General features: G+C 37.4%; 3 protein-coding genes across 4 annotated transcripts; 1 reads left to right on the plus strand and 2 right to left on the minus strand.

Annotated features, from left to right (window-relative positions):
• Positions 1 to 8,977: 8,977 nt before the first annotated feature.
• Positions 8,978 to 32,142, plus strand: LOC145766713 (centrosomal protein of 131 kDa-like). The gene is made up of 28 exons (XM_082578421.1): positions 8,978 to 9,076; positions 9,629 to 9,759; positions 11,506 to 11,681; positions 12,505 to 12,596; positions 12,770 to 12,874; positions 13,394 to 13,632; positions 17,193 to 17,323; positions 18,462 to 18,575; positions 18,936 to 19,133; positions 19,342 to 19,388; positions 20,287 to 20,446; positions 20,783 to 20,885; positions 21,365 to 21,513; positions 21,681 to 21,758; positions 21,993 to 22,118; positions 22,678 to 22,806; positions 23,228 to 23,302; positions 23,714 to 23,818; positions 24,489 to 24,601; positions 25,250 to 25,357; positions 26,000 to 26,040; positions 26,591 to 26,742; positions 27,049 to 27,191; positions 27,643 to 27,712; positions 28,319 to 28,426; positions 29,617 to 29,753; positions 30,123 to 30,182; positions 31,153 to 32,142. The coding sequence occupies exons 1-28, from the start codon at positions 8,979 to 8,981 to the stop codon at positions 31,301 to 31,303; spliced, it is 3,339 nt and encodes a 1,112-aa protein (XP_082434547.1). The 5' UTR covers position 8,978; the 3' UTR covers positions 31,304 to 32,142.
• Positions 32,143 to 36,781: 4,639 nt separating this feature from the next.
• On the minus strand, positions 36,782 to 49,114 carry LOC145767216 (uncharacterized). 2 transcript variants are annotated; one of them, XM_082578999.1, is made up of 8 exons: positions 48,071 to 49,114; positions 47,590 to 47,769; positions 43,849 to 44,400; positions 42,883 to 43,057; positions 40,478 to 40,615; positions 39,858 to 39,999; positions 38,028 to 38,173; positions 36,782 to 37,740 (listed from the first exon to the last, which is right to left on the minus strand). In XM_082578999.1, exons 1-8 carry the CDS (start codon positions 48,450 to 48,452, stop codon positions 37,557 to 37,559), a joined length of 1,899 nt encoding a protein of 632 aa, XP_082435125.1. In that variant the 5' UTR covers positions 48,453 to 49,114; the 3' UTR covers positions 36,782 to 37,556. The 2 variants fall into 2 exon arrangements, with proteins under 2 accessions (XP_082435125.1, XP_082435124.1); XM_082578998.1 differs by having other exon boundaries at positions 47,590 to 47,775.
• A 2,912-nt stretch (positions 49,115 to 52,026) lies between these two features.
• Positions 52,027 to 55,637, minus strand: LOC145766396 (bromodomain-containing protein 7-like). Its single transcript, XM_082578103.1, has 2 exons — positions 53,981 to 55,637; positions 52,027 to 53,430 (listed from the first exon to the last, which is right to left on the minus strand). Exons 1-2 carry the CDS (start codon positions 55,515 to 55,517, stop codon positions 53,162 to 53,164), a joined length of 1,806 nt encoding a protein of 601 aa, XP_082434229.1. The 5' UTR covers positions 55,518 to 55,637; the 3' UTR covers positions 52,027 to 53,161.
• Positions 55,638 to 58,758: the final 3,121 nt, after the last annotated feature.

The raw sequence follows: 58,758 nt of genomic DNA on the forward strand, positions 1-58,758 counted from the left end.
GGTTCAAGGATAGATTTTTTATCGTTTTCTGATGGCGTGAGAAGGTTTTCATCTGTCTGATTCTGGGATGATGTGTCAATCATCAGAGGCATTAAGTTTTGTTCTGAATCGGAGGATGAGTCTTTTGAGTAGTTTGGATCTATTTTTTGGGTCTTGTTTTCTAAGGGCGGACTATCTTCAAGAGGTCGCTTATTAGGTCTGATGTAGGTGGGTGTTGGTGAATGGTGACTTTCAGGTGCATTTCTTGTTTTAGATATCGGATGTCTTTGTTGATTGTGTGTTGTTTTCCTTCTTTTTTTTTTTTTTCTTCCTTCGTGTGCTTTTCTTTTCCCATAGGTTTGATGCTATGTCAGTGGACTCTATAGCCTATCTGAGGATAGTCCTTCCGTGTTAGGGCTTGTAGTACCACTTTCAGTTTCGGCGTTTCTTTGTTGAGTTAGGAGAGCACGTTTTGGGCATTCCGTACCTTGATGTCCTCGGTGTTGGCAATACCCACACAATATCCTCATGGGACATGTTGCATCGAGGTGGTCTAGTCCTTTGCAGAAGCGACAAAGATGACGTTGAGGAGTATTGTTCATTTTTTGTGTCGTTCGGCATTGTTGGGCTGTGTGCCCCTTCTTTTTGCATATATCGCACTGGGCGCAATCTGCTGCCCAATGACCTCGCTTTTTACATATTCTGCACAGGAGGAGATGCTCCTCTCCTGGCTTTGTGATATATATCCATATACCGTGTACTTTGATTTTGTCTGGGATATTTTCCAGGTTTATGTCCCTTAAATGGATGTGGACATATTCGTTTTTTATGTTTGGGAATTTTTTAAATCTTCCAAGAAAGATTTTTTCTGGTTTTCCCCATTTACAGTCGTTTGCAATGTCTCTTGTTAGTTCTACCGGCCACTCTACTGGAACTGGGTACAGTGTTACTATGTCACAGGGTGGTTTGGGCTTCCATGCTGTGACTGTTATTGTAGCTCCTTGGAATTGATATGCTGTTGGGGTTTGGTGATCTATAGCTAGTTTTTCCAAGTTTTCCTTTTCTGCTTCGGTGTGTGTGATAACGAATTGATGTTCTTTTAGGTTTAACGTACGCACTCCTTCAAGTCCTTTAGAATACTTGCTTAGAAAGCCATCTTCCATGAAGAAGCTAATAAAATTGTCTATGCTCAGCCAATCTTGGCATTCAGCTTTCACTATAAGTCTTCTTTGGAAGTTGTATAGCTCGCTTGGTATCATTGTTGCGAGCTATACTATAGCCTACTGCTTTAATTCTCAGATCACAATTGTATGTACGAGTATTTGTTAAATTTTTCAAAGCAAAAGTTAAATAGTTTGTGGTATTATAAACTAGCTCTTGCAGGTTTTACCACGTTGGCAGTGAGAACGCTGCTGGCGCCCAATCAGTCACAAAAAAACTGCCAACCTTTTCGAAAGAAACTGCTTAAGGCGTTTCTTTCTTTTTTACATCAACAAAATAAAGGTTTTTCCTTTTTGAAGAAATCAGCAGGAAGCCTCAGGGAAAAGAAGCCAGCTGATTGCCTCAAAAAAGCAAAATATAAGTAAACACTCTAGATCAGTGGAGCCTAAGGCAGAGTCCACTGATCCAGCTGACGTAGGCTACTCTCTTCACTTCTGTATATTTACTATCTTAGGCTATAGTATACTAAACACAAAAGATCATATATATATATCTCCTTTTACTATACTAAATTCTTTAAACACGAGTTTCTCCCATGAGGCTGGGCTCATCAGTATCGCACCGTATTCTTGCCACTTGAGTAATCGACCGCCGCTATACCAGTCCGTTTAACTCTTATCTTTGTGGAAAGAAAGAGCCAACAAAACCAGCAGGTGCCAGGGGTAGGTCAATGTGAAGAAAGGCGTTCTTCCCGGCTACCAGCACAAGGCTGATTACTCGATCACTAGCACAGCGAGCAGCAGTTGCGCTTCGCTAACCAGAACGGTGTAGCTTCCACGCTAGCCATTGAGACCTCCAATAAACGTTTAAGTTTTTGGCAGCCGATTGTAGCATCGAATAGACAGCGATAGACACGTGTTTCGCCCATGAGGCTGGGCTCATCAGTATCGCACCGTATTCTTGCCACTTGAGTAATCGACCGCCGTTCTGGTTAGCGAAGCGCAACTGCTGCTCGCTGTGCTAGTGAGTAATCAGCCTTGTGCTGATAGCCGGGAAGAACGCCTTTCTTCACATGTTCGTAAACAGTTGTTGGTGAAATCAAATCCGTAAAACAATATTTCGTAAAGCATGCCTTCGTATACATCAAATCTCAAATGCATGCACAAAGAAATGCTTTGAGAAGAATTGTTTTACAAAGAATTAATTTTACGAAGCATTATTTACGAAGAAATGTTTACGAAGAATTGTTTTACGAAGGACTATTTAAGAAGAAAACGTCGGACACCGTTTTAAGGTAACCTACCTATTTTTTTTAATTCTGGAGGACGCCATCCGCTTTTGGCAACACGCCGACAGGCTCACTAACAGGTGTAGCCTACTAGCATGATAGGCCTACTCATTTGCATCTCCCCCGAAATTTTGTGCTGGCTATGCCCCTATAATATGTTGTGACAACAGAAAGGCAATAATGTGTAATAGGCTTAGGCCTATCAGTAAACACGCTTGCAGTGCTCAAATGCAACATACGTGGGGCACTCTGAGCAGCCAGGGATATTTAAAGAAGGGGATACGAAGGCTTTTATTACGTCTGACAATAGAAGGGCTTTTGTTTATCGTAAATAATAATATTTATTTGCATCAGACAAAGCTGTCCATATCCAAAACAACGAAATAATACACAAACTGCAAATGCACAAATAATCTGTGTTTATCGTAAAATGACAATTGACACCGATAGTAGTTTGCTAAATCTTGTTATGATAACTTGCATTGCGCTATTAGCATCAGGCCTGGATACTCACAGCATGCTCATGGTTGCTTGTTAATTCAACTACCCACATACTTGCTTTACATTTAGTCTCCTGGCCACTGCGAAAGCTTTTTTAAAAAAAACAGCTTACTGGTAACTAGGCCTACCAACTGTCTTTTAAACACGTATTCTTTAAATATGCTATATAGGCTTACGTAACATTTGCTGACTGTCTTTTGTAGCTCATTGTACCAGTTGCACTACAAACATTTTCTATGATTTTAAAAAGAACCGCATGTTTAAAGCACTACAAACTACCGCCCTGGTAGTGTCGTGAGAACAAAAAGGCAATCGCTGCGAGCCTTAATATCGCCTTCTTTAGATATCCATGTGAGCAGCATGGGTGCCCACACTCACACTGCAAACCCGCATTCAGGATGTCGATCCCCTGGTCAAGGATTACCCAGCCACCAAAATTAGTGGCGGACATGGAGCAGCAGGCCACACGCATGTGACGACATTTTTAAACTTTGCTTGTGCCACAGGCACCACATATAAAATGTGCACTTTGTGCACCTGCACACCAGCACACGCCTCTATGCTCTATTATATTAATTGGGATTGGAAAAAAAGGGAAGGCTTTCGCACAGCAGTGATGAAAAATGAATAATATTAATAAAGATAGCCTGCATATAGTAAGCCTGCAGCAGTAGGCTTGGGCTATTTTTCTTTGTAAGTTCAGTTCAGTTGTTTTTATTTCTGATCATCATATCAAAACAATACACGCCAGTATAGCAAAGGTCGAGAAAAGGGTAGAAGCGACAAAACGCTAACGTTAAAACGTGCTTGAGACCGAAGTAAGTTATTGAATTGAAAGAAATTTGGCACGGTCGCAACACCTCCAGAAAAATTTAAGATATAAAGAGAAAATAAAAAAAGAAAATGTTACAAAACAAAAACAACATATATTTAGGCTAAAGCTTTAGGCCTATTAGCCCACATAGCTTTAGCTGATCAGTTCCACTATTTCGTTGTCTTGCCATTGTTTTTTACAAAAATCTCTTCAATCAAATTGATAATTACTTCACAGTGTAGATTCAAACGATCTGTTATGGCCTGATGCTGCGGGTTCTTTTTGGCAATATCAATATTAAACTAGGCAATATTAGGCAATAGGCAATATTAAACTCAACAGCCGGCAGCCTCAAGCTAAAACAAAGAGCCACTTTAAAAAACCACTCACTGACTTCAACACCATTCGTCATATCTCATAGCACATGACTAGGGAACTGTGTTCCGAAAGCTAGTGTAATTTGATATTGCCAAAAAGAACCCGCAGCATCAGGCTATAACAGATCGTTTGAATCTACACTGTAAAGTAAGCAACGATCATGCTGCTAAAAACGAAACTCATTCAACTAAATTGATAATTGTTAGTATTTTGAATTTAGTTCCAGTTCCATTGTTTGTTTTTTTGCGACCATCAAAGAGAAATATAATCGGCTGCTCACCATTGTATCGATATCGTTGTTCAAGATAAAGGCAACACAAGACATTTTTTTTAAATTACAGAGTTTTTCTTTTTAAAGATCTTTGTATTCGACATGTAGGCCTAAGCAATTTTATGTGCCATCTGTTTTTTCCATCTCTTGTTGATTTATTATTTATTTTATATTTATTATTATTGTTTATACATATATTATTATTAGGGATAAATTATTATTAATTTTTTTCCATCGACTCTTGACATTTGTCACATTAAGATCTGGGAAGCAGCTGACTCGATGACTGATAGTCTTTCGCTGCTTCTTGTCTGTTGTGGTGTCTAGATTGCTATAGTGTTATTTTATTTGTACTGTGTATAGCTGTACAGTAGTATTCTCGTAACAGACGAAATAAACGTCTTTCATTTTCTCTCACATTAACCAATTCGCAACATCCCCCGTTAATACTTTTTTAAGTTTCAAATTTTGACGTCATACCGTTTTGGTTGAGCTGGTTTGTTATGACGATTCTGAACGCTCAGTACGAAATTCCATTGTGCTGCACTGCTGTTTGTTGATCGTGCTCCTCTTGCTTACAAGTCAATTCATTTTATTTCAACAGCGTCATATATTAACAAACAAGTAGAGTAAATATAATTTTCAAAACAATGCATTGTGCCAGACTCAAGATCAAGTGGCACTGATTCGGCGCTTAGGTGTGCCCTTGAACAACGCATTTCAAAACTACTCCTCATTCAGGAGTATCAAGTGAATAAAATCATTCCCCGGCAACAACTATCAGAAAGTTCACTCTGTTAATCTGGTAAATTGGCTGTGCATCAATGGTATAAAGCCTATACAAGTACAGGTACCTTATCACCGTATCAGGCTTCTAAACTATTTTTTTCTGGCGACCTAGCATGGCGGCTGGCCTACCAGATCTTCTTCTTGGCAGCCAAATACTTGCGCTCAGCAGTGAGTGTGGTCTTTTAATGACATAGCTTTTGTTTCTTATCATACTAGGACACTATTTCTGTGCATGTGGAAAGACTACTTTTTCCATGTCAAAGAAAACTTTTACATACCGTACTGTGTATGGCAATCTTTAGTTGGTTGCATGCATAATTATACTACAGGCAAATGAAGTAAAAATATGCATTTTGCCCATAAAGCACTGGCTTGTTTGTCACCAAGGTAAATGTTTAAGAAATGCTTCTTTCAGGTCAGCCCCATTTGATTTAGAAATTTTAGTTTTTATTATTAGAAATTATTTAATGATTAGCCTATAGAAATTGTAATTATTAGCAGAAAGTAGAATTTGTCTAGTCCATACACAACTTTGACAAATTTTCAATGTCATGTCTCACAAATTTAATTAATTTTTGCAAAGATGTCAGTTTTGTATATTGCAAATTGTCAAGAGAGAGATAGTTGTGAAAACAAACCAATGTTGTTCAAGCTAACATGTGTGGGGTCTTGTATGGTAAGTTTTAAGCATCACATTACATTCTTACCCATTCCAATTAGACATGTTTTAAATTTGATAACTACATTATAACATCACAGCAAAAACATTAAAGGGGGCTATGGAACTGCTGTGTTATATGACAAAATGTTTCTCAACTGTATAATAACTATAAAATTCCAGCCACAAGACACTTGCCTGTTTATTGGTATGATATTCATTAGGGACAGCGTAATTTTTATATTAAAAAGTGGTAATATGATATAAAGTAGCTATGGCACTGGTTGCAATAAAAAAGCATTGTTTTGTGGCAGGTTTTGCCAGGGTTGAGGTTAAAGTTTTCCCAAATCACAAGTTTTTGTCTTCAATGTTTATAATTTTTTTCTCAAATCAGTGCAGAATTCCTTAATTGCTTAGCTGGCAACAGATACCAGAAATATAGCCATATCAATCAAGTTTAATTAGACATAGCTCCACAATCCACATTCATTTCAATGTACATACATATAGCAGAAATTTAGTGGTAATACAGGCCTCGAAATATCCGGCGGTCATGGCGGACATGACCTCCGGAATGACCTCGAATGTCTACCGAAGCCGACTCATTGGTCAGTCATAAATGACCGCCGCAAAATTCTTGACAAAAATAGAGCTAATGCAGCAAAAATATATTTTAAAATTGAATTGTTACAATTGTTTGTTTTACGCGAACAAATACAGAGCTAAAACGATAATAGTACAGTACAGGCAATTGCTTTAAAGATCACATTAGAGTGGCGTGGTTAATGAGCTGATGGCAAAAGTAGCCATTTTTATATCATTTCAATGCCTTGCAATGCTGCCTTGAAGTAAAGTTCTCTGAACTTTTCGGTAGGATATATATTCTAATTTTAACAATGAGGATTATTGCATTACATTGATCGTTTGTTAAAAAGAAACGTCACAGAGAAGCAAGTCTCAGTTGGGTTCCACACGTGCTTAGGCAAATGTGGCGACCTTATTCACGCTGATACTGATAGAAATAGAATTTCTGCACAGAAGGGAGGGTGTTAGGCACATTTGTCTGACACCATTAGATAGAAATAGAATTTCTGCACGGAAGGGAGGGTGTTAGACACATTTGTCTCACACCATTAGATAGAAATAGAATTTCTGGTTAAGCTGCTGTATTTTACGAATAAGATTCAGAAAATATCCTTCTACAAACACTACACTGTACTTTAGTGTGATTTTATGCAAAATTTACATGCAAAAAATATTTCCAGTTGAGATATTAAATGTCCGCTGAACGGGCCAGTCCGGGAGGACATGCTTGACCGCCAGAAAAAAAGTACAAATTTTGAGACCTAAATATATATATTATTTTTATTCATATGGAAGCTACACCATGGAGGCGCCTACAAAGCAATGTGGTAATCTAAGTCAAGGTGCCCTTACATTGAATAGTTTACTATGTATAATAAATGCGGGAAAAACAAAAAACAACAAAAAGAGAAATACTAGTTGTCAACAATAGTAAGGCAATGATGATAATAAAAAATTAAATAAAAAAGGCACTTAAATGGATCTAAAAAATCAGCTTTATAAATTTTGATGTGAGTTGATTTGTATAAATAATTAAATATAGGCTATTCTTTTTTGAACAAATAAAACGACAACATTGTGATGTGCTTTGGAATGTTATTCTGCATTCCACAATGTTGCTCCTGCATATTTGATGCATTTTTTTTTCAGAATTGAAATTTATTTGTAATGTATACCGGTATCAAATCATTCCTAACACTTCTGGTTGAGTACTTGGGAATATCTTTAGATTTTGTGAACATGTTTTCAAAATGTTTTGGTAATGTACTATGATGAGTTTTAACATAAATTTTTCTAATTCTAATCTATGAATATTGAATATAATATCCTCTATCTTAAGTATGTCAAACAGCTTATATTTGGGTGAAAGTTTTGTATTGTATTCACAGTTAGCTATACAATACATCTCAGTGCATTGTTTCGCAAGGTGTTCAAAATTTTAAGTTTGGAAAAGTCAGCTGTGCCCCAGCTTGTGATGCCATATTAGAAGTAAGTATATATAGGAGCAATGGATCATGGTACAACATCATCAGCGTTTTTTCATCTACAAAGTTTTTTATCTTGTACAAGACATTCATATGATGACCATTATATTATCGTAATGTGAGAACAACATGCTTAAGTACCCAAAGAACAAAATAATATAATAAACTGTAAAATTTGCCTATATTGACATCCGGGAGAGAATGGAAAAGTTGAGGGGAAACATAATTTTAGCCTAGGTGTTAAGTTGGATGGATTGGATTCCACTCTGTTCTGATCCTTCCTGGCATAATAGACTTTTTTCTAGATTTTATGCGTTAGTGATGCCACATCTGATTTAGTTTAAATACATTCATTTTACAACATTTGCAGACGTTGAATCAACATATATACACAAACAATTTTCTTAGCTGAGAGGTCAATGCAACATATCCTATAATGATGATTGAAATTTTCAATGATTGAAATTTTCAATCATAGCATGGTTTGAAATGTTAGATGCAAAGAATTTTGTTCAATAGTGTGTTGCGCGGATGTTACTGAGTGTTACTGTCACGGAGTGTTACTAGCATGTTTTGTTGTTTCAATAGTACTAGTATATATAATCTGCTGAAATAATTTTTGTCAAATGAACAGCAGCTTTTGACAGCGAGACCCCATTGAACTGACCCAACCCAGTTTGCACGCGACTGAGCTTCACCTATATTTTCCTTCCAAGACAGTTCTGCTCCAGGTGGTATATTGGTATTGGGAAGGACTGTGAATTTAATTGGTCTCGTAACTTCTTTCCATTCATTATTTTAATCTTCGGAAATGTGGAAGTTGCAGTATGGCGGGAAAAAGAATGTTGAGATTTCATGCGCTGGACAAATGTATTAACACAACAATAATCAACAAAAAAACAGTTTAGCAGAAAAATGTGAATGCTTGCACAATGCACATGCTAGCTAAAAAATATATACTTGTAAAGTAGGCCAGCTTTCTTGATTGTGTACCGTACTTTGATTACATTGTTGTTCCAGATGTTCCAAGGTATGTGACTACTTCTAGGAAATATATAGTGAGAAAAAAAATGTCAGGAAACTATTCTTTTCATGACATGCCTGTTGATTTAAGTTTAAGTGGATCACAAGTGTCACCTACTCGTAGGTCAAAGCCATCATCTGCAAGGTACAATTATGTAAATTACTTCAAGAGATATATACAATGCTTTTGCAGCACTTGTAGCTTGATTTATTGCTTTAACGACCAACTGACCTTTGATGTTAGTTTGCCAATCATATTGTATAATATTTTGTGTATAGTAGATTAGCCAATCGTTTTCTGACACAGCACTAATCTTATTCATGATAATATAAATGCATAGTTATATGTATCTTAGCTGGAACGAGCCTTTCATTTCTGAAATATTACCAACCCTTTTTATAATAGGTTCACTTCATGTCATTGCGGCAACATACAGTACAATCTTCTAGATGCAAGGATCAATATTGTAGTAGCCTACGGTAGCAGATATGCAACACTATATAGTCAATGTGAAGAAAGGCGTTCTTCCCGGCTATCAGCACAAGGCTGATTACTCACTAGCACAGCGAGCTGCAGTGACGCTTCGCTAACCAGAATGGTGTAGCTTCCACGCCAGCCATTGAGACCTCCAAAATAACTTAAACTATATAGTCACATAGCTTTGTCTTCAATTTTGATGTTCTTACAATGTTTCAGGTCAACTTCTTCAAGGAACAGTTCTTCATCGAGGTCTAACCAGAATGTCCACAATAAATCCACACGATTAACATCACATAAAACTACAAAGTCATCATCTCATTCAACAAAGAAGCATCAAGTCGTGAAAGGTGCAGTGTAGGCTACTGTATAAACTTCTATTTTGTAGATCAGGTCCCAACCCTTCACGGCCAAAACCACATCATCATCACTCTGACAAGGGTATGATGAAACAGTTTTGAGGACCCCAGAAGGCCAGGTCAATGCTAAAGCAACATGCAGCCCTGAAATATCCTGTCATAAATGTTAATACTATTGTATCACAATAAAGATGCTTTGTGTTGTTTAATATTTCAGTGCATTCTATATGATATCATTATTTATTTATGTTACCGGTACCGTTACTATTGTTGAAACCTCAAGTGTGTAAACTAATATTAAGTTTTTAGTTCTTCTAGTTTACGATAACAATTTTGAAAAAGATTTGTTTAGTTTTTGGTTGAATGTTGTTTGTGATCATATAAGCAGTGTATAGTAATATTGAACTAAAAAGTTCTTTTTGTGGCTACAGTTGGTTCCTTTCATTTCATAATTTCAGTTAACTTTATTTAATTTTATTGGCGAATCTCCTTAAAATGCTAATAGCAGAAAACAATTACCTATAGCTTACGTGGTGCGGTAGTGGCGCAACGGATAAGGCGTTGTGTGTAGTTATGTAGTGGGTTGGATGGCGCAACGGATAAGGCGTTGGCTTTGTAATTATGCATACCTGGTTCGACTCCCGGCTTCAGATGGTTGTTGAAAACATCGCTCACCTCTACCTAGGGTGTAGTTGCTGAAGTAAAGGCGGCCGAGAGAAAGGAACTGGTCAACCTGCTCTCCTTAGTGCCAAAGGCTTAGTACAATGAGAACCTTCCTTATCTTCTCATAGCCAACACTTGAATCAAGTATGGGATTGGGACCCCCTTTCGCCTTTACTTTACGTAATAACAGGGCTCGACAAGATGGCAGCTCGAATAAAAAGCACTACAAGTAGCAATATTCAAAGATTTTAAACTCAAATATAAATTAAAATGGAGGACCAACATAATAGGTTTCTCAGGCATTGCAATAACTGTCAGTGGCAATAGAGTAAAAGAACAACGCAAAAAAAAACTAATGTATCTGCTTTTGGCACATCAGAGATGCACTAAAGAAGGATATACGGTAAGCATCAAAAATAATATTACTGAATGCTCTGACCTTAGGTATAACCCAACTCCAATTTACAGATGCACGTAAAAGATAGGCAGTTGCAAGAACCGGGTTGTGGTACATGTTATACCACTTCTATAAAAATATGTATATAAATTAATTCTTATTTGAATTTCAAAATCTCACATATGGTGTTTATTTGATCACTTTTGATATTTTATTCCAAATTTTCATTGCATTTGAGCCCGTTAGGACACAACATCCTGCCATCCCAAGTCCTTCCGAAAGTCTCCAACAAACTCCCACCCTTGAGAGAAGAGAGTGGTGCTGCTTAAATAGAGCCCGCTGTGGAGTCGTGAGAAATAAAAGCAATGTTTTCCGATGGAAGATGACTCCTGACCCAACGTGTGATTGCGGCCTAGACAATCAGACGATGAAGCACATCCTCACCAACTACCCCCTTAGCCCTTCTTGTGATGACAACGACCTCAAAAACATCACAAACAATGCTCTTACCTGGCTCCGACACTGGCGTGACAAGCTATGAATGAATTGTATTTGCGACTAATTTTTGTTATGTCATGAAGTATGTACATTTTTATTTTGACCATTTTCATTTCAATTACAAATGTGGTCACTAGACTATGTGATTGAAAATTCGTCATTGTTTATTTATCTTTTAGAACCATTCCAGCCACAACTTGCTATGTCTTTTCCCACTAAAGCAAAGGAACAGCCTAAACAGACAAATCTAATCGAACCACATGACTTGCTGGATTCAATTTTCCAGCAGTCTTCGCTGAGGACCAAATCAAAATCCAAAGCCAAACTAAAACATGATAATAGTTTCAAGGAAAAGGTGAAAAAGTTTAAATCTTCAATTGGTTTGTTCTTTTCGTTTTTGTATTCTATATTTTATGCGATTTCTCTTATAATGTGGAATGAGCTTTGTTATTGATGAGATTTTTTGCCCAGAGAAAATCATTTTCGATGTACTAATTCTTGTCTCTTGATATATTCTGTGTTACATGGAAAAATTAAGTTGAACCTGTTGTTGTTGTTTGGAGATATTTCATTTGATACCCGCAAACGTTGTAAAACGTTAATCAATAGATTGTGTATTTTTATTTCAGTCTACTGTCTCCTTCAATATCAGGATATTCTCTTCTGGTGTAAACTTGATGCTGAACTATCACAAGCTGTATCGTGTGATAATCCGCATTTAGGCCAATTTTTTCGTCAACCTGACTCACTTCTTGATGAAACGTCGGAATAAATGCAGATTATCTCTTTTTTTACTTAGCGCACACCAGAAGGGCGTATCATGTTGTTGAAGTAAATGCTTGGTGGACAGCCTTATTTAGTTTTTACTACTGTCTCCTGGGTTAATGAGGTTGAGTCGTATATTAAGCCACTATATTAAGGCACTGATTCAAAAAACGCTTTCAAGGTGTAAAAAATATTATTTTCTATAGTTTCTCAAAATACCTTTGGAGGCCTCTTTTTCCTACTATTTATATTATCACACACTTTTATTTATTATTGATTATTATTACATTTTTATTTTTATTAAAACTGGACTACTACATTGATGCCTATCTGTTACAAGCAGTTGTTGCAACTTTGATGACATCACTTAGCCTATAGATGCCTCATGTTTATTTTTTTACATTTTCACTTAGAAATCAAAGCACTACGAGGAAAGGTTTTTTTCTATCCCATACAGTGCAAGAAGCGACTGCTCCGATGGACAGTTTTCCTCTAAAAGTTCAATGTGAGTGGTCATCGGGATATTTATGAAGGATATATAGTATATACTTTAGTTTTGGAGTTGCAACTTGTCCGTTCTTCAGTTAACCTTCCAATTATATGTACTCATGCCTTTACTTTTATTTTACTAGTCTAATGACATATATACCGTATGTAATTGCGTTAACTAATTTTCAGGATGGATTTCTCCCATAGGGAGACTGAAGATTTATCACTTAGCATGCTATCTCGACACAGTGGCTCTGGAGACGCGGATGTCAATTACCTCAAATCTTATCTCAAGTAAGACTGTCCTTGTTGAGAACCACTGATTATTGTCGTCATCTATCCAGTTAATTCATGATTTTGGTTACTTTTCTCTCCTTGAGGACAGTTCAGTATTATTCTACCCCTTGTCTTTGTATTGCCAACAAGTTTTGACTAAAATTGCACGATACTTTGCTCCCGCTAGAAGTTGCTAATGAGCGTTTGCACTGATTGGGTCGGTTAGCGGAATGTCGTTTATGCATTGTCGAAATTTATTATCGTAGACATTTGGCAGTGTTATAGCGACGCATTATGCAAGATTATTATCAATTCAACGAAATGTGATTTGAATTTGACGAAACCATGATTTTAAACAAACTATTTAAAGTTCACTTGCTTCATACTTTGCATTCACAGTGGATGTTGCTTCAGTTTATTCTACACTTGCTGGTGTACAATTTGCTGAATAATATCGTTCTATTACTACGCCAAGTAGGCCTACGCCATTTGCAAAAATTGCGCATAAATACCTCACTCAATCTGATTTTTTGATAGCAACATGAATAAATATAAAGACACGCCGGAGTCGCCCACTCAGTCTATTGTGGAATCCAACAAAGACGATTCCAGTGACAGGGGGTCATCTATTGCATCGCCCAAAGCACCCATCACCATCTCTGCCAGGGCCGAGTCAACATCCCCACTTCTTTTTAGAACAGAGTCCACCAATTCTTTGTTGGAAGGTCATGTGGAAGAAATTCGGGTAAAGAACCTTGATTATAATAGTAAAGCACGTAATTTATGTATCAGTGGAAACAACAGTATGGTCAAAAAAAGCTTTTAATAAGGCTATCTTGGTGCTAAGAAACAATAGTACAAGATAATGTAAAAATGTTACAAAATGCAAATTATTATCATTTATAACATTATTATTGGGTTTATCTACGTCAGAAGAACGTAACAAAATTTCACATTTTTTGTTTTTCCATGGTTGGTATAGCGTCAAACTTATTGCAAAAATTCCACTCAAATATGAAAATTAGGGTGTTGCAAATTTTACAACCTATGTTGAAAATATGATTTTCTGACCGGAAATGGTGTAAAACGACACCAAAAAAAAAAATTTTGAAAAATTTTAAGGTTTAGGTGTCCCACGCTCACCCTGAAAATTTTGCATTTTGCCGCAAATGAACATATTTTCAAACGCATGCAATTTCTACATTTTACATCATAACCACACCATGTTGGGTATCATTTTGATCAGAATTTTATGGAGAACATCACTAAACTATCAAAAGTTAATTTTCTGCAAGAACGTAAAAATTGAAAATTTGGCCTGGCGTAATATTTTGACAAAAATCCATTCGAAAAAGGTGGAAAAATTGGAAAATTAGACACAATATGTTTTGAAACATACGGTATACACAATACTACAATAGTCTTATCAGTTAAATGCCAAACAGTGTCAAAACTAAGTGTCAAAAGTCATTGGGCTTGTCAATCATCCTTGAAAATCACCATCTCATCCGAAACTTTGAAGCTATCCAACTCTTGTATCATGGGCCAATCTAGTTGATGTTTGCTGGTACACCTTTTCTTTTTCTTTGAAGTGTCAAAACTGTGTGATATCCAAACATATTGATGTGACATAAGCTCGTATTTTGTCATCAGTTTCTTTTATTTTGTCGTCTGACATTGCATCGTTACTGTCTTCAACCTTTCGGTTATTCAAACATCTGGTGATGTTGCCAATCAGCCTCTCATTCGCCATCTGGTTGTTTTTGATGGACACCCGATCATTAGGCTGGCGTAGTGACAAACAAGGAGAGCAAACAAACCTCGCCTGAAAAACGGCGTCCCACAGCAGGGATCGGTCCTGGCCCCACTTCTTTTCAACATCTACACCCACGACCTGCCAACTACGGTCTCCGCAAAATATGCTTATGCGGACGACCTGGCAATTCTCCACTCCACAAAGTTGTGGGAAAATCTAGAAGACACCTTGAGCCAGGACATGAAAACTCTCTCAGCCTATCTCCAGAACTGGCGCCTGAAACTCAGAGAAACCAAAACTGTTGCAGCAGCTTTCCACCTCCATAATCGGGAAGCTGATCGTGAGGGGTCTGCTACTATTCGGTGAGTCCGATTCGGTGAGTCTGATTCGGTGAGTCTGATTCGGTGAGTTCCTAACCTCTAACCCCTAACCCTAAAACGGCAATGATAATTAGGCTACGGTACCCGATAATTTAAAAAAAGAATTGAAAAAATCTCCCGTTAAGGGATCGGACTCACCGAAACGGGCCATTCCGGATCGGGAGCTACACGTCCAGAACAACGGAAAATCTCTGTCCTTCTGCCCCGAACCAAGATATCTTAGGGTGACACTGGACAGATCGCTCACATACCGCCACCATTTGGTGTTACTGCGTAAAAAACTCACATCCCACGCTGCGCTACTCAAGCGCCTGGCAAGCTCTAGCTGGGGGGCGAGGGCTGACACTGTGCGTATAGCAGCCTTAGCCCTTGTCTACTCTTCAGCAGAGTACTGTGCACCTGTTTGGTGCCGCAGTGCTCACTGCTATAACATCGACACTGCCATAAACAGCGCACAGTGACCGGATGCCTGCGTCCCACACCATTGGACTATCTCTCCATTCTCGCTGGCATCCAACCCACTGAGCTTCGTCGCGAAGAAGCCACTCTGTCCCTCGGTCGACGGGCACTGGAGCCTAACTACCTTCTCCACTACAAGATCTCTGCTCTCCCAAACGAGCACCCCCGTCGACTAAAATCAAGACACCCATTCGTGCCAGCCGCTCAACTTATCAACGAAGCTGATGTACAAGACATCTCTGCGGCTGCTTGGGCGGACCATAAATGGAGTTCTGAATGGAAGTCAACCGCCACCAGACTCTATTCGTTCATCCCCGACGCCGACACACGCGCCCCATCTAACTAACACTACCAAGACAGGCATGGGTGCGCCTCAACCTAGGAATTGTAGATCATATGGATGCGAAACTTCATCCGCTTTTGGCTTATCCGCAACACTAGAAGGGTTACGTTTTTTTGTAATTTACAAAATATTTTACTTTTTATGGGTTATATAGGAAGAGCGAAGTTGGTTTTAAAGTAATTTAAGGTTTTTAGTTGAAAGCAAGCCAGCAGTAAAGCGTAAAAAAAATGTCAAATTGGCAATTGACCCTTCTAATGTTGAAGGAACAACGGAGTTGCGCGTCCCGTAATGTACCGTCCCTAGCCTCAACCGTCTCCATACGGGCGTCGGGCTTTTCCGCTCAACCGTGCACCAATGGGAAATGGCCTCTTCCTCCTCCTGTGAATGTGGTGCCAAGGAACAGACCGCAGACCACATCATCAATGACTGCTCCATCTTCAAGCCACCTAACGGAGTGGAAGGTCTGGGTGTCATGGATGATGAAACCAAAGACTGGCTGCTCTCTAGTAGCCTTCCAGTGTAGTCCGGAAACATGGTGAATCTGGGGTGGTAAAAGGATAGACCCTCGGCCCCAGACGCTCACACTACGACGACGACACAGTTTTGACACTAAGAAAGAAAAAAGAGAAGGTGTACCAGCAAACATCAATTAGATTGGCCCATGATGCAAGAGTTGGATAGCTTCAAAGTTTCGGATGGGATGGTGATTTTCACGGAATGGCCCGTTTCGGTGAGTCCGATTCGGTGAGTCCGATCCCTTAACGGGGGATTTTTTCAATTTTTTTTTTAAATTATTGTGTACCGTAGCCTAATTATCATTGCCGTTTTAGGGTTAGGGGTTAGGAGTTAGGGGTTAGAGGTTAGGAACTCACCGAATAGTAGCAGACCCTGATTTTCAAGGATGATTGACAAGCCCAATGACTTTTGACACTTAGTTTTGACACTGTTTGGCATTTAACTGATAAGACTATTGTAGTATTGTGTATACCATATGTTTCAAAACATTTTGTGTCTAATTTTCCAATTTTTCCACCTTTTTTGAATGGATTTTTGTCAAAATATTACGCCAGGCCAAATTTTCAATTTTTACATTCTTGCAGAAAATTAACTTTTGATAGTTTAGTGATGTTCTCCATAAAATTCTGATCAAAATGATACCCAACATGGTGCCGTTATGATGTAAAACGTAGAAATTGCTTGCGTTTGAAATATGTTCATTTGCGGCAAAACGCAAAATTTTCAGGGTGAGCGTGGGACACCTAAAACATAAAATTTTTTCTTCTGGTGTCGTTTCACGCCATTTCCGGTCAGAAAATCATACTTCCAAAAAGAGATTCAAAAATTTTTTGAAAAACGCAACACCCTAATGAAAATAAAACGCGTGTTTAAAATTTTCAGTGTTTCCTTTTAAAACTTTTTCTCAGAGGAAAACCTCCGCTCGCAAGATTCAGGTTTGGTATCGGCGTCACTTCGCTAGGCGAAAAAGAAACGAAGCTGTTATGAAAAGAATGCTCACTCAAAAGAAGGAAGTAAGTCTTCGTTGGATGGTCACTATATTCACTGTTAGCATGCTTTGCAATGAGACCTTTGAAGAAATCACTTCAAGCAATTCACGCCGCCCCGATAGCTCAGTTGGCTAACCTTCTGACTTTACGAACGAAGAAATTTTAAGATCAAGCGGCGCTGGTTCGATTCTCGCGACGCTGGTTCGATTCTCGAGGTGTATGCTTGAGCAACGCACTTCAAGGAAAACTCTTTATTCAGCGGTACCCAGTGGATGGAATGATTTACAGACAACAACACTTCGACAATCGGAAACCTAACTCTGTCAAAACTCGGTGACCGACCCTACGTCTGCAACTACAAGTATGCGAAACTGCCAGGTTTAAGCTCTCAAAGAAGCTTTCTCAACTTGAAGATAAAGATTCAATCAATTTATGGCGTCAAATATGTGATATGACAAGCTTACGGAAAGGTTTAAAAAGATTCCAATCGTGGAAACTACCACTCGTGTGAACTCTACAGAAGTCTACTTTTTAGCAAAAAAAAAGTAAACTAGTTGGCATAACTTCTCTTTATGCTTTTTCATCTCTGAGAAAATCCGAATTTCTACTGGTGGTTTTTACGTGGTGGTTGAATAATAAATATGACATTTCTGAAATACATAGTCTGCTACAGCATACCATTCTGATATGTATTTTTGCTCGGCCAACATGGACGTCTAATGGGACTGTCAGTTTAAAGCTGAAGGCTTGTTCCGGTGCCAAAAATTAAAGGCAGGATAAAGACTTAGTGAACCTGACAAGTTAAGAAAGGAGATCTTATGTAGATGTCACAGCTGATGCAGCTTCAGTTTGGTAGCTCTCGTGCGTCATGCACAAATGTATTTGGGTGTTTGATGTGTGGTTTAAAAAATTTGAATTTTTAGCTGTTTTAGGCTATTTTCCTGGCATTTTGCCACGAAGGTAAACCGTCTGATTTGAATCTCTTTATTGTGTTACCCGATAACTTTAGCTACCGCGTCTCTATAGATCTCAGGATTCTCAGCATATGCTGCTTCTGGTCCTGCCGGCAACACTGACGTTCAAATGTCATTGACATCAGTTTTTTTTTAGGTTTTGACTTCATTCTTTTTTATGAAAAAATATATAATTTCCTTTTTTAAAGGAACTGGAAACCAACTTTATGAGAGAATCACTAAACCTTAGCCAGCGCTCTGAGGAGGAAAAGAAGAAGCAAAGAGAGCAGCGTGCGAGAGAAGCGAGAAAGCAAGCGATCAAGGTTTGGGCACTGAACCATCTGTTTGATTTTGCTATTTTCATTTAAATTTACACCCCCAATTCGAACAACAGTTCTAACCCTATTAGTTTGAAAAGGTATGCAAAGTTTTTGGTAGGGCAGGTGCTCCCCAAAATTTCATCTTGCCCCAAAAATGTTTTAGTACGATTACAACGTTTTCATACGATTGTAATTCATGTTGAATGACGTTTGTTCCCCCCCCCCAACAGTTGCTTTTTTCCCCTAAAATTGTCTTTCTAACTAGGTCACTGCTTTATATCAGCATGATTGTGAGATTGACACCTGTCAGAAGACATTTGTTCTCTTTTCTTGATCTTTGTTGAGCAAACAAAGTATTTTTAGGAGTTGCAAGAAAAACGGGAGGCAGAGAAAGAAAGAGCGAGGAAGATCGCGGAAGAGGAAGTGGAGAGGGTGAAGAGGAAAATTGAAACTAAGTCAACTATGAGATCTAGAACATCTTCACGAGCATCTTCTGTGTCAGGGAAGAAGCAGAAGAACCTTCAGAACAAGAATGAAGATGCCGTGGAAGCAATATTCTCGGTAAGTTTAACAAATTTCTATTCAACGTATATTAAAACACCTGTTGTTTTTATCAGCGGTTATCATTTTTTTGTCTCAGTGGACCTATGGCCTATCCCTAGAGACACCAAATTAAACAACTTTATGCAATTTGTTTTTATTCAAACTAATCACAGAGTTATGTTTGTTGACTTATTTGATGTTCAAAAACTGATATTTGGTTGTTTAGAGTTCCCGCTCCAATACCGAGCCAGAAGCCTCAGTTGCACCGAAAAGGTTTGTGGTAATTTCTTTCAACATAATGTAGAAGTGTAACTGCAGACAGTGGCACACCGTTACCGCCTTTTTTTCTGGCCTCGTCGGTGCATTACGTATCTGCTAACCATGTCATTCTGGAATGTCCAATTTACAAGGCACCATATGGAATGCATGACATAGCAGCACTGGACGAAGCTACATTCACCTGACTTTTCATCAACTGTCCTGAAATTCGATTTTTTTTTTGTGTCATACGAAAGAAGTACCGGATATGGCCACGAATGTATATGACCCCGTGTAGCGATTTTCCATTTGTGGTACGTAAAGAGCCACCAAACGGTACATTCGCCAACCTTGCCAAAGTGCTCAAATTGCAAGCAGTGAGCTTTTCGCAATGCAACAGGAAAGTACCTCCAGTAAAGTGCTCAATCAGCGTAAGCCAAGAGCGTCCATAACTGTAATACAGTAGCATACGACGTAATTAAAAATACTCTGTCGCTACTGACTGGTGTAATTTGCCACTAATGGAAGCTCTTGGCATGATCAAACCGAGGATGCTGTGATGTCGAAATCGATTTATGATTAAAAATGAGGCTGGTAAACTGTTTGTTAAGTGATTAACAAGGCTTATACTAATGATAAACGAGGCAGCAACCGCTTCAAGTAGACAGTTTGCTGAGTTAGTTCACAGAAACAGAAAGGTGTTATTGGAGAAATTTTTTTTTAAAGAATTTTGATTAAAAATTTATTTTCTTATCTGCATCGTTGCTCTCAAGGAAGTTCCCGTCAGAAAATCAGTCATTTTTTACATTGATTCAACGTCTGCAGACTTTGAATCAATGTAAAAAACGACTGATTTGCTGTTTGGGTTGTACAAAGTTTATGAGTTTTGTTTTAATTGAAGTGTTTTCATTAGCAGCGAACCTCCCACTCACACTGATGGTGAATCGTATACAGAGATCGATGGTTCGATAGCTCCCAAAGACACGCTACCTTCTCGCACCACCTTGGATGATGTTCTTGAAACAATCAAGCAATTGGAAGAGGAGCCAGTCCAGCTTGAAAAGCCCAAAAGTGTACGTTTTGTAAATGATGGGTAATTGTCATTGGTTGTGGGAGTCTTTTTCTTCAATTTTAGTAAGCCTCTTTGGAAGCGTAACCCTGGTTTTGAGATGCTTGTAAATGTAGACTGCAGATGCTTTGAACCATCGACACAGCCCTGGTCACCGATGTTGACAGTATAACAATTTTACTTGTGATTGAAGTGTTGTTGCTAGTGTATTTTTGGGTGTCTATTTAATCGGCGGTTTTCTTCTACTCTTGTTTATAATGTTTACTCCTTCTGACTTTCGGAAATCAATTCTCTCCATGTCAGTCTTCAAGCCAGTCTCATTGCATGTGCATTTGTGCAGGGTTTGGACGACAAGCTAGCGTGGATTGAAGATTTGCAAACGGAATTACAATCAAACTTCTCGAAAGCTTCAGAGAAAACCCACTCGACCATTGTTGCCCCAAGTAAGCACGGGCTGTTTGTAAAGCTTCCATTAGTGCTTAGTGTATGAATTTGTCCTTTGCCATTTGATTTGTGAGTTGTGGTATCATTGACCTAGAACTATTACCTAGGGTTTTAATTCTGGAAAATACCAATTTTGATTCTCAAATCTAAATAGGAAAACTTCTACCAAAAGATCTCCCTACTACTTTGATATTTGGTGTAGTAGTGGTTGTATATTGCTTAATATGATGTAAAGATAGTGGTGGTGTTGAATCGTTGGTTGAATACAGGGTTGGTGTTGATACGAATCCGATACCATTGCACACCCGGCTGAGGTATGGCTGACGCACAAATAAAAAAGCTATTCCAGAAAAATTATTAACAGGGGAGCTGAACCAAAGTGATTATTTGTGGCTCGTGTTAGAATCAAACCAGGGTCTGTTGTTTGTCGTGTCAGTGAATAGCTTGCTTGGTTGATAAGAAATTGTGTTCGTTTTAGCTCCAGATCCAAACTCACTTCTGACCGAAGCAAAGCTTCACAGCATCAACAGCTATCTTGACCATGTGGAAAAAACTGAATCAGTCACACTGATTGAAGAAAAAGACTCGACGCAGCAGATCATGCAAGCAGAACAGGCTGCTACAGAAGTAAGAAGATGACGTATGGAGAATGTAACCATGCCATTTTTGTATCTCTCATGGCACTGTGATAAACACTGTGACAAACATACCTAATTTTTGAGCTTTTTATGATGTCATATGAAATGCTTTCTACCTGTACATGCACGCCAATACAAAGCACAACTATTTGTTAGGTTACCACTGAAATGCTTAAGCTGAAGCTGAACCTCGAAGAAAAGACCAGAAGTGTAAAATTACTACAAGATGCACTTGTGAGTTCTTGCTTTTGTTCAGTAATTTCTTTGATCAGCCGCTCTCTGAAAGCGAAGTCATTGCAATCTTGCGCGACTGCTTCCGAACACGCGAAAGCTTTTTACATTAAATTAAATCTATCTGAAACTTTAATAAATAAGTTTTATCTATATAAATACAACTAATTTTGTTCGCAAGTCCACCTTAAAGTTTAAAAAATGCAATTTTTTAACGTTATTAAAACGTGTTTCAAGGTCCAGCACAGAGAATTAAACGCAAGACAGGCCAAAGAACAAGACTTAGAATTCAATCATCGGTTTAAAATACAAAAAGACCAATATGAAGCTACCATCCAAAGACACCTGACCTTCATTGACCAAGTAAAACAAACATATTATGGTTACTGCGAATGAATTAGTAATGTTTATATTGATTCAACGTCAATGTTTCAAGATGTGAAACCAATGTAAAAATAGTTGATTCCAATGAAACTTTGATGAAGCTGTGAAAAAGGTGAAATTTACTTGTTCACTAATTGACTATGTAGTGGACTTTTTTGTAAGCCAACCAAACGATTCTAGTCAGCAAATCAGTCTTCTTTTACTTTGATTGTGTGTAAAAAGACGATTTGCTAGCTGGCTGGGGTAGTGCCAGTTCTACAATCTACATGCTCTTGAAGTGAGAGACTGAACCAGATTTTCACTCAGCCCCGATAAAAGAAAATTAGATAGCACATTGACAACAACACATCACCTTGAAACTGCCAATACCTTTTTCAGAGCTTATGTTGGTAGCTTAACTCCGCTGGGAGTGCTCGAGATCGCTTTACTAAGTTTTCGAAAAGGCTTTCACAATTTGAGGTTGATGCTTGCACTGTAAACTTTCAGAAAAAATGACATAAAATTAATTTAACATAAAAAAACATCACTATGTTTTTAGTTGATTGACGATAAAAAAGCTCTCAACGAAAAGTGTGAGAGGTTGGTTGTTGAAATGAAGCAAATCGACGGAAAGTATCAAAAGAAAATTAAGGAACTCAATGAGAACCACCAAACCGAAGTCAAAAAGGTATTTGCTGGTAGTTATTCAATATTCAACTTTATCAGACGTTAAATAAATGAAACTCACCCATTATTATTAAATATTGGTCTTGTTTATCTTTTCTTTTTGGTTGTAACCGATTTGGTTAAATTATTCTTTCTAAGGTGGCAACTTGCTAGTTGACCGCATGGTCGTTTTGTTGTCTACCTGTCCAAAACTTAAACATTGTATGTATTTTTGTTTTATGTTTCTTTTGCGTTTTTTTTTGATAAATAAACAATATTGATTGGAAGAGATAAAATTTATTCATCACTTTTCTTTTGGGTTTGCAAAAGTTTTAGGCTTACACCTGATAGACCTTAACCTTGAGGAATCGCACTGGATGCAACAATTGGGGGGTGTCGCATGTATTGTGCGACAATAAGAATTAATTGTAAGTTATTTTTAGAACAAAGATATTCTTGTTGCTGCTGAGAAACTACGAAGAGAAAAGTGGATCGACGAAAAGACCAAGAAAATAAAAGTAAGAAGTTGTTTCTATTTAATTGTTACATTGTCAATCAAAACTCCTCGTAGTCCGTTTTGAATGAAGAGGAGAGCCACCGTGAAGAAAAAAACATGTAATTGTGTGTTAAAAAAAAACTTTGCTGCGTGTTATGTCTGTGGCAAACATTCTGATAGCAATGTATGAACCAATCTGTACAGTGTACTGTACAGTGACTGTACACCTTGACACTAAACGCTGTAAACAATGTTCAAAGTTTGAACAGGTTAAGATCATGTGGCAACTGTGGGCTGTCTTCCTTCAATGCCTACAACTTCATAATCATTATACTTGCAAACTTTCTTGTTTATTGATTTAATGATTTTTTCGTGTTTTTGTATTTTATCTTTTTGTTTAACATTTCTTGGTTGACAAATCGAACGTTTTCAGGAAATGACCGTGAAAGGCTTGGAGCCTGAAATTCAAAGATTGATTGGAAAACATAAAGAAGAAATGAAGAAAGTCAAAGCTATTCACGAAGCTGAACTGCTAAGAGTAAGAGACGTATCATCATTATCATGTCGTTGTATGAACAGCGTCCCCGCTCATAAGTTTCTTAATTAATTAATTAAGAAATGTGGTTGGAAGAAAGTAGTTAATTGTTAACTAATTGCTTGAAGAGACAGTAAGACTTAGAATGTTTTGACAGTTTTACATACTTGTATATTGTATAGGCTTTGATTGGTACTAAATTGGGTGGGCGTAGTTGCTGAAGGAAAGGCGGCCGAGAGAAAGGAACTGGCCACTCTACTCTCGTTAGTGCTGAAGGCTTTGTATAATGAGAACCTTATCTTCTCATCCCTTGATGTTTGGATCAAGTATGGGACTCACCTTTACCTTTATAGGCTTTGAACCACCGACGCAGGTCCGGTCACCGAGGTTGGCAAGTTATTGAATGCCAACATATGTTATTAGGTCTTGTACTAATGTACTTGCACGAGTAAATCATTGATTCCTGGATTAGTAACAGACTCCACATTGTTGATTTTATATTTCACCATCTGCTCCACTTACGTCATGACAATATTGTCGAATAATGAGAACTAGGAAGTCTAATTCCTACAAAACTGAAGAACTCCTCTAACTCTTCAAAATGTTCTGAAGACAATGCATGACTTGCTCGAAAACCAAACCATTCAATCAAACACAACTCAAATCTTTTTAGTCCGACGAGCGAGCTGGCCAGAGGTACATCCGACAGACCGAGGAACTCCGTGAGCAGTTGGAGCGTGAGAAGGAAGCTGCATGTGCCAGGGAACGGGAGATGGCGAGGCAGAGGTGGGATGGGTTTGGTTTGCCAAAATTTCTGCTTTTGTAGCGTGGAAAAATGTTGTTACTATTCTCTTTGTTGTTTTTTCAACTCTGCATATAACAACTCTTATTCACACACCTTGCTTAATGTGTATGAATAATAACAATGTTCTAATGGTACTGATTCTTTAGCCAACTACCATATTGCTCTTTAACATTGTAGTCTTACTTTCTTAAGTAGAGTCCATTATAAGTTATTCCACACCATTGTAACTGTTGCAGATATTCTGTAAAACGATTTTGGGCTGATTAGGCGGGTGGGCCTGTTAATACGGGGACGATTCTCTGTCACTCTTATACATTCAGGAATTCTGGAATGGACCAAATTAGGTTTAATAAGTGGAGACAACTGTACTACCATTAAAAGTATAAATTTTCTTGTACAAAGTTGTATGAAACTGAGCGCATCAAAGAGTATATGATTGACATTGATTGTATGTATTTTTGCCAAACAAGTTATATTTATAGTAAGTTTAAACTGTTTTGCGACCCAGAGTGGATGTTCTCGCGACCCAAATTTGGATCGCGACCCACTATTTGCGGACCCCTGCTCTAGACTAGAGAGCAATGATAAGTAAATACGAGATGTCTGAAGACAAGCTGGTGAATTGACAGGTACGAGAAGCAGATGGAGCAAGAAGAGATAGCTTTGCAACAACAGAGGAAACGGCTCTTTGCTGAAGTTGCTGAAGAGAAAGAACGGATGAGCCAACAAGCTTCCAGGTGATGATTTGATGCTTCTTTGTGTTATTCATCGTATTTTTTTTATACTTTTTGTTGCTTTTTATAGTAATCTGTACAATGATAGACTTCGCATTGTTGTACCACAGACATACAAAATTCAGTAACATCAAAGGTTTGAACATAATTTATTTTCGCGGTACATAAATAAACGACTAAACAAATTTTTGAACGTTTTTTACGCATCGTTTTGTCCCAAATCATTTCTGATGAAGACACAACGATGTATTGTAAACATGCGAACATTTTTCGCAAAGTAAGTTAAAATTTTCGATGTAACAAAGCTTTGTAGCTCTGTAATGCGTAACAATTTAGACGCGGGAAATGATTTCTTTTTCCTACACGAGCTCATGAGATAACATTACGAATATTCTCGTTTTTCTCCGCTTCCGATTTTTCCAGTTTTGAAATTTCTATACGTTAATTTATGTTTTATTATTCTTCCACTTTTCGACGACTACTTTGGCATATGCAATATAATAGCATACGTAACATATAAATACAATATACATACAACCAGTTTTGCCATCAGAAAACATGCGGCAAAGGTAGAGCAAGTATAATATGTGCTACATCTAGCTAACTACCGGCGAATATCAACGAATATTCCTTGATGTTGTGCAGGCAAAGAAACGAACTGGAGCACCTCAAGGAGCAGATTGAAGGTACGCTGCACAGCATTCAACTTCCCTTTGCACACTGGGTTAATTGACTTTAACGAAACTATTGCTGTGGAATTATACGCTCCCTGTACAACAAAACAATAGTTGGTTTGTATATTATACAAACCTACACATCGTTTCATGTGTATGTTAACAGTCGTAAGAATGATCCGCAATACCGTCATCTGAGCTGTAGATTTTTGCTTTGAAGCATCTTGCTACACACAATAACATTGAGAACATCTGCAACGAGAGGTCAACTAGATTGATGTTTATGCCACTTTTGATGTTTGCACTGTTTGTCTGCCACCGGCCACTGGTCCGATATACTATTCTTGGCTCAAAGAGGTGGTTTGGTAAATACATGGAATAACACATATTTTTTTAATGTAAATCTATTCCAGCTCTCCTGAAATGTGAACAAATATGGAAATGATGCTCATCGTTATCGATTATTATCATTAAAACTAATGTTTTTATTACGCTTTGACGACTCTCTATCTTTTTTCTGCTTTCGTTTTGAGCAATGTTGTTAAAACGTTTATCATCCCAGGAAATAGTCGGATCGCAGCATCCACGCTCCGTGACGAGTTTGAGAAGAGCATGGAGGATGCTTTGAAACGTCATAAGGAGGAGATGAAATCCCTGAACGACCGTCTGGAGATTGAGAAGCAAGCGTGGCAGGAAAATTACATGAAAAAGCAAGTGAGTGAATTGAGAAAGCACTAAAAGTAAATCTTCTCTTTTTACGGCGGTTTTCCAGTTGACACAAGGATTGACCTTTGCTCGAAAGCTTCCATTGATCACACTCTTCTGCATCTTTCCTCTCCAACACTGTAATTTATCTCTCCACAGCACTTTTCCATTTAGCCTCCGTCTTTTCCCTCTCTCTCTCTCTCTCTTTTCGTCACCTTCAAAAATCATCCTGTCTTTGTAAATCAGGAAATCTAATTAGATTTTATAAAACGCCTGGTGTTTTTGTTAAACTGTCATCCCAATTTATCTTCTTAGGAGTCCTTTATGATGCAAAAAGAGAGAGAGCTGAAGGAGGCAGTGAGGCGTGACCGAGATAGCGAAATAGAGTCCGCCATATTGCGTTTGGAAGACGACATGCATCAGCAGAGAGAAGAACTGGACAAAACAACCGAAAACCGGTAAGTACCAGTGCACTAACACAGACTATGCAGTATGCACTGATTGTAGCAGTTTGAAGGTGTTACCCGAATTGCTTGCCTCATAAGCAAGAAGATAGCAGCTTGTATAATAATTTTGCTCCGAGTAGCGTGAGCATGGAAAACAGTTTAATCAACTCCTCCTTTTAAGGAAGGAAGTGTTAGAAGTTGTCGCATTTATTTCTGACATGCTCTGCACTTCATCACTATCAGATATGCTTTAATTTATTTTTATCTTTAATGTTTTTATGTCTGTGTTAATTGACAGATAGTATTGTTGTTCTTATACTCAATTTATTGTTCTCTTGCTTTTAACCTTTTGTGCTCTAACTATACTTTGAACCTGCCTCTCGTGTGTTTTGGTACAAATGTTGAAGTAACGGAAAAAAATAATTTAATTCCTTGTACCCATCTCACACTTGTTGCCCGATAGAATAAAGCGAATTCGGGACAAGTACGAGTCGGAGATGAGAGAAGTTGAAAGGTCAGAGAAGCAAACGCAGGTGAATTAGTTAATATCGATTTGTTAATCGATCAGTTTTCTAGATTTTACCAATCACGTTTGCTGGATATTTTATTGTCAGATAATTAAAATTTACTTTACGAGACCATAGTAGTTACGTGGTTTGGTATGATATTTGTAAAATGTAGTGATTTTAATAACGCAAATGTGGCTTTTTAAAATCTATTTGGATGGATTTGTTATACTACAATGATATAATGAATAATGATATTATACTCATTAGTAAAAAAAAGTTAGTTAAAAAAATTCAGGAAAAGATTCGTGCATTCGGCATTTGTAAGATTGCAAGCTAAACTATCGCAAAGTAGATTTCATGGCAATCTGCATTTTTATTACGTGAAATTATGTCTAGAAGTTTATCATTCTATCGTTTGCGTTTTGGTTTGTTTAAATGTTTTTTAGATTGCTTTACAACTTTTGATTGCTTGATATGGTAGAGTGTAAAAATGATTTAATAACAACATTTTTTCCTCCAGTGCATTCAGAAGCGAGGTCCATTTCCAGCCAGAAAATCAGTCTTTTTTGCATTGATTCACTGTGTTAAAAAGACTATATGTTGTAACGAAAAATGTTTGTTTTGCTCCAGGAGAAGTACAACGCTATGAAAGCTGAATTCAATGAAATTGAAAGCGAAAACTTGCGTCTGCAAAGCCTATGCAAGCAGAAAGATCAAGAAGTCATAGACACAAACAAGGTAGGCAGAGTGCATTGCCGCTCAAGACAGCGCATTAGAGTTTCGGGTTTTTAGATGTAACTCCAAATGCCAACATATTACACTAGCCAAAGTCGGCACATTTTATTCGCGAAACGTTCCTACACATGTAGGCAAAACAGAAATTTTCGTCACCCAATTTGCGTCCCTCGCCATTTATTTTGAAGTTGAAAAGTGTCAGGATACTTTAACTTCAATCTTTCTACCTGGCATCCGATAAAGCATCAAAATTCTTCTTTTTTATATTTTGTATCGCATTACAAGGGTCGATGGCTTAGTGCAGTCGTTTTTAAACTGAGAGGCACGCTCCCCTTGGGGTCCGTGAAGCTTCTCCAAGGAGTGCGCGTACGTGGTAGGCTGTTGTAGCCTGCTAGTATGCTACTGTATTGTGGGCCCTACAACAGAAATGTTGGTAACACCTTATTGCGTCACGATTATTGACTGGTGATGTGTAGACTATAGTTTTGGCCTTAGCTCCCGGCGTATATTTTTGCGGTTTTTGTTTAATCCATTGTTTGATAACAGTAGTTGTTTGTTACAATTTTTATGAAAGTGACTTTTCTGAACTTGCAAGCGTGAAGACAAAAGCTCGAAATAAACTTGACTGTAAGCCTGACAAGGCTGACATGCAATGTGCATTGTCTTCAACTAAGTCACGAATTAAACTGCTGGCTTCGAAAAAGCAGCTGCATCTCCATCTCATTAATGCGAGGAAAAGTAGATTGTGTTTTATTTACCCTATTGATTGATGTACGATGAAAAATATAAAATAACTTTGCTTGTTATACAATTTAAAACATGCAAAACTTATGTAGTTTGACTTTAATTTTAGCTAAAACTAGAAACGAGGGCACAAAGTTTTACAAAGACGTCAAGGGGGGCGCAACCCAAGAAGTTTAAGAACCCCTGGCTTAGTGGTTAGTGTGTATGCCTTTGAATCGGTAGACATGCGTCTTTGATATGCCATGTCGACTGTCGAGTCATGCCAAAGACGTTTTAAAATTGGTACTGAATCTTGTTTCTGCTTGGCACTCAACGAAGTTTTGCAGCTGTATGCATACATCATCATTGCTTTGTATCTTTTGTTGCAAACCAGGAAACTAACTAGTGCTGGTCGATGAGTAATTTTGATAAAACGAGTAACCATGCGTCTCTTCTTAAATCCTCTCAAGATAAAAAAGAAACTAGTTGAAGAGCGAGGAAACGTCAGCGACGTCATCCGCCAGGAGTTCGCTGATAGGCTGGTGATCACTGACGAGGAGAACAAGAGGATGAAGACCGAATTGTCCGAGATGCGGGCAAGACAAAGGTACTACCACTACGCTGAGGCTAAATATTAACGTTATCTTAATGATTAGTAAGATGACGATAACATAGTATTACATTCACTTATACACTGAGTTGAAAGCTAGTTGAAAAGCAAAAAATTTGGCAATAAAATGCTAAACTTGCGTCTTTAGGAACTCAATCTTGTATCTAATAATTCATTTTTTTCTTTTCTTTTTTTTAATTTGCATTAGCTTGTTTTGATGTGAACTATGCCATTGCAGAACCATGTAATGTTGCTTGCTTTTTCTGATATACTTTTATTTAAGATATATTTTCCTGAAATCAACTTGAAAATGTTCAATGTTCATCTTATTTTTCTTAACAAAACAAGTTTTCCAACTTCGTTTAGGTTGGAACTTGAAAGGATAAATCACGAAAAAGAAGAAGAGCTGGGAGAAGTCCACAAAAGGTTGGTTGAGTACTTCGTTACTTCTATTTATTTAGAGGTCCGCTCCCTTAGCTGGGTGGTTACGCGCCTGGCTGAAGATCACGCGGCGCTGGTTCGACTTTCGGGGTGTGCGCTTGAGCAACGCATTTCAGAACTGCTCTCCCTTCAGCCGCACCTAGTGAATGGTATAATTCCCCGGCAACAACACTTCAACAATCGGAAAATTTCACTCTGCCAATCTCGGTAACTGGCTCTGCGTCAAGAATGCGAAACTACGAGGGTAACCTATCAAGGCTGTCAGTCCGAGGATAAAGATTCAACACCAAAGCAGAGCAGCAATTCTTAATCTGGAGTAAACTTATCTCAAGGGAAAAGTTCTATATTTTTAGGGTAAATTATTTGCAACACTTGTTACTATGCTAACAGTTAGTGCTTAAGCTACTGGCATTCCGGTTTACCGATAAGCGTCTTTTCAAGTAATCTGTGATGAAATCTGGTAACCATATTTAAGAAAGGGGCGTAGTCTACGAAAAAGAATGAAACTACTGATCCAGGGTGCGCTCTTGAACTTGACCCGAGGGGTGTGCGCTTGTGTAACACATTTTAAGGACTGCTCTCCATTCATCCTTACCTCGTGGATGGAATAATTCCCCGTCAACAACACCTAACAACTTCAACAATCGGAAGTTTTGCTCTATCAAACTTGGTGACCGGTCCTGCATCAGTGGTTCAAAGCCTCTACAAGTATGCAAAACTGCCAGGAATAAGCTCTCAAAGAAGCTAGCTTTTTCAGACCGAGAATAAATATTCAATCCAACGTGATTGTTATCAATAAAATTCAACTGGATAATTAAATTTTTATTTCTCTGCCAAATGCCGTAAACCCATCAAAGGTGAATAACATAGGACAATTTTCCCTATGAATCAGGTAACTGCAGCTATTGTGACCCTTGTGGTACAGCTAAAGGTGATCAAATTGATCATGTTCCAGGGTGAGACAGGCCATCATCAAGAAGGAGGAGACGATCTCACAGATCCGGCAGCAATATGAAGGAGCTGTGAAGAGAGCAGACCATTTGGAGTCTTTGCTAGAGCAGCAGAGAAAGAAAATAGTTGGAAGGAAGAAAAACACTGATAAATAATTTAAAATTTAATCTCCGAATTTTTTGCTACGACTACAACCAGTTCATTTCAGCGCATAGTTATTTTTTGTAGCTATGAATGAAGTCATACCCAGAAAACAAAATCCTACATTTTTACATTGATTCAACGTCTGCAAACGTTAAAAAGGTAAAGGTTAGTCCCATACTTGATCCAAGCATCTGGGATGAGAAGATAAGGTTCTCATTATACTAAGCCTTCGGAACTAACGAGAGTAGGGTGGCCAGTTCCTTTCTCTCGGCCACCTTTCCTTCAGCCACTACGCTCACCCTAATTATTACACCCTAGGTAGAGGTGAGCGGTGTTTTTCAACAACCAGCTTAAGCCGGGAGTTGAACCAGGATTGCAGGATTGGAAAGCGAGCGCCTTATCGGCTGCGCCATCCCACCGTCAATGTAAAAACGAAGGATTTTGTTGTCTGGAAATAGGCTTTTGTGACTTCCAACCAAAGCTTTGTTTCTCTAAGCCAGTGGTTCCCAACCTTTTTGACCTTGCGGCACCCTATCAAAGAGATAAATAGTTTGCAGCACCCTGGCAAAACTGGATCAATTTTATGAGGTTTCTGTATTTCAAATAACTGTATGAAATGACACAGAATGAGTTGTACAGTAGCCTATAGTGTGCATAAATAAATGTATTTATTTAAAAGTCAGTGTGAAATTTGGGCTTGACTTCTTGCACAAAGCCCCTTAATATCTGGGGGCACATTCGATAAAGCCACCCGCATTTCTTCCTCGACTATAAGCAGTCGTTCTCGTTTTTTTAGTTTTTATGTTCGTTAATACGGAAAATCCACTTTCACATAGGTATGACGTGGAAAACTGCAGCAAGCAAAATTAGCTTTCTTTCCAAAGCAAGGATATTCATTTTGAATTTTTATCCAGAACTCGTCGAGAGGCATCTGCTTATGCATCAGCTTAAAATTTTCATTGTTACGAATGTCAATTAATTCTTCTTCTTCTTTAAGATTCAAAACAATATGAGAGTCCAATAAAAATGGATTTCTTGATTTCTTCGCAAAATAAAATCATGAAACCTGGCAATAATGATGAGTTTCAAACCTTTTTATGGGAAGAACAGCAACGAGTCAAAATATCCTTCACGCTGTTTTTCCTGGGCGAGAAAACAAAGCCATACCACAGATTATGGGCCGCAGTATTGCAATATCTCAATTATCTCGCGGCACCCTTGAGCATGGAAATTGGCACCCCAGGGTGCCGCGGCACCCCGGTTGGGAACCACTGCTCTAAGCGAAAGTATCCATGTAGGCGGGTCAATATAAGGTTTGACCCCAAAAAAATTTATACAAAAGGTTTTTTTGTTCTAGGTGTATGATTAGGTTGTACTATACCCCAGAAAAAAAAGTCTACAAAAATCTGACCCCGGGAAAGTGGTCAATTTACATAATTTGAAAATGGTGACCCCCCAAATTTTTCAATGTACACAAATTTTTTTTTAGTTCAATTAACACACTATAAATGTATTAAACACATATAAACATGGTATCTATGCACCAAATGAACATATCAGAAACCGTCTGTGATGTCATTATGATGTCATGGAAGACATAGGCGTCGATTAGCATTCGTGTACATTTGACCATGTTCATGTAAGAAATCCAAAGCTTACTTGTCCTGGATTTATCAAACAAGCCAAGTTTCTTCTTGTCAAGTGCTTGCTGAAGTTTAGCATTTGTCTCCAAAGTAGCTACTGTTTCCAATGTGGTCTTTTCTTCTATCAACAAGGTGTACATGTCCTCACACGACTTCACTGAACCAGCTAACTCGGGATCACTATGGGATCAAGTGCTTGCTGAAGTTTAGCATTTGTCTCCAAAGTAGCTACTGTTTCCAATGTGGTCTTTTCTTCTATCAACAAGGTGTACATGTCCTCACACGACTTCACTGAACCAGCTAACTCGGGATCACTATCCATCATTTCAGAGACCAGCATCCCATTCAAGCATTTTTCTATCAAGAGGTGGCCCCCCAAAGCTCTCTGCACAGCTTTGCCACCCATCATATGCTTTACTGCATTGTCCCCATAAACAGTTTCGAGAATGTCCATCAGACCTGACCCTTGTGGACAATGCCAACTTGTGTCCTGTAAAAACCCAAACAATGTCCTTCCATTGGATCAAGACGATACAGACAGTACCAATGATAATTGTGATGACTACTAGTATGTAACAATCATAACTTGAAAAATGGTACTTCATCTCTGACATTCTCTGACGTTTAGTGCATATACTCTTCCATCATAGGCGTCGATTCCCGGGAGGCAAGGGGGCGCGCCTCCCAGTAGAAATTGTTTGGGGGGCAGCCACCCTGCTTTTCTGTTCTTTTTTGTAGCTTTGACAGTGTAATTTTATAGAACTGTTCAAATTTGGGTACATATTTCACACTTTTTATCATCTTGCCCCCTCAGATTTTTTCTTAAATGTTAAAAAATCGACGCCTATGTCTTCCATGACATCATAATGACATCACAGACGGTTTCTGATATGTTCATTTGGTGCATAGATACCATGTTTATATGTGTTTAATACATTTATAGTGTGTTAATTGAACTAAAAAAAAATGGTGTACATTGAAAAATTTGGGGGGTCACCATTTTCAAATTATGTAAATTGACCACTTTCCCGGGGTCAGATTTTTGTAGACTTTTTTTCTGGGGTATAGTACAACCTAATCATACTCTTGGAACAAAAAAAACTTTTGTATAAATTTTTTTGGGGTTACCCCCATATTTTTCATATATTGACCCGCCTAATGCAAATGTTGTAGAATCTTAGTTCGCTTATAACTTTGTCTTTTAATTCACATCCTTCCAACAATATAGAGATAGGTATGTTGATGAAATCAATTGATTGCTGGTTTTTCATCACAATCTCCCTCTCAGTTGAAAGTGTGTTCAGTAATTCTGTGTTACAGATCTGCTTTATCTGACTTGTGACTTGTTTTTATGATTGATACTTTGTTTTGTAATTTTCACTTATTTATGAATGTTTTACTGCGATAACTGACGAAACCTTCCAACCGTTTGGACCTATTTTCTAGGGCTGATAAACACATTTCTAGGAAGTAACTTGAAAATAGTTTTGTAATATCTCGTATATTTTAAACGCCTTCAACAAGTAAGTGTGAGATTTATGTAACAGTTTTATCTTGCAGGAAAGTTCAGCTGTTAAAGTTTTCGGCAAATTTTTTATTTAATTTGACTTTGATTACTTGAGTCATGACTTGAATATATGGTTTGTGGAGTTGTAACATGTCAAAAAAGCCTACAGAGTTTCTATTTCAATTTTTTAAACAATCGTGCTTTTTTGTATCGTTAATAAGACAGTTTTACACTGAACTCCTGCTAGCCTGTTGTAGCGTACTGAATGCAAATAGTAAAACTATTTTATAAAGTTTGTTTAATACAACCAGTGTGGTTACTTTCGTACGAGCACAACTCATACAGCAGTTAAAGCTTCGGCTTTTTGTGTGCTGTTGCATCAAAACGGAAAAAAATATTTTAAAATTTCATTTTTTTCGTAGAAAAAAGGAGAAAACAAGGTTTGTGTGGGTGTGTAAGAAAATCTTTTTTCTTAGAAAAAGTTCCTTTTCATACTTTAAAGAAAGCATAAATAACCTCACTCCTTGGATTGCTAAAGCTTATGTAAATCTCTAGCCCTAGGGCATGGGTCGGCAACCTTTAGCATTGAAAGAGCCATTTGGTCCCGTTTCCATCAAACTAAAACCTGCTCTGAGCCGCACCATCTAATTGACTGCTTACAGCAGAAACCTAACGCTTACAGATCAGACCTTACAAATCTAATCATTCTTTATTACAGAAATACATGGAAAATCAGCAGAGCCCTATTGGCATATGAATTTCGCTCTAACTGTAGAGCAGTGTTTCTCAACCTTTTTTGACCCAACGCCCCCAACAAAAATGATTAGTTACGAAATGCAAATATATATTCACGAGCATGAAAACAGTAGGCTATACTAGTAGTAGGCCTAGTGGTTACGTCATAATGGAACTCACCAGATTTTGTGATAGCCTACACTGAAAAGTAATGATTTTAAATAGATAGCGTTTGTAAACAAAACGGTTGGTCAATCAATACGACGATGGTGTAAGAGAAATTGTTTGGCTATGGTGCGAGGATGTACAGTAGAGTAGATTATCCAGACAATGATGTGACAAAATCGTTACGCTGGTCGGTAGATGGGTTAAACCAGAATGCCCCCTAGTAATCAAAACGCTCCCTATAAGCTGAGATAATCATATCGCCCCCCTGGGGGCGGTACCGCCCCCGTTGACAACCACTGCTGTAGAGCATCATCAGTGCCTTATTCAAATAGAATCCTTACAAATCTATTCAAGTAATGCTGAAATTAAATATTTAGCTATACTGACTAGCTACAAATTAGCCTACCATTACTAGCTGCAAAGCAAACCGTAGTTACAAAGGTAAAGTGTTGCGTCTCCTTGTCGCAACTATTTGGTTTTTGATTATTGCATCACAAAAATTTAATTGTGACGTGAACAAGTACAAAAATGTATCACCTGAGTCAGAGCGCAGAGATAAAAGAGCCGCATGCAACTCCGGAGCCGCAGGTTGCCGTCTGCCGACCGCTGCCTTAGCCTAGGGCAGTGGTTCTCAACTGGGGGTCCGTGAAAGCTTGCGAGTTTGCAGCATGATTGATAAATTACGAAATGTAAAAATTGGTGGTTGTGCTTTATTTGTGTATTAGGCTACCGTGATTTTCAAACTGTACTTCCCAACGAACCGGTGCGATGTCCTTTGAAAGTTCAAAGGTTTGGTTTCTAACTAAAAAAATATCATATAAATGAATTAATTTTTTAATAAGGCTATGTTCAACTTAATTTTTTTGAGACAGTAGTCTATTGGTCAATGCTTAACTTAGAAATACAAACGTTGGTCAGCAGTCTATCACCACTCACAGTTTTGCGATGACAAAGATTATAACGAATTAATATTGATTAGAAACGAAAAAAGGAAGAAATTGTTTGTAACGGTCGCAATATTCTATTGGTTTTTGATAAAATTTATAGAAAAACATCAAATCAACATAATTATAGATTATATAGCCTACTAATTTTTGATGTGCCAACATAAAGCTCATAACATAATTTCTCTAATGTCATCAATAGTCATAAGTGTGTCGCGAGTTCACCAAATCCTTCTAAGTGTGTCGTTTCGAAACTCATAAAACATTTGATTCCATTATAATTATAGAAAAATCGATATACCAAAATTTCAGATAAAATTTTTTTGGGGGTCCGCGACCGCTTCGAAGGTACCAAAAGGGGTCTGCCAAAACAAAAAGGTTGAGAACCACTGGCCTAGGGTATAGCCTACGTATTAGGCGAGTCGAGAAATAATTCTTTTCAGTAATAAAAATTGAAGTCTATGACTACTTTGGTGGGTTACAACAAAATTGTTTTCTGTGACACAATCAGTGTTAGTACTTTAGTGATATATATTACTTTAATTGCTATAGAAACGACAGAAAATGAAAACAAACAACGAGATTAATGAATATTATGACAGTTAGGCTAAAGCTTTTTTTAAAATGATGGCCATTGAGTTAAGCTACTTTGCTTCGATGTGTTAAGCTCTAGGTTGCGAAACAAATAAGTTAGTGAAATAACTCACACGAAAAAAATTTCAACCAACCTACTCGAAGTCTCGACCATTGTTCAGGCTACGGTAATTGCATAGTCCCAATGTTTACAGGTAAGCTATTTAAGTACAGTAGCTTCGAAGCTTTACAAATTTTAAACTCTTTGGGACATTTAAATTCTGAAGACTCATTACACAAAACTTAGCTTGTAATGTTCTACCGCACTCGGGACAGTCCCGAAACAGCACACAGCCTAAAATGGTTTTACTAAGACAGCATCAATTAATAAACTACAGTTGTTTATTGACATCTTAGGTAAGCAATCATATCCACACTTCCGGTGCTGTAGCAGCCAACTAACAAATTAAAAGTACGTTTAGGTGCCAGAAGGTCGTGTGCAGCGCGAACAAATGGCTTTCTTGATTCTCAGAATGATTGCACATGGCCGGGGTATTGGACTTTACGGCTTGAGGAAAGAATAGCACGCTGGCGCCATGGTGTGTAACTGGCTCAATGTTTGCAAGAACAGGCAAACAGAGTGTTTTCCAATTTACCGATAGGTGGAGATAAAGTGTTACAGAGACGTTTAGCCCTACATGGCGACTGTGAGATGTTCACTAATTCTACAAAAAACGTGAGTTCTATAGATGCAATAGATCAGCAAAAACAAGAACGTTGCGCCCCAAGCTGTTAATCCAATGATCAGTAAAACCATTGAGAGATAGCAAATGATTTCCTTGCCAGGAAAATACGCTGTTTTTCCAAGCATTTCTAACCTGTAAAAAACAAGTTGATAATAACGATTTGTAGCCAAAGGCGTGAAAAGCAATAAGATTGTGAGGTTAAAGTTAAATTATTTAAAATAACCTACGATCTATTTCATCTTCGTCAATACAATTAGGCTAATGCGCAGTGGCTTACACAATTCAATCACTTCATGGCAATTCGTCAAACCAACGTAAATGATTTCTGTCAGACATTCTGGAAAGATCCATCGGGCAGTAAACCCTATAGCTGTAACCCGTTAAGAAATAAACAGTAGCCTAACTTTAAAAATAACTACCTAAATACACCCAAGCTTGGTGTCAAAACCATAATGGCTGAAACAGTGAGACAGAAGGTGAAAGAAGCCATTGTCGCAATCCCTCTACCGACGTACCACCAACATGACACGTGGCCCGGCTTTACCCACATAATCCGAAGTAGCACCTAAAAACAGCGCCAATGTTTAACAAATGAATGAGGTAAGTTAAGTTAATGTTTACCTGTTGATTTTGAGTAAAATATTTAATCTGAATTTCAACTTTTTGTTTTGATAGCCTACCCAGGGCTTAACCTTCTTGGAATAAGGTTAAACACCTATCTCAACTGTTCAACTCAACTACCCGATCAGGGGCGTAGCCAGCACAAAATGTCGAGGGGAGAGCAAATCGGTAGTAGCCTATTAGTACATGTCAGTGAGCCACGGTTATCTATAACTACGGGATTAGAAACTTTGTAGAAGTGAAGCCACTTTTATACACCAGTAGGGTCACTATTCTTTGCGCTGCTGTGATAAAGGTTTACATCAATTGATCTCAAAGGGCAGTAAGTAGTAAATGGACAAGGAAAAGTGTAATAATCAATTCACCTGCAGTAATGTAAATTACTTGTAGTCTATTCCGTTTGTGTAGTCGTCTTTTTTTTGCTGCTAAAAAGATTTTAAAACTACAATTGGTTTTAGTTCTTATGACATTTTAAACGTAGGCCTATTTAGTTGGCCTGTGAACAAGTTTATCAATATAGGCCTGCGACAGCACATTTCACTGATTGTTGAACACTTTTCATTTACTTCTGATCCGGTTTGCAGTAAGAAAAACGCTAAAGAACAACGGCAGGCAATTTTTGGATTCTTTGCGTTCATTCAATCTTTGATCCGTTGGATTCGTCGTTTTATACTTTTATGCATCAAATAAGCTTTGGTGTAAGTTAGGTGTAGCCTACATTTTATTTTGTTAGCCTATTGTGAAATCGAATTTTATGCATTCTTTAATTGATACAAACAGTAGTTTATTTTGTTAATTCTTCTGCAGTCGTATAGTAATGTGATGACTGATGACCCTACTGATGTAGGGTATAGCACTGAAAAGAGTTTCCAATCCAGTGGTTATAGATATCCCTGCACTGAGCCCGGCAGAAGCACGCGTAGACTCGTAGAGCTGTGGGGGGCTTCCCTTAGAAACATTTAAAAAAAAATACCTCAAAATTGCGCATTCCGAGAGTAGTCTCATCCTACATCAATAATAATTAATAAAAATCTGTGAAAAGATGTTGCAACACATGTTGAAATGTTTATTTAAAATACTTCGGGGGGGGGGACAGTTTTCCCATAGCCCCTCCTCTAACTACGCCCCTATACCCGACATATAGGCTATGTAGTTTTTATCGATAAGTGTATTTAATTTACAAGATAAAACTTGGCTACAACATTCCAGAAATCAATTTGAAGCCTTGAATAAAACTAAAATATTCTTTTAAAATTATCACATTTTTATTAGGCCTATGGCCTAATTTAACTTTTTTTAAAGCTTGAGAAACATAAAAAACCTGATGAGGTGTTTCGAAATCTGATTTTAATTTTCAAACGCGTTTATTTCAGCTTCAAAGGCAGTCTATTTTATCTTTTATTAAGGTTAAAGCTGAATACACAACTGATCCACAATAGCTTGCAACACGGCAAAAAAAAAAAAAAAGAAAAATAAGGCCTCTTCAAAACTTGTAGCTTATGGAGCGTTTGCGAAATCATTCACATTTTTTCTTAAGCCCAAGAAGAATACAGATTATCACTAAAGTTCAGCAACCTTCAACATGTTTCATCAAAGACAACATTTCAAAGAAAAAAAAATAGAATCACCACAAACAAAATGCATCCTCCGGCTGCTCCATCGAGAAACTTAGCGATAGTTGTGACGATCAAGCTGATGCTGACGTCACTTTCCAACCATTGCAGAGGATTTGTAACAGAGCAATTTTCTTTCAACGCGCACTTCCAACACCTGATTTGCCAAGCCAAGATTATGAGGATATGGTATCCTTTGCAGTAAAGCAATATTATAACAATAAGCATCTTAATTAGGCTATGAAATTAAGCATCGATTTTCACTACGACAAAAGGCACAGAAGTTGCGCGATATAATAATCTGGTGTAGGCTATAACCAACATAGCCTAATAGTGATTCATTCACCTTTAAGAAAACAAAGATAACTCTGAATGATATTTAAAAAAAGCTATGAAAGACGCTGCATTTACACGCTAAAAAGCTGACTACAACAATTTTGGAAACAGATACAATAGCTGCCAGGACTATTCTGTTGCAAGATATTTATTTATGAGGCTACTTGAAGTAACATTTTAAAGACTGCATCACTTAAAAGTTGTTTCTCGGCTACACAATAATTGCAATTAACAAACTAAAAACTGATATTCCATTATGGAAACTTAAAAAAAAAACACTTTGATAACCAAAAACTCACTCAAATCCGTTTTGTCCAACATGAAAAGAAGCCGAATGAACAGCTAAAGCGCCAGTGATCAGCTGAAGAGGCATAGATACCAAGTTTATGAAATAAGCGGAAAGAAAGTGATTATGTTTGGTTGTCATCACAATCAACCTGTAACAAATGATATCTGTATTTCGAAAAAATCTACAAGCCTCGCTTTTTTCTCGGTTTATTGATAATAATCAAGAGGCTACAATAAACATAAAATAATGATAGGACTAAGGAGAAAAAATGGATGGATATAAATAAACCTTCATCATACAATGCACCAAAAACATAACAAAAGTAAAATATAGGAATGTAACTATTAATATAGCCTACGTCAAGTTTGGTCAATTTACAAATATTAAGGCATGCTGCATCTCAAGACATTCAACTATCTCATGGTTATTTAAATCTGGTCTTTGTATCTTTATCCTCGGACTGACAAACCTTATTAGGTTATTCCTGGTAGCTTCGCATACTTGTAGAGGTTTTTAACGCGGGGCCGGTTACAGAAATTGACAGAGTGAAGTTTGCGATGGTTGAAGTGTTGTTGTCGGGGAATTATTCCATCGATTAAATGCCGCTAAAAGTCAGATGTAACCGCTATTATGCTAAGGTGCAAAAATAGTTCCAATCAACATTTCTAACAAGACGCTTAAACTTATTATTGACATTAAAAAAAAAGTATTTTTTCAGTGACCAATTCTTCAAGTTCAATTTATAACGTGATTTAATAAATACGTGCTCACTGTCACATTTTCTTTTAAATATCTTATTGGCCTGCCTCCCGTTCGTATTCAAGTTACTGGATAAATATTTTAAATGAAAATATTTCAAACATTCTTGAACCAAACAAGAAAAACACAACAGTCAATGTATTTGAATTTTTCTTTTTCATGTTTCTACCATTTTCATTGAATTATTGACTAAATTTTAATTTGATTGACGTTTCAAAATAATAAAACCATTAAAGAGATATAATGATTGAAAATCATGGAAGATGAAAATTGTGGAAGATTCTCTCCATAGCACAACCACATATACCCTAAGGGAATGTATTGACTAGTTTCCTATAGCCAACCAACGATAAACTTCGTTGTTAATACCCAAATCACAATCTCGCCTGTTGAACATCAACCAAATCAATACAACATAAGCCCTGAAGGAGAACATAGTAGAGTCGTTGGTTTTGAAAATTAGTTTTATCTTTCACTAAATTGATAAAAATTTATATAAAAATGGCCTTATTTTGTTCGAAAAAGTGTAAACAATGTAGCCTACTTTCACTTTTTATATGATTTATTTTATCCCGGTAAATACTTTTTCATTGATGTAACGGCTACAGACGTTTAATGACAATAAAAAATGACTGATTTTTTCGTTCGGATGTAGCAAGATTACTGGTTTTTATTTTCAAAACTTGGTTATAAAAATAGCCAATTTGCCAGGCCACTGAGATAATAAGTCGGACTCGGTAGTGAGTAAATACCAGAAAAGACCATTAAGTTTCCTTTAAAAACAAACAAAGCACATCTTAGCAAAATAAGTAGATGGAACAATACATTTTAAAACATTTCTTATGTGACACAATGCAGCGGATACTGGAGATCAAAAGCATTGGGTCTTCCTACATTAAGTCATGATTTAGATCCCCTAAAAATCTTTGGTCCTGTATTCCAAAAATGCATTTGTGCTCTATCGACTCCAATGCCTATTTACTGAAGTATAACAACATTTTACAACGTTACGTTGCTATAGTTTTACGTAGTTGCATCAAAAACATTACATTATTTTTGTAGCTCCAATCAACACCATCGAGACTTAAAATTAATGTTTGGTCTAAGCCTACAGTAAAGTGCACCTTAGCGGAACGAAGAAAAGGTCCCTGACTGGCAGATAGAAACTGTCCTCTTTGCAATAAATCATACTCAGTTGCGTAAAGTAACCTACAGTAGTGCATCATATACCACTGGCCGTTATGAAAAAGAATTAAATACATACATATGACAAATTAATATTGGTTTTACAAAAAGATACGGGAAGAAAGATATATTATAGGAAGGAACTAGTGGTTAAGAGTTGGCCATGGGAGTAGCCATGGGAGGGTTTGGGAAAACAATCATCTCATCAAAACTTAACCTTTTCCCTTCCCCAGAAAAATGCGTTTTAATGCTACTACAATTTTTAATGACGTTGTTTTACATGTTGAATGACGTTTCATAAACTTTTGGCTGCATTTAGTAGCTACAATATATTTAAAAAACCTTTTTATTTCAACTAAGTTATTAAAATATTTTCCCCCACAACAGTTGCTTTTGACCCGTAAAATTTTATTTCCAGTTATATCACTGTATCGGCTCAAACACTATACTTTCCTTGAAATTATACCTTACCTTGTAAATATGCACAGAACCAAGGACGGAAAAGAACCGAGAATAAAAACAGGTTCATATACGTCAGTAGTCACGTGTTTGTGAGCCTTCAATTGGCGTGCAGCCTCGCGAGTGGACATGTATTCCAACAAGTAAGACTGATTGCTGCAAATACGCTTTCTTTTCTCAAAGGAAACTAAATAAAAAGCAAATATGAAATTTTTTTCTATACAACATAAGGGGGCGAATAAATAAGATACGAAGTTCTCAAAATACGTTTTTTGATGCAGAAGAATAAGATGCAGGAATACCCTATGACAGCAAACCAAACGACGAAAACATAAAAACAACCTAAAGCATTAACCATGTAGGCTATATTGTAGATTGTTTATTAAGAAAAATAGTTTTAGGCATTGTTCTAAATCTAGCTTAGGTCTTTGTGGTTGAATTAGAAAATTCAATCAATCCGAAAAAAGTTAAAATATATGAAAATCAAGAAAGCAAACAGGTGAACAGAAATTGGTTTGAAAGAACGAGAGTTCTCGGGAACTTCTTGACTTAACCAACGTCGAGTGGTATAAAAGTGCAACTGATTTAGTTCTAACGATCATCAAAAAAATATTTTTTTGATGAAATCCGTTTGCTTGATTCAGTGATTTATAAAATGAACTCGCACCTTTGTTACAGTTTACAGCAAACAATCTGATTGTTTTTCTGCTCAATAGAAAATGAAACGTTGACTGGGATTATCCGAAGTCAACGAACAAAGGAGTGACCAACAATGAAATATTTTGACAACATCAAGCAAATCACAAGATTGAAAAATAAGCTTGAATTGATAACAAATTAGAATAGGAATGATGAAAAAAATCGAGGGGTTGTAAGAGAAATCGAATTTGATTTTGAATTTGTTTTGACAGCCCCTTTGTAAAATCGGTGCGACTCGCCAACTATTGTGTTAAGAACAGAACGGTAGAACCAACTTACTAATGCATCCAGAAGACTGACTTTGAGGTATTGAATCCGATGACCTTGTAGTTGGCTGAGTAGAAACTGCCGTAAAGGATTGCGTTGGATTTTGACGCCCAAGTGCATTTGCCTTTGACAGCGTGGAGATGAAAGAAGATCTTTCATGACGAATAGCTCTTTTTACTGCGTGATTCTCTGCAATGTCACTTAATTTCTTATTTTCCACATTTTCTTTAAACCAAATTGCTGCTCGACCAGAGCGATGGGGAGCAGGATGATGTCTTTCTTTGGAAAGTGTGTGTCCTGGATCAAAGTGCTTTCCTTTGTGTTTTGGTTTAGGATATTTGGAAACTGCATCTTCGTTGTTGTACTTATTTACATAATTTAAAAGCTTAATTGTTTCATTGTAGTGCGGCCTGCACATAAGGAAGAACGAAACATCAGCGGAGAAGGATAGAATTGGAAACAGGACACAGAGGAAAGCGGTAGCAATGCTGAATATCCAAGCAACAGCGCTTCTTCTTTTATTTGCGCCTTTTCGGCAAATGCAAAATTCGGAAAACGTCAATTCTGAAAAAAAAAGCATATACTGTATTTAGCCTATTGGTCTACAAGACACTGCAGTGGAAAACTGCTATTTGAGATTCAATTTCAAATTAAAAAAAATAGAAATTAACAATGAAAACGAAGGCTTTCACAGTCATGAAGACGTTAAAATGATAGCAAAGTATTGATTATTATGTAAAAGTCGTCTGTAGTCTAATTCATCAAAGAGATTTAATTCATTCAAGTTCAAAATTGAATGAGGATTAAATCACAGATGGAAATCGACAGGCTTTAGGGAAAATAAAAAATATAATTACTCTAACTTCAGCGAGAATATATTGTGTTTTGATTGCAAGTCCTATTGCGCAATTAGCTTGTCTGGCAATGCAGTCAGAAAAATTGCCAACAAAATTTCAAAAAGAAATTTTGTACCGTAGCCTACGCTATTATCTTTGAGGATGCGCATTGTCATGGTGAGCGAAACGTCAGTAAAACGACAAAAAACTCAAATATTTCTGATTTTACTTTCGCGTTTATCAGGTGAAGGTTACAATAAATGCTAGAAAAGATATAATCACTAATGAACATCCAAAGTTTTCAGCATTTAGGCTACATGGGCCAATCGAAAACACGTTGTGATTCAAACGAGCATTTCGAGTCATATCGTATTCAAAAAAGTTTTTATCTTTTCATGAGAGAATCTGTCACTGACTTTTGTTATCTTTATTCATGCAGTAAATTTTTATCTGATTTGTTTTTATCAAAAAAGCTAAAGATGGTCGTTGGCCATAGCGCTGTGGGAACTCAAGCAATTTTAAGTTAATTCTGGCAGCAGTAAATGTTTTAAATCGGCCAAAAGGAGTTAAGATCCAACAGAACAATTCAATTTGTAAAAAGTTGACAGCAGCCTAATTTGTTTTACAACATAGCCTAGCTCATGTTTTACAAATCATGATGCTAGGTACTATAGACAATTCCCTAAACTACCATCCTTTTGCTTTAGAGTTTAGATCATTAGGCAACGGGCAAGTCTTTGAAGCAAGTTTTACTTAGTATTGACAAAAAAACGTTACTGTCAAAGTATATTAAAGCATTTGCATAATTAGCCATGTTTAATTAATGACAAAATGCACCAAGGAATAGATTGCTTAGTTACGCCTGCTCGCATATTGGTCAGGCTCTTGTGTTTGGGAGAGTAAAACCTACGTTTCAAAGGGTAATGCTTGGGTGGCTACGGCTAATTGCATTGGCATAGCTTACTGTACAATTTATCAGCGGTAGCTTATATGCTCACACATTTTTGCTTTTTAATTTGAGAACGCACATATCGAAATATCTCATTCTACTATATATTAACTTACGGATGCGAAACATGGACAATGAACAAAACAGACAGAAGAAAGATTGACGCATTTGAATTGTGGTGTTGGAGAAGGGAACTGCGTGTTCCTTGGACAGCCAAAATAACAAATGAGAAAATTCTTGAACAAATTAAACCGGACATATCCCTAGAAGCTAGAATCGTCAGGCAGAAACTTTCATATTTTGGCCACATAATGAGAAGCAAATCAATGGAAAAAGACATCATGCTTGGTTTGGTGAGCGGAGGAAGAGGAAGGGGGCGCCCAAAAACAAGATGGCTTGACACGATTGTAAATGACAGTGGTATGGGAGTGCATGAATTGAAGGAGGCTGCGTGGGATCGAGAGATGTGGAGAAAGATGACGTATAGAGTGACCGAGAGTCGTATACGACTGAACGGATGATGATGATGATGACTATATGTTATATATATTTTTTGGCATACTAATTAAGTATAGCCTAACTAACCTAGCTAAGTACCCTAGCAGCTTTTGCTTTGTAAAATTGTTTTCTATAAGCAATTTAACATTTTTGGAAAAAAAGACATTGGCCGCTTTTAAAATTGACTGAGCCTACCTGAATCAATGGAATCATTAAGTTGATCTTTGAAGCTGCAAAAGTGCCAACAGAACAAGCCTACTTCACTTGTACAGTATTCAGGGCCATTAATAAAATAATTTGGGCCATGTGCCAATGAGAGGCTTGTAATTCCCATGTAAAAAAACCTTCAAGGAAATCAATAGGACCCCAAAGAACCCAAGGTGCTTTCTTAGTTTCCGGTCTCCTGGATACATTCTGGCTTCCTAAAATGATCCCAGGTCAAAAAGTACGCATTGGATCCCTTGCTACTGCATATAATATGTGATAAACGAGTGCTTGTTATAACGCTCAGATCAATAATTTTTGTTACCCACACCGAAGACTACTTTCTCACATTGGATACATTTTCATGCAGTTTTTCATTTAAGAAAATTTAATTTCTCTAATGCAGTTACTGGCAGCAAGTGAAAGAGATTTTTATCTGGTTATTTTGTAAATGGTCTTCTAAATCCTCCTTTCCTATTTATACGCACCATCAAAAATATCCCTACCCCTTTTCTGTCGGTCTCATAGAATAGACTTTATTAATATGATGCATTTTGTTCTTAATTAAAACGACAGCCTTGTAATCAACGAGAGATTGCGGTCAATGATATTATCATGCAAAGCTACATGCATTCGGTATCTGACGATTATATCATTTCTGAGATGATAAGATCTCTGTATAAATCCATATTTGAGTGTGAAGAATAAAGTGTTTCGTCAAGAAAATAAAAATTCTTACCATTTAACATATGCATTATGCAAATATAGTTTTTGCTAGAAATTTTCACAATGTTGTTTGAATTTATTTTTACAGGTGTTCATTTGCAGGTATTCTGCAAGGAGACAAATAGTTTACGACGAAGGAAAAAGTGTGATGTGTTTCTTCCCTTGGAAATCAAAATGTATTAATTGGACTTGATTTTGATTTATATTTTGTATTAAAACAACGCCATGGTCAGTGAAAAAAACCCAAACTTTCTTTATTTATATGTTTTGTTCTACAACATTATTTTTATCAGCCGATTATTTTTATTATTGATATTATTATACTGTACAGTAGTGATAATTATTTACAACTTTGATTAGCTGAGCATGTTTGGTACTGTATGTTTAATATTGCAAGGCAAAGACCATAACTTACGCCTTCTCAGTTCTCAAGATACAGTTCATTTGCCTATAGGCCTGACCACACTGTTATCCTTTGACATGGCCTGACAGCCACAGAAGTTATAATAAACTGAGGCTAATTTGTGTTTAATGTCTTACCTTCAGGAGAAAGGGACATCGATCGTCTGCGAACATTGCTAGAAACTGCGCTTGGAATGCCTCTGCGAATCTGTTTGATATGAGGGTTTCGAATGTTCTCTTTGATGTTAATTGATTTGTCCTCTTTGGCTGCAGCAGATCTTAGCGGGCGGCTTTGTATGGAATAAATCTCATAGGAACCTAAGCCTCAAGGCAAGTTAAAATTAAAACTCGAAGATAGGAATTACAGTTGTGATTATTATCGATTCTTCCTGTCGTAATCTCATAAATCACAAATCTGGTCACGTCGGTTCGAAATACAACATAAATTACTGTTCCGATTTCTGGCAAAATAATTTCATACTTAGCCTACTCAATGGCATAACTAAAGGTTTGCGCTACTTTAAGCTTATTTACAGTTATAAGCTAATTTATTAGAAGCTTTTCGTACACTGCTTGCAATCAATTAGGCTATGACAATGAAAGAAGAAGCAGCTATAACCTGTGAAGTGTCTAATATCGGATAGTTGACGAGAAGAACGCATACTGGATGTAGCAATGTCGGAGGATTGCGTTTCGCTTTCGACAGCAACAGAGCTGGAGTCCACAGATCGTCCTCGAATCATTGAGGTTAGTCCTTCAATTGGATTGTTTTGCCTTTTATTTGTTCTGTTTCTAAATATTTTTCTTTTTGTATTTGGAGATAGTGCAGTTCGACTCGTTGGTGAAGCTTCATTTGTTTTCAGAAACGCATGGTTTGTAAGTGGAGGTTTTTTTGGATCCAAATTTTTGTTTCGATATGTTGACGATATGTTTCGCGTTACTGGAAGACCTTTCTCCAAAACAGCTGACTCTTTAGATTTTTGACTTGCACTGTTCATCATAGTAGCTTTTTGCTTATGACCTTCTTTGATAATGCGGTTACTTTCTATTGCAAATTTTCTCGTTGGAAAAAGTTGTGTTTTCAACGATAGGCTATGCAGTATGCAGCAACTGAAATTCTAATTAGCCAAATTACAAATTTATAAGTTTCTGATTTTACCGATAGATATTATTTCCTTCCTTGTATTTTTACAAACTGCACAGCAGCGTCAGAGAAAACCACATCTTCTTATAGCATTATGGTGAACTATTCTTTAGCGTAGGCCTTCTTGCGTCTGCAGAGATATCAACTAGGCCAAATCCTGCGATATAATTTACAAACGTATTAAGATATTAGGTCTATTTTCATCCCATATAGCTATCCATATTCAGTACAAAACCGAGAGTCGAACCAGAGCGCTGCTTTATTATGCGTTTCTTCGTTCACATAATTGAAACCACTTTTCCATTAGAATACGAATTAATATAATTTGAGCTACATAATAGACTATGACTAGAAAAATACCTTGACTAGTTTACTGTAGGCTACTAATAGCCTACTGGTGGAATGAAATAAAAAGCTGTTTCGAATTAAATTATGCTCCGACTGTAGGTTACCGTATTTAATATTAAATACGCACATAGCCTAAGCTATGCACAGTGGCGTACGCAGGGGGGGGGCATTGGGCCATTTAAAAATGGTTTAGTAGTTATAACGACGTAGATTAAGGCATTTAATATGTTTTGCATTGCTCTGTCAAAGCAATCATTGTAACAATGTTGTTTTATAGACTAAGCCAATACGAAATACATGTCCCAATCCACCTACCCCACCCCAGGTATGCCAATGTAGAATAGTGTTCTGTAAGCTTATTATAGTGATTAGTGAGAGAGAAATGGATAAAAGTCTAAACTAAAACCATACTGGGATATCATGAAGACGTCTGGGATATCAATGGCCAGTGGCGTAACCAAGGGGGGGGGGGGGGGGTTACAACCCCACTTTGGCACGCGTGTGACGTCACGATATTGAGAATGATGCTTTCAGTCTCTTTATGCTTGGGAATGATGCTTTCAGTCTAAAAAAAACTTGCCTAATTTTAAACAAATCTGCATTAAAAGAGCGAGTTTTACCAATACCAAACATCTCAGCCAGGAATTAACAACAAGAAAACATAGAGACTTAGCTTTATTTCCGAAAAATGCCGCAGAAAACATGATCTTATCCTTTTTCTATGCCACCTGACAGCACCATTTTACAGGAATATTCATACCCACATTTTTGTTGAAAATGCTCTCAGAATGCACCAAATTCAAAGTAATTTTTCAAAAATTTCTGGGGGAGGCCCCCCAGACCCCCCACCGCTGGGTGTTGTCTTAAGCAAAAACGTCGTCGGGCTTTGCCCGCCGGTCGTCAAAGCCCCCCCTTTCAAATTTCCCGGCTACGCTACTCTCAATGCCCCCCCCCCCTTGAGAAAATCCTGCGTACGCCACTGTATGCAATGATGCTTAATTTAATTTTCTTTTTGGTGGTTGAAGGTGAATGGCTGTCTCTAGGCTACTATAGTTTACCAATTGGTCTATATAATTTTCTGTAATTTACAAATGTCAATAAATATTTACAAAAGTAACAAAATCAACTTAACTCTCCTGGGTTTCCATTACATGGAGTCCTCCCAGATGATTCAGTTGGTAAGGTTTCTGAACTGACCTAATCCATTATTTTTTAGTAACCCGCAGGCCAATCATACAAGTTATTTGACCGAAACGACCTCAACTAAAAATACATAGGCTATCGATAAAGCAATCTCGTCAATTTTTTAAAACTAACCTTAAAACTAGTCAATCAAGACAATACCTGATATATTTTTTCTTAGTGGGCTAACGCTTACAGAAAAGTTATTGTCCAATAGCTAAGGTGCAGGCCTATTTTGATTGACCAGCCCTTCAGCTTTTTTTAAGATCTACAGAACAGCAGCTGTCTACGTTACTTGCTCGAAAGAACTGCTTGATTTACAACCTTCTCAACAATGCTGAGGTGAGTTGATAGTGCCAACTACACAGCCTAGGGCACACTACGTCTAATATGTTGTTACATAACAACGTTGTCTGCCTTTCGTTATCCAGAATATCTTCTGCAACTTGGCAGTGACTGGTTTGCTTTAACCGAGTGTATATTTAAAGTGTATCGCTGCCTTTTTTTTTGTAAGTTAATCAATTCAATTTTCATGTCATATAAATAGAATTTGAAGGCTTGCGGATAAATCACATTCTACTTTCAAATAGACAAAGTTTAATTATACATGAGCAAAGATTCGGTATTAAACTAACTAAAAAAACAACTGCAGATATTGGCCTTCATCCAGTGAACCTTTTTTCTTTATCTACTCTTGCATCAGTTTTGCTTTTGAAAGAAATGTTGTGCAAAGGCATTTTCTACAGTAAGTTATATGTTCGTTCTAAATCTGTTGACAGCTGCGCAGCCTACAAATCTCTAGATTTGTTGCTGATGACAATAACAACTCATCGCCGGTATTATAGTGAGACAAGTGTACAAATGGTGATATTCGAGAAAATAAACATTTGAGTTCATGTCATTGACTAATGACTGCACATTATCCTGAAATAACAGTTTTGTTTTCAACCTCATTTTAAGTTTGCCAGCTCAAGGTTGGCACCGACAGGAATGGAAGACGTCGATATAATAGCCTAGCAGTCTACATTTATTTAACCAAAACTCATTGGTCTTGTCCTACCGGTACCAGGGCCGTTGAGAGGGAATTTGGCCCGGTACCATTGAGATCCTCGGGGTCCAATTTAAGACAGTTTTAAGAAACCTGCACTACTTGGGCTATATCTAAAGATTGCGCGGTGGTTCCCGAGCCCCTAGGAAAGAGCAAAAGCAATTTACAACAAAATTGTAGCATACATTACTTCTGTAAAACACCGTCAACGCGTCCGAATGATCTTTATAGAAAAAAAACACGTTGTTTTCAAAATTATCAGTTCGATCTGGTCAACTTAAGATACAAATATTCGTTATTCAGATAGTAAAATTTATTGATAACCTAACTAGCTCTTATTGTGGTTGTTAGTGAATTATTCTATCCATCAAGCATCTCTGAATAATAAAAAAAATTATCTTTTAACTACGTAGCTCAAGCGCACACTCCGAAAGTCGAACCAGTGCTGTTTGATCTTGAGGTTTCAGCTGAAATCCCATCTGATTTATCGGAAACATCCATCGTGGGTATCACAATGGAACAATGTTTGCCTCATAAAACTTGGTTTAACATAGCCTACTCTCTGACAATAGTTCTCTTTCATATCGACATGTTCGACGTAGCCTAGCGCTGGTTTGACTCTCGGAATGTGCGCTTGAGCAACGCATTTAAGGATTACTCCCCATTCGACAGCACCTAGTGTATGAAATATGTCTTGACAACAACAATCGGAAACTTCACTCAGTCAATCTCGATAACTGAGCATGTGGTTCAAAGCTTCTACCAGTATGCGCAACTGCCAGGAATAACGTAGAGGCTTTCTCAGTCCAATAATAAAAAAATCAACCTTCAACGTGGACGCATTGGATTCCTAGCCTTCATGTCTTAGTCTTCAACCACCAACAGACATAGAAAGTAGGTCATAGGTCACATACAAGAAACAGAAAATGGCTTGACAAAAATATACGAACAAATATCGTTTCATACAATGAAAAGGATCGGCACGCAGCAATGATACAACACCGTAGGCCTACATTAATTCAATCTTTGTGGTGGTAATCATGGTTATTCCAGGGGTTCCCAACCATGGGTGCACCCACGACTCAGGGGTGCGAGACTAATTCTCACCGAATGCGTGAATGCTGAACCATTAGGGTTACTATGAAATGACGTTAAGCCGCACTTTTTGACCGCTCTTTTTAATCAACATTCTGAATTACAGGTGACTTACTTTTCAGCCACTTCTAGGAGAGCGTGCGATAACTGGTTAGTGACTGTAAGGTGATACCAACAAGCAAAAGGGTTAAGAACCACTGCTTTAAGGCTTAAAGATGGCAGCTTGGGATAGCCTCGCCAGATGGCAATCTGGCAACGCCAATTCAGGATCATGCAGGGAATATAATAATCAGAACTGTTGACATATACTGTAGTTTAGAACGCTAGGCTACAAGATAATGAACATTTTTTAACCTTGCATAATTTTCCAAATAAATTTTGCTTCTCATATAAATGTCTGATAGTATAGGCTACATGGCTGAAAATTGCGGTTGATAATGTCAAACGCATGCACCATTTAATTCAATGATAGGCAAACCCCCATATATTACGGAGCAAAGTGGTGTTCGTTACATCAAATAAATATCCCTTTACTAAAACGTAATCAAGTTATTCACAATGCAACAATAAAACAAACAAATTGGGTTATGTGAAGTAGCCTACAATTCCTCTTCGGTTTCCGAATAACTGGGTTTCGACGCCAACTAAAAGTATGCAGCTGTCTTTTAACACATAAAATTAATTGCTTGAAGGTGAACACAAAGGTTGATTTGCTTACCTTCATATAGCCTACAATTATACATTCAATTTAAATCTTCAACCACCAGATTTTTAAGCCTAAACGCGGCAAATGAAATCACGAATAAGACATTTAAGTAGAAATCCCGTAGGATTCAATGCGGAGGGGTTGGGAGGAGCGAAAATCGTACAAAAGACTTATAGGCCTATCACTTTCAAATGATCGGTAATATCCCCATTGCCTTACGAACCCCAACTTGATCACACACGGCAGCAGGAGTAGCAGCAGAAGTTAAGTCCACTAAAGTTTTTTGAAGTTCAGCCGCAATTTGACTTTCTGTCGTTGTTGGGGGTTCCAAGTTAGGTTCGTTGTTCTCCATCTTCAAGCTTAACCGACTGTATTGTTCTTTTTCAAGTTTACTGAGCAATTCGTGGCCGTGATTCAGTTTCTGGTCAATGAGGTTAGATTCTTCATTCCATTTATCTATTAAACATGACAATTATTTAAACTTTATCAATTTTCAATTGTCAGACAGCGTACAAGATGAAATCTTGTCATGTGACGCACTGATCAACTCGTTCAAGAACAAATTCGAGTGATTTTTTCTCATTTAAAAACTAGATGATGCAACCGCTATGACCGCTTCCAAAACAGCAAGTTGCAAACATAAACTAATCAATTGAATAAAATATAGTCAGATGATTGTTTTGCATTTCACATCATGGCAAATCTCCCCTTTCGAAGGTGCTACGGCATGCAATAATTGAACAGACTGTAAGTGATTACTCACAGTATTAGAGGTTAGGTAGCACATAACTAGCCTACATTATTATTGCTGCTTGAGAAGTATTGGATTTCCTTGATATAATCTTAAACCCTGCTTTTTATAACAAAAACTAAAGCCCAAGCTTCATTGTCGTATAACTTAAACAACTACTGCCTGAAATCATTTAAGTCACTTTTTCAGTGAAAATCAGTAATGAAACCATTTCGGGGCCAAATTGCACCTGCACCACGATGTAATTACACTTACTGTAATTTGACTGAACTTCTTTCAAAAATGATATGTCAATGCCAATATCTTTCAAAGATTCAAGTCTCTTGAAGTCCACTTCTAATAGCTTTGCAGATAGTTGATCACAACTTGTGGAAATTGTTTCATGGTTTTTGTCATATTCTTTACTTTGTGTTTCTTCACCTGGTTTATTGCATGCTGTTAAAGTAATATTTTCAAGTGAACCACCTATCGGAGTATATTCCTCCATATTTTGTGAAATAAAATATCCAGAATCAGTGCCATAGGCAGAGAGTAAAATGTCACTTTCTTCTTGGGTCAAATTTGAAGTTCTGGAGTCGTAAGTCGGAGCAAAAGAGCTAAATGGTCCATAACTGAGATATTCCAGTGGCATCACTTTATTTCTCTTGTCCTCCTTAGCTTCTGGCATCACATCAACACCAGAAGGTGCATTGCCAGTCAAAGAACCTAGGTCCACAGATCGAGAACTTTCTTTTTTTCCAATATTAACTATATTTAAGGTTGTTTCCCCTTCATCATCCATATGTAAAAAGTTCGCTTTTTCTTTCAAGTTTTCAGGACAAATTTTTTTATTTTCTAATTTTGGTTTATTGACGATATTCGAAGGAACAGCATCTTCTTCAGTTTGAGAAGAGTCTACTACTTTTTCATGTGAAGGAGCACTCATAGCATTTGTGGCAGAATCTTTGTCATCAACAGACTCTTCTTCGGACATTTGCCATCCAAAAATTTCAGAAAGCTCTTGGATAGAAAGATCTTTCAGAAAAGAAGATGTTTTTTTAATGCTCATCAACTTGTCTTTACTCATCATTTTTCTTCCAGCTGTTGAAACTCGTTTTGCAATATCGCAATAAACTGACTCGTTTTTATAATATGTACAGCAATTAGTAATCATTAACTCAAAATCTTGTTTAAACTCTTTAACATCAAAGTACTTGTCAGAAATGATCTTATTTTTCATGGTGCTGAAATCCATTGTTTGGTCAACAATTGAAGAATAACCTTCAGCAACCATGTCGTTCATCGGCCAGGCAAACACTTCATTGACATCCTTCTTTTCTAATTGCTTCAGCAACTGTTCTAACAAATTATTCAGAGCTTTACGCTTTGTTGGACTTAAAGGCTTTTTGACCACATCCTTCACAGGAAGTTGCTGGATCTCATCAGGAGATGCAGAAACATTTGATGAAGACTCTTCTTTAGGTTCAGCTAGATCTTCAGTGGGCAAAGGAGATGGATTAGCAGGCAAATCAACTTCCATATCAGTGTCAGGTGCAGCATATATTTCTGGAAGGCTAACAGGTTCAAGAGAGCTATTATCAATCCTGGATACATTGAGTGGCTTGTGTCTTCTTTTTTTGTGCTTGTGAGTTGTTGAGTCACTTGCCACAGAAGTAGGAGAATTGGCTTTAAAGTCGGAATCGTACATCACTTCAGACCCAAGTTTAAATACTAATTTTATCGGAGGCTTGTCATTTCCATCTTCACTGTCATACTGCGATGACAATTTGTGCTTTTTATGTTTTTTACCCATACTTTCATCAACTAAGCAAACTTAAAGCTGTAAATCAAAAGTTAATTCAATGGTTGACTAAAGATGTTGTGATAAAGGGTGGAAATTCATTCGCGCCGACTTCCGGGGGGGGGGGGGGGGGGGGGGCGGCGCCCCCCGTAAATTTATGGTTGAGGGGCAATAAAAATGGTTATTACAAGTGGTGTTTCAAAGATAAAACACTTTGCGAAAGAGATTTAGATCATTTAAACGGACGTAAAGAATGCCGAAAGCGAAAAATAGCCTACTTTGCTCTTGCCCGCAAAACAGCAGTTGATCACATGGCTTTCTCATACGGTATGAAAATTTCAAAGTAGATGGTAGAGTAACTTACGCTGCTGGAATAGTCACGTAACTATTCACGGCAATATTAAGAAAACCAGCTAAATTAGACGCGCTATTTTCAACGATGTCTTCCCGCTGTGAGATCAATTATGATTCAACAGAACGCATTGTTTTGTTCGCAATGTGTGAGAATTAAATCGAAAACCGATAAAAAAAAAGGTGTTTAATGGTCTTGGTATATTGCCTGCATTAACGACGTCTTTTACCGCTACTGTATTATCATCTAGCCAACCTGACATCATTGTTTTATGCGGCCGCTAAGGTTTGACATCGACTTCAACGATCATGGAATGTTACGTACTGGTAATTAGAACGATTATATCCTACACGCAAAAATAAAAAAAATGATCGCTTAAAACAGCTCTTTCTGCTGTTTTGTCTCGTGAGCTTTAAATATTGCTCAAGAAATGTGGAAAGTTTAGAATTGACAAGAAATTATTAAATTTGAAAATTAAATTTAAATCACTGCAAATGAACGTATGCAAGACTTTTACTTCGGCCGACGCCATTTCACACAAATTAAACCACAAAAGCCAGTGTTTCCTTCGGTCTCTGCTGACACAAAATTGCATGAATTTGTTGGTGCAAGATCTGCTTTATTGTTTCATAGGCTGCAATTCAGTATGGGAGACATTGGTTTCTTGAAGTATGCAGTAGAAAGATGGCCGGAGCTTTAAAGTTACAGCTTCAGAATTATAAAAGATTGGAAAATGTGATAAAGATTATCAAAGTTGTAAACGATGTGGCAGACCGAGAAGTGAGAATTATGGAAGAGTACAAAGGGATTTCAACCCATGATGCAGAAGAAAGAAATTATGTAATTCTTCATTGCGTAGAAAGGGCAAGGCGCGATTATCTAAATTTCAAAAAAGCCACATTGTCATCCTCCAAGATGTAATTATTGACGTATTGGGAGTTTAGTTCAGTTTCGTTTGCCTGATCTAACAGCAAATACGAGACACCTGGATGATGGGCGACACCTTGACGCAGTGTTCAGGCTTTCAACTAAGATTGCCTTTACAACAATAGGCATAATATTGCTACTATTTTTGATCAAATTAAACTTTTCTTGTATCTTTTAAACATCGATCGATACCAGATATGTGGTGATTTCAGTGAGAAATGATTATTTTAGATGTTAGCAAGGGCATAGAGATAAAAAAATTACTTAAAAACCCCCCCAAAAAAAATTTTTTTTTTTACCATACGTTTTCCCATATGGCCCATACTGAAAATTTCAAAGGGTCATTGCTTGGCGAATACTTGAACAAACCTGCTCAATTTTTTTTTGGGAAGTTTCTAGGACCAACCTCATAATCTAAAGGGGTTGCCGCCATGTTTTGGAAAAAGAAGTTTTTTTTGACCCACCCTAATGTACAGTATAAGTTGAACCTGTCTTTTTGAGGTGAAAATCACTTGCGAACATCTCCACCTATACTCGAGTATTTATACGGTATTCGATAAAAGACAGTAGAGAAAACACTTGGCCGTTGTTAACGCTTTGAAGGTAATTAATTAGCAAAACGAGCGAAACGAGGTTAAAAAAACTGATAACCGGTTTTCACTCTGCTTGAGATCATGATTTTTTGCGTTTTATTTAGATAACTTCACCGTCTTGATCGTTGTTATTCACTCGCACGAAAAGAAAATGAATTGGCTTATTTTCCAACTGTTCCAATTATAAGCTAAGAATATCAAAATTTTTATGACTAGGCTTACTGCGTGCGTAAAACTAATCGTTTCAAGCAGCGGTTCTAATAAATACGGTTTGCGACCTAGGTGTCAATATAAACATGACGGTAAGCTTAATCAAAGACTATTTTAATTTAGTAGAATAATGATGGTTATGACGTCATCACCTTTCTCGCCCCCCCAAGGTTTTTTGTAAAGTCGGCGCCTATGGGTGGAATAATTTGCAGTTCAGCTATTCACTATGATCTTTTGTTCCTTGACGACTTTGACGCACCGTTCATCAATATTGAAGATCAATGTTCTACAATCTATATTCATGATCTGCAGAAATTATGAGGGATATCAGCAAACTTTTGCATGGAATGGCTGCAAGATGTTGTAAGGAAGTAATTAAATATATGACACCATTGTACATATGACTCCAACCTTGTACATATGACTCCAACTATTGACTCCAACCTTAGACCTATTTTAGATAACAGTAACAGAGTAATCTTAAAACTTCTAACTCCAATACCGGTTGATTGCTGAATTTTTTAATATTGTACTATTGATGAAAAATATTTCATACTGATCAAAAATAAAAGCAGCCTCAGAGTCTAAACCTTAAAAATGATGAGAAATAGAAGTTGATGCGCATGTTTTACAATCGAGTAAATAAGGTATATATGTGATGAAACATACATCAACATTGGTGTTAGTTGCTCAGGCTAGTTTTGTTGGTCAAAATATTTCCTTACATATACCTCTGCTGTACACAAACATTGCATTATAAATTTAATTTTCCGTCAACGGTCATTTTCGACTTTTGATTTGCATAATGCCATACAATGAGAACCTTATCTTCTTATACCCAACACTTGAATCAAGTATGGGACCACTGTTACCTTTTAGTTTATGGAAAAGTTGCAATGTGTAAGCTGCGTAGTTGCTGAATGTCATGACTCTAACAACTCTTTTATGTAGCTTATTTAAATGAGCTAGTGCATTGTCACAACTCACAAGGCAAGCTCCACCCTAGCTGGCAACACTGGTAATTGAGAAAGAATTGTCAGTGTTTAAACGTAAAACTAGAAGTTTTGTAGTGATCACACTTTGACAATTTGGATTCTTAAAACTATGATATCATTTCAAACAGATATGTACAAAGTAAATTTAGCTTATGGTTCAAAATTAAAACTACATT

This window comes from Aplidium turbinatum, chromosome 3 (assembly GCF_918807975.1).
Source record: "Aplidium turbinatum chromosome 3, kaAplTurb1.1, whole genome shotgun sequence".
Lineage (NCBI taxonomy): Eukaryota > Metazoa > Chordata > Ascidiacea > Aplousobranchia > Polyclinidae > Aplidium > Aplidium turbinatum.

What these genes read in the sequence shown, in the direction of transcription:
- LOC145766713 (XM_082578421.1), top strand. Translation starts at nt 8,979, where the DNA reads ATGTCAGGAAACTATTCTTTTCATGACATGCCTGTTGATTTAAGTTTA. An exon ending in CTCGACCATTGTTGCCCCAA is followed by an intron (nt 20,886 to 21,364) that starts GTAAGCACGGGC and finishes TGTTCGTTTTAG; the next exon opens with CTCCAGATCCAAACTCACTT. An exon ending in AAAAGACCAAGAAAATAAAA is followed by an intron (nt 23,303 to 23,713) that starts GTAAGAAGTTGT and finishes GAACGTTTTCAG; the next exon opens with GAAATGACCGTGAAAGGCTT.
- LOC145766396 (XM_082578103.1), bottom strand. Translation starts at nt 55,517, where the DNA reads ATGGGTAAAAAACATAAAAAGCACAAATTGTCATCGCAGTATGACAGT. An exon ending in AGAAGTTCAGTCAAATTACA is followed by an intron (nt 53,431 to 53,980) that starts GTAAGTGTAATT and finishes CATGTTTAATAG; the next exon opens with ATAAATGGAATGAAGAATCT.
- LOC145767216 (XM_082578998.1), bottom strand. Translation starts at nt 48,452, where the DNA reads ATGATGAACAGTGCAAGTCAAAAATCTAAAGAGTCAGCTGTTTTGGAG. An exon ending in CGATATTAGACACTTCACAG is followed by an intron (nt 47,776 to 48,070) that starts GTTATAGCTGCT and finishes ACTTGCCTTGAG; the next exon opens with GCTTAGGTTCCTATGAGATT. An exon ending in TCAGTCTTCTGGATGCATTA is followed by an intron (nt 43,058 to 43,848) that starts GTAAGTTGGTTC and finishes CTTTTTATTTAG; the next exon opens with TTTCCTTTGAGAAAAGAAAG.